The sequence below is a fragment of the Bos mutus genome, chromosome 25, assembly GCF_027580195.1.
Source record: "Bos mutus isolate GX-2022 chromosome 25, NWIPB_WYAK_1.1, whole genome shotgun sequence".
In the NCBI taxonomy this organism is placed as follows: Eukaryota; Metazoa; Chordata; class Mammalia; order Artiodactyla; family Bovidae; genus Bos; species Bos mutus.
The window spans coordinates 34,110,262-34,182,350 of NC_091641.1; the positions used below are offsets into that span (position 1 = coordinate 34,110,262).

Here is a 72,089-nt window from a genome sequence, read left to right on the forward strand (position 1 = left end):
CAGCCACTATGGAGAACAGTGTGGAGATTCCTTAAAAAACTGGAAATAGAACTGCCTTATGATCCAGCAATCCCACTGCTGGGCATACACACTGAGGAAACCAGAAGGGAAAGAGACACGTGTACCCCAATGTTCATCGCAGCACTGTTTATAATAGCCAAGACATGGAAGCAACCTAGATGTCCGTCAGCAGATGAATGGATAAGAAAGCTGTGGTACATATACACAATGGAGTATTACTCAGCCATTAAAAATAAATATGTTTTTTAAAAAGATGCAAGGCAAGGTGTTTGATAACAAGTGCCCTATAGATCATAACTTAGATTTTATTCTTGCCTCATCAAGCACATTAAAAGTATTTGGTACCTGTCAAATCCATCAGATCAGATCAGATCAGTAGCTCAGTCGTGTCCGACTCTTTGCAGCCCCATGAATCACAGCACTCCAGGCCTCCCTGTCCATCACCAACTCCCGGAGTTCACTCAGACTCATGTCCATCAAGTCAGTGATGCCATCCAGCCATCTCATCCTCTGTCATCCCCTTCTCCTCCTGCCCCCAATCCCTCCCAGCATCAGAGTCTTTTCCAATGAGTCAACTCTTCACATGAGGTGGCCAAAGTACTGGAGTTTCAGCTTTAGCATCATTCCTTCCAAAGAAATCCCAGGGCTGATCTTCAGAATGGACTGGTTGGATCTCCTTGCAGTCCAAGGGACCCTCAAGAGTCTTCTCCAACACCACAGTTCAAAAGCATCAATTCTTCTCAGCCTTCTTCACAGTCCAACTCTCACATCCATACATGACCACTGGGAAAACCATAGCCTTGACTAGACGAACCTTTGTTGGCAAAGTAATGTCTCTGCTTTTGAATATGCTATCTAGGTTGGTCATAACTTTCCTTCCAAGGAGTAAGCGTCTTTTAATTTCATGGCTGCAGTCACCATCTGCAGTGATTTTGGAGCCCAGAAAAATAGTCTGACACTGTTTCCCCATCTATTTCCCATGAAGTGATGGGACCGGATGCCATGATCTTCGTTTTCTGAATGTTGAGCTTTAAGCCAACTTTTTCACTCTCCACTTTCACTTTCATCAAAAGGCTTTTGAGTTCCTCTTCACTTTCTGCCATAAGGGTGGTGTCATCTACATATCTGAGGTTATTGATATTTCTCCCGGCAATCTTGATTCCAGCTTGTGTTTCTTCCAGTCCAGGGTTTCTCATGATGTACTCTGCATAGAAGTTAAATAAACAGGGTGACAATATACAGTCTTGACGTACTCCTTTTCCTATTTGGAATCAGTCTGTTGTTCCATGTCCAGTTCTAACTGTTGCTTCCTGACCTACATACAAATTTCTCAAGAGGCAGATCAGGTGATCTGGTATTCCCATCTCTTTCAGAATTTTTCACAGTTTCTTGTGATCCACACAGTCAAAGGCTTTGGCATAGTCAATAAAGCAGAAATAGATGTTTTTTCTGGAACTCTCTTGCTTTTTCCATGATCCAGAGGATGTTGGCAATTTGATCTCTGGTTCCTCTGCCTTTTCTAAAACCAGCTTGAACATCTGGAAGTTCACGGTTCACATATTGCTAAAGCCTGGCTTGGAGAATTTTGAGCATTACTTTACTAGCGTGTGAGATGAGTGCAATTGTGTGGTAGTTTGAGCATTCTTTGGCATTGCCTTTCTTTGGGATTGGAATGAAAACTGACCTTTTCCAGTCCTGTGGCCACTGCTGAGTTTTCCAAATTTGCTGGCATACTGAGCGCAGCACTTTCACAGCATCATCTTTCAGGATTTGGAATAGCTCCACTGGAATTCTATCACCTCCACTAGCTTTGTTCGTAGTGATGCTTTCTAAGGCCCACTTGACTTCACATTCCAGGATGTCTGGCTCTAGGTCAGTGATCACACCATCGTGATTATCTGGGTCATGAAGATCTTTTTTGTACAGTTCTTCTGTGTATTCTTGTCATCTCTTCTTAATATCTTCTGCTTCTGTTAGGTCCATACCATTTCTGTCCTTTATCGAGCCCATCTTTGCATGAAATGTTCCTTTGGTTTCTGAAGAGAAGATATCTCTAGTTTTCTTGAAGAGATCTCTAGTCTTTCCCACTCTGTTATTTTCCTCTATTTCTTTGCATTGATCGCTGAGGAAGGCTTTCTTATGTCTTCTTGCTATTCTTTGGAACTCTGCATTCAGATGTTTATATCTTTCCTTTTCTCCTTTGCTTTTCGCTTCTCTTCTTTTCACAGCTATTTGTAAGGCCTCCGCAGACAGCCATTTTGCTTTTTTGCATTTCTTTTCCATGGGGATGGTCTTGATCCCTGTCTCCTGTACAATGTCATGAACCTCATTCCATAGTTCATCAGGCACTCTATCTATCAGATCTAGGCCCTTAAATCCATAGATTGGCCTAAAGAAAAATAATCAGACATAACTGAACAAGAATAAGAGGGACGACAAATAGGAATGTTACTTCACGCAACTTAATTTTAAGAAAAGAATGGTTATCTCAATAAATGAAGCTAAATTTTCTTCTGGACCCCAGAACTCAATCCATGTTTATACGTATCAGCTATCCTTTAGGTTAAATGGACCTGCTAGGCTAGCTTGGAAAATGTTATCATTTTACTTTTTTCTACAGAGAAAATAGCTTCAAATTTGCCTACCAAACAACTGATGAGCTGTTAAAGTACAACCAACCCTTTTTTAAACTGAAATGAAATGAAACTATATAGAAGTTTCATTACAGTTCTATATGAAATATTTTCTATTTCTGTAAAATTGAGTTAACATATAAAATACTGCTTTATGCCATTATAAAAATATTAGTACTTAATTTTTTTATTATATCAGTGTGAAGTAGTAACTGTAGTAAAGTAGAGAAGAGTAACACTGTAGAGTAGATAGATGGCATCACCAATTCAGTGGACATGAGTTTGAGCAAACTCCAGGAGATACTGAAGGACAGGGAAGCCTGTCATGTTGCGGTCCAGGGGGCTGCAAAGAGTCACACACGACTGAGCGACAGAACAACAACAGAGTAGTAAGAGGCTTTATCTCACCCCTAAGTGTTATATTAAAATTTATATTTATTTATATTTGATAAGTCAATATAAAATTAAATATAAATATTGACCTGTTAAATATAAATAAATTTTAATATAACATATATTTAATAAGTCAATATCGGAGAAGGCAATGGCAACCCACACCAGTACTCTTGCCTGGAAAATCCCATGGATGGAGGAGCCTGGTGGGCTGCAGTCCATGGGGTCATGAAGAGTTGGATACAACTGAGCGACCTCACTTTCACTTTTAACTTTCATACCCTGGAGAAGGCAATGGCAACCCACTCCAGTGTTCTTGCCTGAAGAATCCCAGGGACGGAGTATCCTGGTAGGCTGCCGTCTATGGGGTCACACAGAGTCAGACACGACTGAAGTGACTTAGCAGCAATAAGTCAAAATTTTTAATTTTGAGGGTTTTTTTTTTACATTAAAGAGCAACCATCTTGATATTTACCTTTTCTCCCCTTTCATCCATTGATAACAACCCTTGTAACAATTTTCTTTCTTCAATTTCGCTCTCCTTGAACTCTGTGATTCAGTGTTTAAGAATCCACCTGCCAATATAGGGGACACGGGTTCAGTCCCTGGTCTGAGAAGATCCCGTATACCTTGGGACAACTAAACCTGTGGGCCATAACTACTGAGTCCGTGTGCTCTAGAGCCCATGATCTGCAACTAGAGAGGCCACCGCAATGAGAAGCCCAGGCACAGCAACCAGAGAAAGCCCGCTCTCCGCAACCAGAGAAATCTTGCTCACAGCAACCAGAGAAACCCTGCTCAGGGCAACCAGAGAAAGCGCGCTAGCCTCAACCAGAGAAAGCCCGCTCACGGCAACCAGAGAAAGCCCACTCGCTGCAACCAGAGAAAGCCCCCGCTCACAGCAACCAGAGAAAGCCCGCTCACCGCAACCAGAGAAAGGTCCCTCACTGCAACCAGAGAAAGCCCGCCCAACGCAACCAGAGAAAACCCGCTCACGGCAACCAGAGAAAGCCCATTCACTGCAACCAGAGAAAGCCCCACTCACCGCAACCAGAGAAAGCCTGCTCACCACAAACAGAGAAAGCCCGCTCACGGCAACCAGAGAAAGCCCATTCACTGCAACCAGAGAAAGCCCCCACTCACCGCAACCAGAGAAAGCCCGCTCACCACAACCAGAGAAAGCCCGCTCACAGCAACCAGAGAAAGCCCGCTCACCGCAACCAGAGAAAGCCCGCTCACTGCAACCAGAGAAAGGTCCCTCACTGCAACCAGAGAAAGCCCCCTCACTGCAACCAGAGAAAGCCCGCTCGCCGCAACCAGAGAAAGCCCGCTCGCCACAACCAGAGAAAGCCCCCACTCACAGCAACCAGAGAAAGCCTGCTCACCGCAACCAGAGAAAGCCTGCTCACCGCAACCAGAGAAAGCCTGCTCACTACAAGAAAGACACACTGCAGTCAAAAAAAATAAATAAAATTTTACTGTCCTTGTGCTTTTTCCCTTGGGCTTCCTTAGGAATCACTATTTTGCAGAATCAAAGAATGTATCTTTGATACAAAAGGTATCTCAGAAGCAACTAAGTCAAACAAATGCTCATTGGACACAGGAGTAGCTATCACTGAGTATTTGATACATAGGCCATCCATAGGTTACAAAGGACAAAGTTGAAATGGGGTCACTGACTCCGGGAAAGCATTCCAACATGTTGTCTAAAACAGAGAAAGCCAAGGAGAAGAATGCGTCTAAATTGTTTTGAAAGGCTGGGTTTCAAATGTGGGAACAATTGAACTATGTGCTTGTAAACACAGCTATTTCAAAGAACGTATGACTTATCTTCCAACTGAAATGCCATGCAAGATGGTAAAGCTGAGCTTTGTCAGCTAGAACAGGTAAACAGAGAGCTCAACTGAAATCATTTCTAGTTGAATTTGTTGTTTATGATGATACTGTTGATTTGGTTTCTGTTTCTTTGGTGGATCTTAGTTCCGTGACCCAGGATCGAGAACAATAGTGAAAGTCCACTGTCCTAACCCCTGGATCATCAGGGAATTCCCAGATTCTGTTTACTGTTTGGAACTAACACAATCTTGATCATGTTTCTTTCCAGAAGGACTCCCCTCTAGAGCTCTTGCTGGGACTAAGGGACTGCTATTACAGTTAGAAGCTAGAGAATCTACAATAAGAAGCAGACATTTACTGAGTGTTGGTAACGTGCTGCTACTGCTACTGCCGCTAAGTCACTTCAGTCGTGTCCCCTTGAAATAGGTAAGTTGTACATAATAACGCATTCAGTTTCTCCAAGAACTCTACGTGGTCGTGCATTCCTTAGAGCTAAGTTCAGTTACAAGTAACAGAGATCCAAAATGTCAATGACTTAAATAAGATAGAAGTTAGAGTCCGCCTGCAATGCAGGAGACCCGGGTTTGATCCCTGAGTCGGGAAGATCCCCTGGAGAAGGAAATGGCAATCCACTCCAGTATTCTTGCCTGAAAAATCCCACGGACAGAGGAGCCTGGCAGGCTACAGTTCGTGAGGTAACAAAGAGTCTGACTCTACAACTGAGCGACTATCACTAACACTTACTTTTCTGTGACGTAAAAATCTGTGATGAAGTGGTCCAGGACTGAGGTGGCAATTCCACAGTGTCAGAGAAACAACTTTCTTCTGTCTTGTCCATCTACTGAGCATGTCCTCCATTCTCTGTTCCTAAAACGATCTCATGTTCCAGATGGCTGCTCCATCTCCAGCCATTACACCTGCACTCCAGCTCAGGGTAAGGAGAAAAGGGGCGGAGAAGGGCAACAGCCCCTCCCAGAAGTTCCCCACATCATTTTTATCTATGCCCTATTGGCCAGAACTCAGTCACATGACTACACATAGCTAAAGGAAGCTGGGGAAAGTAGCCTTCATTTGGCATTGCTGTTGTTTGTTCAGTAGATAAGTGTCTGACTCTTTTAGACCCCACAGACTGTAGCCCACCAGGTTCCGTCCTTGGGATTTCCCAGGCAAGAATACTAGAGTGGGTAGCCATTCCCTTCTCCAGGGGATCTTCCCAACCCAGGGATCAAACCCCTGTCTCCTGCATTGGCAGGCGGATTCTTTATCACTGAGCTGCCAAGGAAGCCCCTCATTTGGCACAGACCCAGCTAAAATTCAGGGGAGACAGGATCTTGGGGGGAAACGAGCAGTCTTTGCCACAGCTAAATACTACTGTTAATCCTCTTTCACAGAAGAGAAAGCTTAGAAGTTAGTATCTTGACCAAGGTCACAGCCTTAATAGGTGAGGAGCTAGAATCTGCAAAATGCTGTTTTGTGACACTTTTTCTCACGTACCTGGCAATGGTAAGGTGTTGGTTACTAATTCTACTACGTTGCTCAGAAGAGTAAAGTTATACAAAAACAGTATATTTAGAATTTTACTCTATTATACTCAAATCACTATTTTATCAACCAGAAATATTTCAGACTGCAGCTATCCCTGTGACAGAGAATACTGAGTAGACGAACAGAAAATAGGGTTTCCCCTTCTCCAGAGGATGTGGGCAAATGAGCCAGCCCCACTCATGTCCCAGATGGCTTTGAGCAGCAGATCAGCCTTCTCCCTCTCCAGGGCTCACTGTGGCTATGGTTGTAGCATCTTACACCCTTCACAGAAATTAATCCAAAATGGATTACACCCCTAAATGTAAAATATGAAACTATAAAACTCCTAGAAAATAACACAGGAGAAAACTCAAGTACATGATGTTGGGCACAGTAATGACTTTTTAGATACAACACCAAAGGCACAATCCATTTAAGAAATACTTGATGAGCTGGACTTCGTTAAAATTAAAAAAAAAAAAAAAAAAACTTCTGCTCTATGAAAGACAATGTCAAGAGAATCTAAAGACAAGCCACAGACTGGAAGAAGATACTGGCAAACGACACATCTGATAAAGGTCCGTTACCCAAAATATACCAAGAACTCTTAAAACTCAACAGTAAGGATATAAACAACCTGATTTAAATATGGGTCAAAGACCTTAAAAGACACCTCACCCAAGAAGATACACAGATGGCAAATAAGCATATGAAAACATGCTCTGCATATGTTATCAGGGAAATGCAAACCACAACAACAGTGAATAGCATTACATACTTATTTAAAAGGCCAAGATCTGAAACGGCATCATCAAATGCCAGTGAGGATGTGGAGCAACAGGAACACTCAGGCATTGTTGGTGGGAATGCAAAATGGTCCAGCTACTTTGGAAGACAGTCTGGTGGTTTCTTTTCTTTAATATTTTATTTATTTATGTACTTATTTGGCTGCACCAGGTCTTAGCTGCAGCCTGTGGGATCTAGTTCCCCGACCAGGGATGGCACCTGGGCCCCCTGCATTGGGAGCGTGGAGTCAGCTGCTGGACCACCAGGGAAGTCCTAGTCTGGCGGTTTCTTACAAAACTAAACACATTCTTACCATAGGATCCAGCAAGCTCACTCCTTGGTGTTTACCCAGAGGAGTTGAACACTTTGGTCCCCGCAAAATATCTGCACATGGATGTTTATAGTAGCTTTATTCATAAGCCATGGTACGTCCAGACAACAGAATATTATTCAGCACTAAAAAGAAATGAGCTATCAAACCATGAAAAGGGTGGAGAAATCTTAAATGCACATTATTAGGTGAAAAGAGCCAGTGTGAAAAAGCTATGTACTTTTCACACTATGTAGTGAGATGAGTCTAACTGTATGATATCTTAGAAAAATCAACAGTAAGAAGATCAGTGGTTTCCAGGGGTTGGGGTTGTGCTCGGGGGATAAGAATCAGTAGGTGGAGCACAGGGGATTTGGGGGAGGGGGCAGCAAAACACTGTGTGATACCTAATGATGGATCCATGCCATGATATTAATACTATGTCCAAACCCACAGCGTGTACACCACCAGATGAGCCTCAATATAGACTTCAGGTGATTTAGGGTGTGTCAGGATAAGTCCATCACATGCACCCCTCTGGGGGGGATGTGGATCATGGGAAAGGCTCTGGTAGGAGGCGGGGGCGGAAGGTATATGAGAAACCCCTGTACCTCCTCTCAATCTTGCTTTGAACCTAAAACTGCCTCTTTTTTGTTCTATTTGGCTTATTTATTTATTTATTTTGCTGCACGGGTCTTAGCTGTCGCACACAGGAGGTTTACTTATGGCATGTGAACTCTTCGTTCAGCATTCAGGATCTGGTTTCTCAACCAGGGATCAAACCCAGCCCCGCTGCATTGGGAGCGTGGAGTCTTACCCACTGGACCACCAGGGAAGTCCCTAAAACTGTTCTTAAAAAAAAAAAAAAATCTTACATTGGAGTCAAGGAACCTCCTAAAATAGATCTAGATGTAGGTTAAAAGGGAAAAGGCTAAAAGTTCTATGCCAAGCCCCACCCCCCCACTCCCATTAAATTATAAAATATTAGCGGTCTGGATCAATGGCTCTCAAACTCCAACGTGTATCAGAATCACCCAGCAAGCATGTTAAAATTCGAGATTTTCGGCAGCCTTGCTCACCACACCGCCAGCAAAGTCTGATTCAGGGAAGTTGGGATGTACCCTGAATCTTTACTATTAAGTCTCCCAGCAGCGGCCAGCGATGCAGGTTCAAGAACCACAGTTTTAAGAAACATGGGCCCAAAGGATCTCTGTAAAGGTCTTGACATAAGGAGTCTTGCAGGGTCTTTTCCAGCGCTGACCAAGCAGCTCCCCCAGCAGACAAGGGAGCAGACAAGACACGAGCCCCGTTGTCGGGTGGCTGCGGCTGGTGGCGGTGAGCTGCACGGACAGCTGCGCTGTGGGCCAGGAGCCTCTAGATGGCAGTGCTCAGCCAGAAACAGAGCCCCAGGTAGGTCTGGGGCCCTGCCCAGGGGGAAGGCACAGGGCCGCCCCCCACAACCTTCCCCAACTGGTTCGCAGAGGGTGGGCCAGGCAAGGAACCTTGGGAACACACACGTGTGCAACTGAGGCAGGAATGAATGCTCATTTGGGGCTTTGACATTATCAATAATGATAGTAGCTCACATCAGCTGCCAGGCAGTGTTCTAGCCAAATTAAGATCATGCTGTGTGTATTTCCCACTATATTATGAGCATTTCCTCATTTCTTAAAATAGTGTTCAAAAGCATGCTTTATAAAGGCTTCATAATTTTCCACCTAATTTAACTAATAAGATGCATTTAATCAGTGACCTATCACTAGGTTTTTAATGTCATTTCTTTGTGTCTTCTATTCCACATAATACTATACTTGATACTGTTGTCTAAGGAGTTGCCACAATTCTGATTATTTCCCTCTTGGGGTAGATGTTTAGAAGTGGAATTACAGGATCAAAATCTAGGGCCATTTGTAAAGATCTTGATATAAACGGCAAATTTATTTTTTGGAATATTGGAAGTTTGCCCTCAGGAGCAGCATGTATGAACGTACATCAGCCTGGATGTCCCAGCACTGAGTAGTATCCACTTATCTTTCCAAAACTGTATCCAAGGGAATTCCCTGGCAGTCCAGTGGTTAGGACTCCATGGTCTCACTGCTAAGGGTCTGGGTTTGATCCCTGGTCAGGGAACTAAAATTCTACAAGCCAAACAGCATGGCCGGGGGCAAGGGGGAGAAAACTGTACCCAAAGCACAGTGTTGATTGGTCATTTGTATTTCTGCCTCTGAATTCTCTGTTCATATCTTTTCATTTTTCCTTTCTGGTGTATTACTTGTCCCATTTTCCTTTCAATTTTGTTTATATTGGTGATGAACAAAAGTTTAAATTTATGCTATAATCAGTCTTTTATTTTTAATAAAAATATTGCCCATTTTTATGTTTGTAAGGTTAAATATTCACAAATATTTTCCTTGTTTATGTTTTACATTTAACTTTCTAAACTTATTAAATATTAACTACTTATTCAAATATTTTTATTTTTTTAATATTTATTTATTTGACTGTACCAGGTCTTGGTTGCAGCATGTAGTTTCCTGACCAGGGAATGAATGTGGACCCTCTACATTGGGAACATGGAGTCTTAGCCACTGGAGCACCAAGGAAGTCCCTCAAATGTTTTTAATATTTATTACTTTTTTTTTTTTTTGGCTGCACTGGGTCTTAGTTGTGGCATGTGGATCTAGTTCCTGTTGCTGTGGTCGTTCAGTTGCTCAGTTGTGTGTGACATTTTGCAACCAATGGACTGCAGCACGCCAGGCTTCATTGTCCATCACCAACTCCCGGAGCTTGCTCAAACTCAAATCCAATGAGTCGGTGATGCCATCCAACCATCTCATCCTCTGTTGTCCCCTTCTCCTCCTGCCTTCAACTTTCCCAGCATCAGGGTCTTTTCTAATGAGTCAGATCTTCGCATCAGCTGACCAAAGTATTGGAGCTTCAGCTTCAGCATCAGTCCTTCCAATGAATATTCAGGATTGACTTCCTTTAGGATTGATTGGTTTGATCTCCTTGCAGTCCAAGGGATTCTCAAGAGTCCTCTCCAACACCACAGTTCACAAGGGTCAATTCTTTGGCATTCAGCTTTATGATTCAACTCTCATATCCATGGGCTTCCCTTGTGGGTCAGCTGATAAAGAATCCACCTGCAATGCCAGAGACCTGGGTTTGATCTCTGGGTTGGGAAGGTTCCCTGGAGAAGGGAAAGGCTAGCCACCCTAGTATTCTGGCCTGGAGAATTCCATGGACGATATACTCCACGGGGTCACAAAGAGTCAGACACGACTGAGAAACTTTCACTTTTCTCACATCCATAAATGACTACTGGACTACTAGACCCTGACCAGGGATCAAACCTGGGCCCCTTCATTGGGAGCTCAGAGTCTTAGCCACTGGACCACCAGCAAAGTTTCTCTGTTTAACTTTTTAATGTCTCAATATACCTGGGAGCATGAAATGTTGCACTAACAATTTCCCCCCCAAATATTCAGCTTTCCCCATACCACTTATTGACTAACCCATCCCTTCCATCATTTGTGCTATTTTCTGATAGAATATCATGTATATTTTCTGGAGTATCTATCCTGTTTCATTGTTCATGCCAACACCTAACTTTTAATTATTACCATTTTATATGTTTTAAAGTCTTTTATTTCCAAATTTCCTTAGCTAATCTCAGCTGGGAATTCTTTCAGCTGAACTAAAATACTAATGATCCATTCCCAAAAATCCCTCTGGACTTTTAATAAAACTATAAATTCAACTTTGAATGGTAAATTCAAAATTAATTTGGAAGGAGTTCCCTGATGGCCTAATGATTACGATTTAGGGCATTCACTGCTCTGGCCCAGGTTCAATCCCTGGGTACTGGGATCTCACATGTCAAAAAAAAAGTTAACTTGGAAAGATTCAACACTGAACTGTGAAGACAATATGGGGAAATGGGTGCTTGCAGACACTGCTGGAGGCCGTACAAACTGGTCTTTCAGAAAGAGGATTTGAGTGTCTCCCAAATGGCACCCCACTCCAGTATCCTTGCCTGGAGAATCCCATGGACAGAGGAGCCTGGTGGGCTACAGTCCATGGGGTCGCAAAGAGTCGGACACGACTGAGCGACTTCACTTTATTTATCAAACTCTTAAAAGTATCTGCGCTTTGACCCAGATCTTCTATGTCTTGGTCTCTAGAAATTTCACACATATGCACAAAACGTTCACTGCAGCACTTTCTGCAACAGACTACAGGAGATAAACTAAATGATATCCTAGAGATTGGTTAATAAATTATGGTTAATAAACTCTGAAATACTACTAGCAGCAGGCTGGTCTGCACATACAGAGAAGGAGGTTCTTGATTTAAAGTGAAGAGAAGAAAAGCAAACTGCTAAACAAATGCCTACAGTAGAATTCCATTTATTATTTTTTATAATAATATAAATATATAAAAATACATAATGATAGGAAATAGTCTAGAGCAGGGGTCAGCCTTCTGTCAAGCACTAGACAGTAAACATTTTGGGCTTTGTGAACCACAAGGTCACAACTATTCAACTCTGCAAATGTAGCCCTAGACTGAATGTATGTATGTAAACAAACAAGTGCAAATAAAACTTTATTCACAAAACCAGGAAGGGGACAGAATTCGGCCCTCAGATTCTAGGCTATGGTTTGCCGACTCGTGGTTCAGAAAGATAGGTACCAAAATGATGTTAAAAATTATTGCTTCTGTGGTAAAAGTGGGAGGAGGTGGAGGGGAATTCTTGGAGGAAAAGAGGATTGTGAGATCTGACCACAGATTCCTCAGGCCCAAATCCTGACTCCAAGGTTGCTGGGCCTATTCATCAGCACCTACTCAGCATCAGGAATCCCCAGGACAAATCCTGCCCTGGGGGTTTGAGGGAGCAAGGAGGCTATTAGCCCTATTATGGGCGAGGACCCTTCCATATTATATTTATCCACTCTACCATATTAAATAAACTAAATGGCAAATGCTATTATAAGAACTTTATGATGTTAACTCATTAATATCTGTATTAATTTTTGCAGAAACTAACACCTGTGGCTGGTGATTTGTTCTGTAAATGATATTGATAATAACATTCAGGTAACAAAAGGAAGGTGGCCCAGTGATAAAATATCCGCCTGCCAGTGCAGAAGACTTGGGTTCCATTCCTGGAAGACCCCCTGAAGGAGGGAAGATCCTCTGGAGTAGGAAATGGCAACCCACTCCAGTATTCTTGCCTGGAGAATTCCATGGGTAGAAGAGCCTGGCAGGCTGCATCCATGAGGCTGCAAAGAGTCGGACACAATTTAGTGACTGAGCACACACACACACACAACAAAAGACATATTAATACGCCTCTGGTCAATAATGTGTTAAGTCATCAAATTTACTTAAGCTTAGTAACAGCAACTCATCTACGCAGTAGATGAGGAAACTGAGGCATAGAACAGTTAAGTGGGTTTGCTCAAGGTCACACAGCTCATCAGTGATGGAGCCAGGTTATTCAAATCCAAGCAGCCTGTGTCCAGAGATTGCACATCAGCATTTCTTTTTTTTTTAGTCCTGCTGTGTTGTTCTGTTTCTTTAAATAGTGTGCCAGCCATTCTAATAAAGAATTCCATTTTTATGCTAAAGAAAAGGCATGATTGAGGGGGATAGAATCTATTCTCTCTCTTTATGCTGAGACCATGAAACATCATTTAACTGGAGTGAATAAAAAATTAAACACTTAAAATGATACCAAATGACACATTCCCGACTGGATCACAAGTTTCAGCGAAACGAAATTTGATCCAGTAAAGTCACAGAGAGAGAGAGAGTCTGGATTTTAGAGAGATGAAATTCCAAGTTTGAGTCCCAGCTGGGGATCCTCAGACAAGTCACTCAACCTCTCTGAGCACCAGCTTCTCCACCGATCAACGGGCACACAGGCATGCCTCAGGGGTTGCGTAGACTTACAATGGAATATGCGCATGTAAAGTACCCTAGATGGCATCACTGACTCGATGGACAGGAGTCTGAGCAAGCTCCGGGAGTTGGTGATGGACAGGGAAGCCTGGCATGCTACAATCCATGGGGTCACAAAGAGTCAGACACAACTAAGCTACTGAATTGAACTGAACTGAGAGTACCCAAGAGACAGAGGAGAAACAGGGTTATCAGCACCACTGGCCGTCCATCTCCCTGAGGGCATAGCACAAATTCCTGCAGGATTGGCGGACTTCCTGTTTGTTTTGGCGCATCCTCCCACAGGCCGAGAAGCCCAAGCCTGCTCTGCCCACAGCCACGGGTCTGTCTCCTGCCAAAAGCTAATGGAAGGATTACAGCCACAACTGGAGTCTAGGAAGGACTTGAGGAAAAGCCCTGGAGGGCAGACCCGAGGCACCTTCAGTACCCTGGTGCAGCCTGGGGATGGGAAGGAGTTTGGGGGTGTCAGGTGGTCGGGGAACAGTAACTAAACCCTGAGAATAACTAACTGCAAGTTACGGTTCATAGATTTCTGAGTATACCAAGCCAGGATCTCAAATCCTGGGCCAGTGAGAGGGCCCATTTTAGAGGTGGGCAAGGTGAGGCCCAGGCTTCTGATAGCTCAGTTGATAAAGAAGCCGCCTGCAATGCAGGAGACCCCAGTTTGATTCCTGGGTTGGGAAGATCCACTGGCGAAGAGATAGGCTACCCACTCCAGTATTCTTGGGCTTCCCTTGTGGTTCAGCTGGTAAAGAATCTGCCTGCAATGTGGGAAACCTGGGTTCAATACCTGGGTTGGGAAGATACCCTGGAGAAGGGAAGGGCTACCCATTCCATTATCCTGGACTGGAGAATTCCATGGACTGTATAGTCCATGGGGTTGCAAAAAGTCAGACACGACTGAGTGACTTTCACACACGAGGTGAGGCCCAGTAGGCAGTTCCTGAAGGAGCCCAGAAAGGCATCCACGCATTCTCCCAGAGGCCCTGATTCAAGGGAGACCACAGCCAGCCCCACCCACAAAAGGTGCTCAGTTGGGCCAACAGTGTGTGTTGAACTTAAGCTTCCTTAACCAGCTGTGCCCTCTACAATTCACCTTAGCCCTGGGGATGTCGGCATCACTCACGGATCTGATCTGAATGGACCACCCCCAACAAACAGGACTTCATGGAACTTTCACAGTCAGTCTAGGCTCCTGTTACCCAGTTTGACAGTGAAGGCCTAGACCAAGCAGCAAATTCAATAGAATGATTTAGGGGGTGAGGTCCAGAATGGTCCAGCAATGGGGTTGGGGCACCAGGAGGTGGTGCAGGGTGGGAGGGCATAGAGAGGTCCTTAGGGGAATGGAAAAGGACGGTGGCATCTGGCGACAGACTCTGCGGACTCAAACCCTGACGCCAGGGTCGCTGGGCCCATTCATCAAGCACCCACTCAGCACCGGAAATCACCTGGACAAGCCCTGCCCTAGGAGGACTGTCCCTTTAAGGCTCGGGTGGGCTGGCCCAGCCGTTTCCATGGAGCTGAGCCTAGGCTGTTTCTCAATGTCTTCCCCACTCCAGGCCCAGACAGGAAGTGAGTCCCCACAGGAGAATGAGGGGCGATCAGCCTTAGCAGGATACTCAAGGGAGCCGAGGTCCCACCCCACCCCGTGGGGGTGAGGCCTTTGCGGGGTGCCTGGCTTTGCTGGCGCAGGAACACGGTTTCAGCATCTGTTTGCATCAGTGAATGCTGCGTGCTGAGGGCAGTTCTCAAACCCAATCCAAGTTCAGTTAACTGACCAGGTCATTCAGGTCACACTGGCATCTTTCAATCCCCGACCAGGCCCCCAACCCCAGGAGGTAGTTAACCAGTGTCACCCCTACTTTGCATGAGGAAACTGAGGCTCAAGTCAAAAAACCTATCCAAGCTCCCAATTCTCTGGAATTTGAACCCAAGCTCTACCTCTACAGGGAATGCTCACAAGCATTTCTAGACAGGGCAGAGGTAGACAGATACGTGTTCAGCTCCTGGTTTGGGCACCCCCTTAGCCTTTCAGTGCCTCTGTCTTCTCATCTGTAAAATGGGCATCCCTTCAGCCCATCAGGATGCGTTTACCTGATGTCCACTCAGTGACAGGCCCAAGGAGCGTGAACACAAGTGGCCTCCAGGAAACGCAGGAGTTTCCCAAGAAAAAGTAAAGCCGTAAAAAAAATCAGGGTACGGTAAGAAACAAGGAGCAAAGAGCATGACTTAGGAAGGGGGAGGTCCATGAGAGGACATGGAAGACGAACCCCAAAAAGAATAACGGGAGGGCTTTCTCAGAGGGGGCGAACCCCTCAGCACTGGCACCTGCTGAGGACCCAGCACGGTGCGGGGGGGCGGGGGGTGGACAACAGACCAGCCCCAGGCCCTGGTCCTCCCCAGCGTGTTAGGACCACCCCCGCACACAGGGCCTGGAAGCAACTCTCACGGCCTCCAATCCCCCGACCCCCGCTGGCCGTGAGCCTGTGCCCGCGCTGACCCCACTGGCCGCCTACTGGAGCCAGGACATCTGGAAGAGAGCCCATGGTGTGGGGTTACTGGCAGCCACCAGGCGAGCTGATTTAAACCGGGTTTCATTGAGCGGCTTCGTCTTCCAACATCAGGGTCCCACGATGAGGGGGGTCTCCGGCGGCCCCACTGGACCCACCAGCCGCGCTCCGCTCCTCGTGGGCTGAAGCCGAGAGAACGAGCCCCCGGGCACAGCTGGCCCTTTCCCTTCCGGGCGGACCCATGGTCCTGGTGCCGGTCGCCGCCGACCGGAGACCCCCTGCTCCCCTAGAGAGACCTCCTGCGGCCTGGGGGGCCTCAGTGCCCCCCTTTCACCACTTAACACCCTCAGGTCGGCTGCCTCCTCTCTTCTGGAGAAATGGATCCAGTCTTTCCTGCAGCCCCAGGGCCAGGATGAACTCAGTGCTCACCCGGAGGCGGGTACCCTTCCGTGTGAGACATCACCTCTCTCATCCTCGCAACACCCTTCTTTACAGATGGGGAGAGGGAGGCAGGGTGGCCAACGCTTGCCGGGTGGATGGTGGACTGTCCCCACAGGGCTCCACACCCTCTGAGCACAGCAGGGCACAGTCACAAAGTCAGACAACCAAGCCTCACTCTCACCCAGAAAGCTGACCTGATAGACCTGCCCCACGAGCTCGTAGGTATTCTCTCTCCATGACAATGCTCATTACTAAATACAGGTACACATCTGGACAGGTTGGCAGAGGAGGAGTCCCATTATTTTATCTGTAAATAGTGCAGTTCAGTGTTATGTAACTCTTTCTGTATAGTTTTTCAGGAATACATTTATCAAGATCAAACCAGTTCAGTTCTAGACGAAATCAACCCTGAATATTTATTGGAAGGACTGATGCTGAAGCTGAAGCTCCAATCCTTTGGCCACCTGATTCGAAGAGTTGACTCATTGGAAAAGACCCTGATTCGAGCAAAGACTAAAGGCAGGAGGATAAGGGGGTGACAGAGGATGAGATGGTTGGGTGGCATCACCGACTCAATGGACATGAGTTTTGGACAAACTCCAGGATATAATCAAGGACAGGGAAGCCTGGTGTGCTGCAGTCCATGGGGTCACAGAGCCAGACACTGCTTTAGCAATTGAACAAATGTACCTCACCCCAGCCTTATCTTTTGGAGAAGGCAATGGCACCCCACTCCAGTACTCTCGCCTGGAAAATCCCATGGACGGAGGAGCCTGGTAGGCTGTAGTCCATGGGATCTCGAAGAGTCAGACATGACTGAGCGACTTCCCTTTCACTTTTCACTTTCATGCATTGGAGAAGGAAATGGCAACCCACTCCAGTGTTCTTGCCTGGAGAATCCCAGGACGGGGGAGCCTGGTGGGCTGCCATCTATGGGGTCGCACAGAGTCGAACACAACTGAAGCGATTTAGCAGTCGCAGCAGCCTTATCTTCTGCTCCTTTTAACAGGATTCCAAGCTGAATGATCGCAATGGTTGGTGTACCCCAGGACCAAGGTCCTTCGGTTCCTGCCATGTCCTGATGGACATGGGCCTGTCTTGGCCCATCTTCCCTCACAGTTCCAAGAAGCCAGGGAACCCCAGGCTCAACTCCATACAGGACATCCAAGAGGAGACAGCTCACAAGGGCTTGTCACCTGAGCCTTTCCGTACCATTTTCCCATGTGTATGTATTATCAATGAAAAATTTTAAAAATAAACAGGGCTAATAGGTAGTAGGACTCAGATTTTATCTTTTAAACGTAGAAACTCTGTCCTCTCCCCAGACCTTTGGAATCAATGTATACGGGTGGGGAGTCCAGGAATCTGTATTTTAAACCTCTCCCAAGGTGACACAGCCCTGCCAGGAGGGCTGTCTCCCAGAGTAGGGCTTCTGGTAAGCTCTGATTCACAGGGCCCTGGGACCTTGTGGGTGCAAATTTCCTCCCGCCAAGCCCGGTGAAACGGCCTGCCTCAGAGGAAGGCACTCGTCATGTCCAGACCTCCTGAAAGCTCAAGGGACCGAAGGTGGCTGGGCAAGCAGCCAAGGGGAGGAAAAGGGTCATCTGACAGCACCAGCTGACCTCAGCCTCAGGCTGAGAAGCCCGGTGCCACTGGCTCAATTAGCAATCTGGAAAGGGCCCAAGCAACACGCCGCTGCATTCTCCTCAGAACGCACCGGAGGTGCTTCTCACTTGAGGAGCTTCAGAGATGCCCGTGCCTGGGTCCCACCGCAAGGCGTCTCATCTGGTCTGCCTGGGGTACGTCCAAACACGCTGCTTCTATTGTGCAGGCTGGGTGAGAACCACAGGACTGGAGGGAGAAGAAACAGGGAGAGGAGCTGGAACCACTACAGAACCCAGGAAGAGATCCTTCTCCCACGCCGCAAGGGGATTTTTATCCAGCCACGTCGGCTCACACTGAACAGCCCTTGGGTCGCTTCCCGCGTGCCAGCTGTGGTGCAGGCCTCTTCACCTCACCCTGACCAAGGCATCCTCTTAACCACTGCACACTGGTTTCTGTCAGACTATGAAGGCCCATCATGGAAAAGAGGGACTTTTCATGAAAACCTGGAAAACCTCGAGTCACCTTTTATTTACTCATTCATTCAAGAACATGTCCAAGTTCTACACTTTGTGCCAGGCACTGACATGCACATAGCCCGGGTTTTCAAACTGGATGTGAAATCGTGGTAGTTCACATACAGCATCCTGTTTAGGGAAATACCCGTGTGTGTGTCTCCACACTAGGTCTTGATGGGAAAGGTTATTTCTTACCGCTGATCACGGTCCAAAATGCTTGAGAAACACTTGAGAAGAAGCCCCAAATAGCCCGAGAACCTCACAGTAGTTACAAATGTCTATAGATTCACCTGGAAACACACACTGCTTTTGTAGCCATGAGGCTCACCACGGAGAGATGGATGAGAAAAGCCATCAACCTCCTCCATGGTTTGGTAAACGTCCCCCCCGCCTCCACCCCAGAAATTTCAGCCCAGCACCACTGCCACCCCTAAATAAACACCAATGGTCCGAGACCCTTTCCTCAAATGCCAAACATACAGAGGCACCTACCTTGGTGGACTTACGGAGGATATCTGGATCCTAAGTCCCTCAGGCCCCAAAAGGGGATGAGAGGAGCCCAGACACAGCAGTGGTGGCAAGCGGCCCCAGCGCCCCCAAACCCCTCTTCCCAGTCCAGCTGCACACCTGCTGAGCCCGCCTCGCAGCTGCAGGCAAAGCCCAGGGCTCTCAAGTTTCCCATGGCAGCTCTGAGCACACACCACCACACTGGCAGCAGGACTGTCTCAGTTCTCCCGAGTGCGGCACTGGCACCAGGGCCTGTACCCGAACACGCAGACCTCATGCCCACCAGCACCCCTCCCCCAGGCTCCGAAGGCCTGGCTCCCCAACGCGAGGATTAAGAACTCATAAAGGAAGGTCACTTGGACTTGCTGGCTGTGGCATCCCAGCAGGCATTCTACTTCAGTCTGAAAAGTAAGACCCTCACAAACACGTGGACTAGCTTTTGCCCTAAAACTATTACTTTACAGACTGCAGGCTTCACCCTGTTCTGAGTACCTATGCCTCTGGTTTTAGACTAGCCCAGGATCCAGTGAGACCCATCTTCAAGCCTGGAGCTTCCAAGTTCCAGTCTCTCACACCCCTCAAGAGTATGACTCATGTACGGCTCAATACTTACTGCTATACCGCCACCAGTCAAGCAGCATAGTTAGTGGCTACACACACGAAGGGACTCAGAAACCTACAGAAAATCATGTGGCAGGTTACTCTCCAAAACAGCTGTTTTTAACTTTGAAGCGTGAAAGAGAAGTTGAAAGGGCCTTTACGCTGTCATTTTTTCTTTATAAAAATGCACATTTTAAAAATAAAGATACATTCCAGAGTTAAGGACTCCACTCATAGGAGGCAGATTTTAAGTGCAGATGTAAATGGTATCCACGGAATTCAAGTCACTAAGTTTCCCATCATTTTTTTTTTCCATCCCATGTCACAAATGATGAAACAGAGCCCAGGCTGGTGAACTTACCCAGGCTCCCACACCTAGTAAGTGGCGAAGTTGGCTTTCAAATCCACGTGATTTCAAGCAAAGATTCTTCCTTCATACAAAGAGGCAAAAGGCAAATGAAAATTGTGAGATCATTTCCGTCTGCAAGTAGTACAAATATCCAGCAGCTAAGATGGAAAAGGCACTCTTACAATCATGTTGATGGAAGTTATTAACCATTCCTACTTTGGTAGGACCTATCAACATTTTAAGTATGAATTCCTTTGAACTAGCAATTTTACCTGCAGAAATTTATCCCAGAGGAACCTAAAAAAAAAAAAAAAAAAAAACTATTCACTGTTAACTATGATAAAACATGGGATCCCCATAAAGCCCCAGATGTGTACAGAATTTAGTCATAAAATACCACCATATATATATAATCTTATGCAGAAAGATCTGCATAGACTATATGCTACTGTATAGCTGGATTTTTGTAGCTTTTTAAAAAAATTAAGCATTAACTCAATACAAATAGAATGAGGGGCCATCAGAAATTTGGAGTAAAATCAGCAAAAAGCCCATTTTACTGAGGGCCACAAAATTTGTGTTTGACTCTCAAAACCCTCTTGCGTCATGGGCTGGTGTGTGCTGGACTCCACAGAGAACACGCAGGTCCCGTCACAGGAAGTAAAGCCCTGTCAAATGCACTAATACAACACACAGAGCGACCCCTACTAAAACATCATATACCTCACCAACACTCTGGTGCAGGGTTTGGAAGCTAGACTAAAGCAGTGTAAGGCCACCAGAACTGATCAAAGTTGTAGCAGCTTCCAAGGAGAGTGCGGGGACCACAGAAACATCTGCTCAGAATAACCTCCTACATTTAACGAAACATGAAATCTTAAAGTTTCTTTTCACTTTGAAATACACCCAGATAATCTAATGGATGAAGCGGCAGGCTATACAAAATAAAGTGCAGTGAGATTCATCTGCTAATAGTCACTACACCTCTCAGAACATTCCGGTAGTAAGTAACGGTGCCTTGCACCTCCACCACATCAAGGCTGGCTTGTGGCTCGTCCTCTCGGCTGGGTCTTGGTGACTCCCTTAATATTCAACAAGATAGGGAACTTAGCCCAGCTTTCAGTGTTGCATGGCAATCTTTAAGGCCAAAAGCCAAAGTGACCTAAGTTTAATGAGCTCTGAGAGCCCTTGGGAAAAATATCTCAGCTAGTTATTTTGTAAGCCTGAACTTCCATTTTATGTCAAAGTTACTCAGATGTGATGACCAAAAACAAAACTGCAGACAAGCCCTGGGGTTTTTTGGTTTTTTTAATTATTTATTCATTGAATGATTTAAGGTGTGTACCACTACTCCAGTTGGGTAACCCACATTGAAGAATTTGACTGCAGGTCTTTAGGTACAGCCAAATGCTTTCCATTAACTTTACTCTATAAAATACTAAACATATATAAGTTTTTAATGCTTCAGCCATGCTCAGAACACTGCAGAAGGGTAAACAACCCACTCATGCCAAGTTAACGTGATGGGAGCAGAACTCATGAGCTGTGACGTCTAAAGGAATCCGAGAATCTAGCTTAAGATGAAAAGAGGTTCTGTTCCCCCAACGTAAACTGTTAAGGTTTAAAATTCTGCCTACACTGTTCTCAGAGACTGGAGGAAAAAAAGAAAAAAATTCGTTATTAAAAAAGTATCACACACATATGCAATCTTCCATGATTTGTTTTGCATCTGAAATGGCACAAAGAAAGGCTGCAAAAAATCTAGCAGTCAGAACTAAATTTTCCTAAGAGAAATTACCTCCCTTTTAACCTCCTGGGTCTTCGGCAATGGGGTGGAGATGGGGAAGGAGTTAACCGGTCCGGCGACAAAGCGCATTTAGAATTGAATGCAATGGAAAAAACTAACAAATGTTAAAGTTTTTCAAAAGTTTAATGGAGCCAATATATAAATTGTGTTCTGGCAGACGTGAAGACCTGCTTTCTCTTACCAAAGAAAATGGCACATGTTTTATCAAAATTTGACAATCCAGAGTAAAGGGTACTGAGATTCAGAGCACCAACTAAAACAAAAACCACCAAAAAAATTTTTTGTCACTAACTTGGAGAGAGGAACTACAACCAAGGCATAAATGGGAGATTAAATATGTGTTCCTCAGCCTCAAAAACCTTTAGGAAGGAGTTCTGACCTCTTGTGAGCAACGCTTCACACCGTCAAACCCAATTCCAGAATCTAAATTTACAAAGATAGAAAACAAAGATAACTCCAAATGCATTTCTTGGTATATTCCAAAAGGAAGTGTAAAGTATTGAGAATACACAGGCTTGTCCATTTCTGGTATAATGATAAACTGTTATAATTCTTCCTATCATATTAAAAAAAAATCCTTTTTTGCAAAAATTTAGAAATGCCTTTCATTCCTAGGTTTAGCATGGAACTGACTTTCTTTAAATAAGGGCTGTATCTATAGTGAATATAGAACTCCAGTTCACACATTTCCATTCACATCCCACCTGTCAATGAATATTATGGTGAACTTAGCAAAATTTCTTCAAAGATTATTAAATGGCTGGAGAAAATTGCAAACGTTAACAAAGTGCTGTGAGTAATTACTGGAAAAACCCTTATACTGATTTGCAATAGTCTTTAAAGGATAAAAAACAGGAAGTAACTGATACTGAACTATAAGTTTGCAAGGAAACATTGTCACTGTCCTACTTGAGATATATATATATATATATATTATAATATGGTAGAATAAATTACAGTACCTGGCAGGCTGACATCAGTTCTTCATCTAAAAAAAGACTACCATTCAGTTCAAGATATTAAAAATGAAGATGAAACATGCTCTAGAACACTGTAGCTACAAGAGGTCTTATACTTACTCAAAAGAGGACTCTATTGAGAACTTTTATTTAGGTCTAACCTAACATCTAGAGGACTTCCATGCGATTCCATCTTTTCCCAGAATGAGATTCCAAACTGCACTTTCTAGGAGAGGGATTTGGAGTTGGGTTTTGCTATTTAAATTGGGATCACATTAATTATTAGCAGACAAAAGACCTTTCTCTTTCACCCATTCCAACGGAAACTGCACAAAGCAGAACATTCATGAAAAACGTAAAACAGGATATGAAAGACTACAGTGCCTAGCCTCCCCAACCACCCATCTCCCTCTCACTAATACTGAACCAAAAAGGAAGTCCGTTCTGAAGAATTCGTGACCTACTTCAGGTCACCATGAATGCAGTCAACATGTTTACATTTACCACTAGGATAGTACCCTGCTTGGGAAGTAGTACTTGTCTTAAAAATGAATTATTTTAAGCCTATAGGGTTAATTGGGGGAGGGGGGCAATTTAATAATATTGCTACTTTTAGAGCACTAACACACACAAAGTGAATCCAATAAAGTTCTGTGTATTGATTCAGTATTAAGTATTAATTGCATGACCATCATAGCACCTCTTTACATCACACAATCACCAGAATTATAGACTGCTTCAAAAACTAAAAAATAGGGCACAGTTCAATAGTAATTCAAAGTTGCACGCTGTTACTAGAGAGAAACCAGGTGCGTGGTACAGTGTTGCTGCAAAAATGGAAGCCTGGAGATCTGACGAGGAGGCCAGATCGTGTGTTTTAGACAATTTGAGAAACCTGGCAATACTGGTGAAGCAAAATACTCAACACAGCAGGAAATGGACCCTCCCCCACCCCAAAAAAACCATCCTATAACCAAATAAACATCTGATATTTCCTTTCCCTTTGAGAATAAATACAGTTAAGGTCACTTTTAGCCTTGAAACGGATATATGTTTGCCTATGAGGATCCTACTACACGGTATCTGATGTCCTCTGCTAGGATTATACTTGTAAGAAAGCCATTGTTACAAGAGGCATCTACTATAAATACCTAGAACTTTCTTTTTATGGCAACCACTATAGGATTCACTTGTCTTAAACAGTGAACAATGGAAGATGGCCTCGTATGTTTCCTTTGCAATAATAGTAATATGTTGAGGATCAAGTGGCTTTCAAGCAGCATGGTGGGTGTGAAAAATGTTTGCAGTTTAGATCATTCTGTTGCGTTTATGGGTTGGTGAGTCTGTAATGACATCGCCACACTGGGCTGAGGTACGCTTTCTAGTTCCACCATTGTCCAAGTGGAGTGCCATTTCTTCTGATATGAAAGTGTTCAAATCGACATCATGGAGTCCATTTCTCCTTCGACTAGCATTCGATCCACTGCTTACATGTGTAGGAGAGCCTGGGGTACTCGAACGCACGCTTATACTAGCCATTGCACCACTAAGACCTAGGAAGAAGAAAAAAGGTTTTAAGAGTTGCTCGATTATTCCACCCTCTTGAAAGCAACCCACTTTTACTTTCAACGTCGTCATCGCGTCAAAGGAGGTCTGCCTATTTTCCTCACAAAGGGGTTCACCGGGGGAGCGGTTTTTTCCCTGCAGGAACGAATCGTCTGACACAGGAGATGTTCATTGGTAATACTAATCAATATTTACAATCCAGGTAACTACCAATTACTGGAAGCTTATGATACATGGCAGGCACCCTGCTAGGTGTACAAATCCATCAGGAAATCCTGCCATCTACTCTATGAGGTAAGCGCTATCTGTAACCTAAGAGTTGAGGAAGGAGGTGCTGGTTTTAAACAGAATGTTTCCCTTGCCCTGTCTCTGAGCCAACAGATCCCTGTGCTGTGTGCACAGGGGAGCCCACAGGCATTTCCAGGCCTGAGTGGACTCAACTCTGACATCTCTATAAAGTGACTTTATAATTTAGCATCTAAAACAATACACTATTGAGCCTTAAAAGCGGTCCCTAACTATTAAGAATAATCCTTGGACATCAGATACAAAGTGATTCTGCCCTGGACAAATCAACCTACATGCTCACCCCAAGGTCTGGACTGTACTCGGGACACCCTAACTCAACATCATCTCTAATCCTTCAGAGAAGGGGGGAGAGCAAGGGTAGTATAAAAATTCCTGCTGCCTTGCATTCAAGGTTAAGAGTTACTAAATCCAGAGCATTCCAGCACGCGTGGTTGGACACTCATTCCTTAGACCCCTGAACAGTTAAAGGAGGCAAATGTATGTTCTGCTTCTAAATGCTCGGGACACACCTGTGAAAGGCACGAGAGGGCCAGGAGACACGCCACAGAATTGGATTCAATAACCTGACTTCACTGGATTTTCCTTCTTATGAACAGCCCCCTTGGGCTATCTGAGTCTCATAATGGATTTCTTCGTTGCTTGACTGAACTGATACGATCTAGTATAATCAACATTCACAAAGAACAGGACTCCTATCTTAACAAGTCAGCTTAGAGGTTGATTTCCTAGGGACCCATTCTAATTTACTCTGTAAATGTACTTTAACTTTGATCATTAGGGAGCAGAGAATCCTTTTTCCACTTACCATACCAAAGCGTTTAAATTCCCTTTGACACCGTTGTCACTCTACAAATAGCCCGTGAACGTCCACCAATCTTTGGTAGCCCCCACCGCCTCCCAGGTACTCTCTGCAGCCCATACCTCCCTTTCTAAGCTGCTCTTAACTCCTTCCTGCAGGAACTAACCAGTCCTCTCACTGCCCTCCGGGCAGCAGCAGCACCCTCTCGCCCTTCCGCTGGTGGCCAGGGGAAATCTGACCTCATCTCTCATGGGCTCTAAGCCTTTCCAAGGCCAGTGCCCAGTAAAAATAAATAAATGCACTAATATTGGAGTACTTCCTAGGTCAGGCACTTTTTCGTTTCATCCTTGGAATAACCCTATGAAAACTGTATCCTCTCCCTTTTGCAGATGAAAAACCAAGGTTAAAAGGTTAATAAGTAAGCCACTCAAGGTCACACAGCTAGCAAGCAAAAGCCGGGACCCAAGACTCAAGCAGAATCTAAATTCCTAACTCTATCCACCTCTTCAAGTCTCAATTCTTTCAGCACGGAAGTAGCCTCAGGAACTTAGGGTCTCAGCCTACCTCGTAGCATCTCTGTGGCTCCTCTCCCGTCTGCTCTCTTCAATCCCATCCTAACACTCAATCCTTCACTCCCAGCATTAACTCATCTGCGGTTCCTAAAAACGGCCTGGTCTGCACCTGCCTTCCGACATCTGCTCCCCACTGCGTGAAGCCCAGGTCCCTCCCACCTCTGCCTCCAGTCCTGGGCAACTTGCCCAGTTCTCCTATCTCTCCTGTGAAACTCCTGTTCTCAGCCTGCCCACTCCTTCCTCAGTGGCCTTCTCTTCTGTCTGTCTGTCTGACATCAGCCAGCTACGCGCCTTGGCCCCTGAAGCTTACCTACAGGAGTGATTTTCCACATCATTGCCACAGGAACAGACCTTTTTCCTGAGCTCAAGGGCCCATCCATATTTCTAACTGCCCGTTGGCCCTCCAAACCTAACACCTTTGGGGGAAAAACTCACACTGCTTCTTCCCTAGCTGACACAACTTTATTAAAATAAAGTAAAACAGGAAAGGAACACTCTGGGCTGATGTCACCTAGCACAGTACCACTGCTCATCTCTTCCCATAGACAGTACCTTTTCATCTGCATCTCGTGAACGTAACAGTGTCTGGCACATAACAGAAAGCTTCAAGGCCTTACCCCTCACTCTGAAATCCAAAGCTGTTGATGTTTATTCACCTCTCCAATGTCAGGAAACACACCCACGTGGCTCTCTTATTATGTCTTTGTCATGAAGATAACACTCAATTATTTCCAACTTGCTGGATTTGGTCTTTTGTCTGTTTTTAAGTTCTCCATCAAGACTAAACCCCTTGAGGGGGACAGCTGTGCCTTTTTTCCTAATCTCGCATCCTGTAACGTATTACTGAAAAGTGTCCACATACTTGAGACAACCTTTTCATACCTGTTTCATAACGCAGGAGGTTCTAAGGTAATTATGCTGCAAAATATAGGCCCTCGGCAATAAACTGGGCTATTTCAGTAATTAAACTTGGGATCCCCTGAGCATTTGAGACCCCAGAAAGAACAAACTCCGCTCCAATGACCTTCCTGTTAATGTAGGAGCCACGTGGCTGTATGTTTAACATTCAAGGCTCATAAAACGCTCCATGAGAAGTGAAGAGTCACCTCAAACAAATGCTTCAACTGCTATCCTCCATGAAAAAAGAAGAGAGATTTTAAAACATCAATTCGGTCCTTTTCAAAATTCCCCCAGTAACTTCCAGAAAACCACAATCTTTTTTCTGTTGGGTGTATGACCCTGGGCTTAGTTTGACAGCTAAAGCAGAAGTCACAATGTGCAACATTACCTATTTTATTTTCTACTCTCAGCAGTGAAAATTCTTTTCAAGGTTTAACTTACAAATCTTCCCCAAAAGAAGACTTTTCATCACAAGGGTCAAACAAAAAAATTAAGATTAACAACCAAAAATATATGTATTTTAAACAACCCAAATTTTATTTTATAAACCAATGACAGCTACTAGGAGATGCTTTAGGAAACCTTAGCTAAGCCACATAAACAATCACAGGCCTATACAAGTACAGAGAATCTAAACATGCTTCAGAACTAAAAAAAAAACTAAGTTGTATGGCCCAAGGGCATACGACTTAATTTCTACCAAAACACACTTTTTCAAAAGGGCTATGGGAATATCAATTGACAAAAAGCAGTAGAACAAGCAGTATGATTAGACAGAAAAGTCTCCATTGCTTAATACAAGATAAACTTAATCATTTTAAAAACGTGTCTGCATTCCTTTTAAATGATTAGTGCAGGAGTGGGGGTAAAAAAAAAACAATTAGGAGGATTTAATCATACTCTAAAAGCTCCCATGGGAGCAAAAACAAAAGTTACAGTCCAGGTTATAGGAATCTAGGTTACATGGCAAATTGTTAAAAGCACATAACTATAATTTTCATACCAAGGTCATGCTCAGGGTCATAAGAAAATCCTGTTTTCAGAATTAATTACATGTAATTCCAGTTTACCAGCACATAGTTAGGTCACATAGAGGCACAAAGAGCAAACGCAGAACCCAGCCAGCTTCCCTTCCTCCGACCCGCAGCCCTGGCAGTGGCCTCGAGGCAGCCTCTACCCTTTCCGCTGGCCGCCCAGCCTCCTGCAGCACCTGCGCGCCTCGCCCTGGAGGACAAGGCCGACCGTCCACTGTTTACCGCGGATCCACTCAGCGCAGCTCCAGGACCCTCGGGCAGGTCTGCGCGCCACCAGCTCTCTCATCTCGGGCAGAAGGGGGATGTGAAATCCCCACGACTTGGACCAACTGATTAACATCCTGACTGGAAGCCCTAAGAAGCTGGCATTTTTGCATTTGAAATGACTTGCACTATTCAAATGGAAACACTTCCTTTGCACAAAGTGTATTCTGAGGTTTTAGGTAAGCAATGTGTGTAAATGTCGTGTTTTAAGTGCACAGGGGGGAGAAGTTCAAGCATGAAAAAGTGCATTCTACTAGGAAGACTTAGGTAATTTGAAGTAGATACCACTCCCCACCCCAATCTGTGAATTGTAATTCTGAACTTTTATTGAAGTAAAGCACACTAAATCAAACCAATTACAAAGATACATGTGTCACACCAAGAAAACATTTTCAGTTATGCTGACAGCCCAAAATGCTTTCAATTTTTCAGACAGTTTTAATGCCATGGGAAAAATGCTCACGTCGTTAAAATGAAAAAAGCAAGATACAGTACCATATATGCAGTATGAGCTCAGCTATGAAATAATTTTAATATTTATACATTGAAAAAAAAAAGACTGGAAGAAAATGCACCAAACATTTAACTGCAGTTATCTCTGTAAAGTGGGACAGCAAGATACTGAGTTTTTCACTTTTTGGAAATTTTCAAATCTTCCAAGAAATCAGTATTATTAAATCAGAAAACTAGTGAAAAAAATTAAATGTTAAAACTGTTTCACAACTACCAATGGATTATTAAGGAAGTACTAGGTGAGTAAACTGGCTTTAAGGCCTGGCTACATGGACTCCTTTTTCACCTCAATGAAAAAAGTGTCCAAGAAAATTTTACTGCAAAGTCTTAAGTTTTGTATCATTAATGCCAGCAGCTTTAGTTAAGCCCCATCTCCAAGAAACTTCAGTAGCTAATATCTAAATCTTAATAAACAGAAAATGCCAACTTTTCATCAAAAATTTAATGCTATCTTAATTGCCTTGATTGTTTTTCTTCTCAGAGGCTGGTCTGAACAAAGGCTATAATTAAAAAAATTCCAGCCTTCAGAAGAGTTTCAATTAAAGAAGATTATTTTAAATAATCAATTTAAAGCAATTAAGAGATGAGATTTGCTTTTGGTGCATTAATCTCTTACATCTTAATTCCCAAGTAAGTTTTGCAAACATTTACTGTGAAGTAACTATTGACAGTTCTCTGTTATTTCAGGAAGATGCAGAATGTAACATTCAACAAGCATTTATTAGGAATCTACTGTGTTCCACACATTGTGCTAGGTGTGTGGGCAAGACGTGGAAAAGGGATTCTCAAAGACTGGATATAAATCCCCCCACAAGCCAGTTCTAATCTATTCTCTGCAACTGAAACTGCCAAGAAGCTTCTTTCATACTGTACCATCTGTTTAAAAGAACTTAACCTAAGTATTTGTGTGACTGTCAACGTTTGTTTCTATGTATTTAACTTTATCAGTGGAAGAAATAAAAAGTGATAGAAAAGGAGAAACAGGAACCAAGCATCAATACTCAAATTTCTTCTTAAATGTACAGATCTCAAGGTTACCAGGAAGACACAGGCCAATGTTGTGACAAAAATAACAAAAGCAACAGAACCTGTGCTCAAAGGAGAAAAGAAAACCCAACTGGTCTATACTGCCTAAAATCACAGCTTTCCAAAATACCAGAGGAAGCAGGGAACCATTTTATGACAAATTAGCAATCTGCCTTACTTTTTTTTTCTAGGTAAAGATGTCTATGTAACCTTATATCCCTGAACACGATTTCAAATGAATGACTTTTTCTTCTAAGGCCCTACATACACTCAGTCTCCCCAGATCCAAGAATCCAGTCAAGCACCTTAATGATTTAAGAGACTAAGGATCACCATATACGCCAGAAAGACTTTGTTAGACATGAGAGAAGCCAGATATGGAGCCTATTAACTCCTCAAGTGACAGAACTGTGCCTCAATCTGATTGCCTGGGATTACATGCCTCAAACTGACTAATAATACAATTCTATTAGGCTAGAAACTCCTTGAGATATTATGTGATTCATCTTTGTATCATCTGCTCCTATCACTAGCTTCTGAAAATCAGAATGCCTGGCTATTTACTGTGCTCAGTAAATGCTGGGCAATAGGAAAGACTACAGAATGACAATATACATTTTTAAATGACCACACCTTTCACAAAAGGATTTTAATTGCATAACACCACAGTCAGCCAGCCAAACACACACACGCACAGGGGTTTCCAGACTAAAACTGCTTGACTTCAACCCTCACTGAATACTATGTCGTCTTCTTAAACGCACGACACATTATCTCAAAACAAAACAAAACACATCAAATTTAAAAACTCCTTTCCCTTTTGGCAAGGGGAGAATTCTCCAGTATCATATCAAAGGCCAGATTGCCTGCACTTGCTAAGGCCCTTTCAGTAAACATAGTAGCCCACTGTCTTTTTTAAACTGATGTTGTTGAAACAACATGGAAGGAACTTGAACTTGAGCAAGGAGGCATCTTAAAGCCAAATGTCAGTGACAGCAATGGTTCACCCACCAGTTACCCACTCTTTAACACCACACCCTGTGTGAACTGAATAACTTTACACAGAGTCAAATCCAGGCCCAATGGGATTAGTTCCCTGTACTGCAGTTAGTCATCAAAATGATTTCTGGAACTAAACCCAAGTGTCTCCGATTTCTATGGAACAGTCTGAACCAGGGCTAGAAACGTACAAAGACCACCTCTGAGATGATCTGAGCGAGAGCAAGGTTTTTAATAGAGTTAGCAAATGAGTGAGGTCTGACTTGCACCATAGCATCCTCTCCCATCCAGGTCTCTTCCACACCTGGGCCCCATTCTAACTCTGGATCTTTTTCATCTAATCCCCATGACGACAAACAGAACTCCTGATGACAAACAGACTATCCTTCAATCCCCATGATGACAAACAGACTATCCTTCAATCTAAGGCTTTCTAGACTCAACAGTAGCTTGGGCAAGTCAAGTCAGCTCAGAATCTTTCCACCACCAAGCTCCCAGCTTGAAACATGAAACAAGCTCAAGATTTTAGTAAGTAATAATATAAATAGGTAGTTAACACTAAACTTTAAATCATTCCTTCCTTTTGAGTAACTGCACATTTAAAAGGCCACCCTTACTAAAAGGAGAGGCAAAGTACCCTCTAAGGCCACCTGAGCTCCAGGCCTGTTTTTGGAGTACCGCCATCAGGGCGCTCACAGGACTTGGAACTAACCGGAAGTCCTCTCCTCTGGAGGCAAAGAACATTTTACCTGTGTAAAGGCTAGGTGCTGTACTTGGCTTCTCATTCTATATATCGCCTTACAAACAAAACACGTCACCTTTTCAGAAGTGACTGCCCTGGAGAGGTTGGCCACCCTGCCCAAGGTCATCCTGGGAATGCAGCCTAGGTACAAAGCCTGACTACTCTTCCTGCTAAAACCAACCAGAAATATAGGTCACAAGCCATTCATCTTCAAGCCTATGTACCCAGATTCACTTATGGGGAAAACCCCCAGGAAGAAATACCAAACTTATGTATGTTCTAATGTGTTTAGGGAAGAAAAGTAAGCTTAGAGACCTGCCGGGGGGCAGGGGTATGAGGAACCCTAAATGTACAAATAGAGGTAACTGAATTTGGGAGCCAGACAGATCTGGAATACCTATTCAAACATTTACTGACCTGGTCTATTTTAGTCAAATAAGCCTTTCATCATCAATAAGATGGCAATAACCCTGGGCAAATGTGGACAGTGCTCCCCTAGCAGGACGCTGACATGACCTAACACTCAAAGGACTGCTCTAACGGTGCCTCATCACCCTCAGCCCTGCTTCAAGTCTCAGCTGTTTGGGGTGAAGAGGTGACTGTGCAACAGTCCTGAGATACACCTGCTCTGTTCTCCATTCTCCTCACCCTCATACTGCAGTCACCCAGGAAATCTGTGAGCCTCAACTCTCTGTAAATGTTCTCTGCTCTGTTGACTTAACAGACCTCTGAACCCTGTGTTAGGCTCAGGGCACATCTAGCCCAGGTTCTGTCACAGCCAGCAGCTCTGAGACACAGCCCTGCCCCACCACACCCCTAGTCTATGGACAAGGAGAACAGATGCCCCACTCAGGCAAGACCAGAGAACAGGGAGACTGAAGACAAGCTTCGTAGCAGAGGAGACGTTCCATCAGTCTGAAGGGGTCAACAGGCAGAAGAGAAAAAAGCTTAGAAAAAACCATGAAGGTATTCAGATGATGACACAATACGGCTAAGAAACCTGACCCAAGGTCAGATCAACTGACAAGGGCCTTACAATGTCACACTGAGTTCTAACTTCATCCTACAGACCACAGGGAAACGAACGTTATTTTTCAATGAAGCAACAGGATAGAGATCACTCCAGTGGTCCCAGGAAAGATGGACTGGAGAATGGGTCAACTCAGGACTGGGAAGCAAGAACAGGCAGGAGATGATTCCAAGAGCCCAGGGCTCCCCTCCTCCAGAAAAGCCTTCTCTGAACTTATCGCTACAGCACACTGTGGAACATTCTTTTCTGACCCCAGAACACCTTACATATGACATTAAAATGAATTATCCAAGTGTGCACTGGCCTCAACAGAAAAGGAAGCACCCTATTCAATCGTATTTTCCCTAGAGACTATACAGTATCTGCCACATACCCATTTGCTGAGTGCAGAAATGAGGGAAAAAACATGGTTTTGCTTTAGTTAGGGATACCCTGGTGGAGATGTAGGCCAGGGCATAACAGGGTATACATGTTTAAGCAGTCTGGAGAAAGGATCTAAACTGTAAGGATAAATTTTAGAAATTAAGACTAAAAATCCCTTAAAGGGATTGCAGGAGGTAGCTAACAGCTAAATCCAGGGGAATGTAACCTATTCCCCTAAGTCACTGAAAGGTCAGAGATCAAAGAAGCCTAAGGAGAAGACCAGAAAAGGAAAATTTCTAGAAGAGAAAGGATGGCTAAGAGAGAGCTAATCAGAAGACAGGCAGGGAACCACAAAATGGTCCAGATGATCTTTGGTCTATCTGCAATCTGTTTACATAAAAACAAGGTGCCAGCTATGAATCCAGTTCCCAGTAAATTTTAGATAATATTTTTTTTAAGACAAGCATGATTAAGAAAAGGAGAAATCAACATAGAAAACGCATATGCATTTCTCTGATTTCCATGAGTTTAGCATCCAGATGAGGACATATCATGTACATAGAAAATGAACATCACATGCTGCAAACAAGTGCCAAAATAAAGCACTAGATTATATTCCTTAAATTTCAGCAACCATTAGCTGACAGTTTTGATTGAAATTGTTTGATAACTATTAATGTATTGAGTTGGCCAAAAGATTCATTTAAAGAACCTATGGCCAACCCAATGCTTTTAATTGCAACTGCATATTTAAGTCTAAGGTTATGAGGGGTATTTATCAAAGGACCTTATCATTGGACCCTGTCTAACATGATATACTCTACAATTATGTCTCGGCCATTTTTATTCAAATAAAAAACATATTTTAAGCATATACGGGAGCATTGGTGGAAATAAGAATTTAGAAGCTAATTTGAAAAAAAATACAAGAGTAACTGTCCTCTCTTGTGAGGACATGAGGTCGTCTGTGGATAAGAATAAAGAAACATTACCTCCTACACGAATGTTTGCTTTGATTAGAAACTTAAAGTCGGACTCAATTCTTTTCCTACTTCCCCCGGGACCCCAAAACTTCATAAATGTAGCCTCTCCCTCCAAAGAACCCCAAGAACTTCAATCTGACCTCATACTTCATAGATCTGGCAATGAAAATTATGTGCAAAACCAAATTCTGACAAGCATGCACCCTAATTAGGATATTTCCAAATATATTTCAAAATATATGAATAGTTTTGACTTCAATTTACAAACTATTCAATAAATCAGATCATCAGGACACCAGGTTACAAAGTTAGCCACTAAGTCAATTTACAATTTAGTTAATAATGCCCTATTATTAGAAATCATTTAAATTACTCAAAATACTCAATTCAGACTAGCATTCTCAATTCATGGATGTCCTTTAAAACCAACAGAGCACAAAACTCCTTGTTTCTGTATACTCTTTACAAGCTGCTCTATTACTGCACTGCAACTTCACATTTTAACTACGTGAGTTCAGCGCATGAGCCCTAGGAATCCAATATATTCCGTATTGGCACTACTTCATAAGTCTATCAAAGTGGAAGGTTATTTTTTTAAATAGCTTTAAAATTAAACTTTCTAAAACCCTCACAATTCAAACACAAATCAAAATTATAAATAGTACCTTCCTAAAATTACACCATCACTAAAACTCCCAAAGTTCAGTAAAATAATAAATCACAAATTTGAACAAACTCAATTTAAGAAAACATAATGGGAGTTGGAGAATATAGTAGTTGTGGGGGGTGGGCTCCTGGCTTGTCCTTACAATGTGTACAACTGCAGTAAAGGTTTTATAGCAAGAGTGGCATTTATGTTTCTCAAAACTGTTTCCTGTAAGAGCATAATTCAGGGGAAAAAAAGACTCTTAAAAGAAAAATATGGAATGAATCATAAATCCACTGGATGACAAAGAAAATCAAAATGTTTAAGGAAACACAACTACATCAAATACTAACATGCACTACAATTAATCTAACAAACTGTACATGTCTAGTAATTTTTTTCCAAACTTAATGGTAGAAGATGTGAAACTCTTAATTCAAGAGAACAGATCAATCTCTATTTTGCCTGAGTTTCAAAAATTCCACTATGTTAGGAACAGCAAGCAGTCTTAAGTACTGCAACCATACATCATGGACTTTCTTGCAATAAAACGTTTTTGTGTTTTTAACTGATCATAAAGTCACAATCAGGACAGGGAAAAATAACAACACTTTTCCCAAGTCCATGTTCTGAATGGGGTTTTAGGTATAAAGAAGCAATGCTTGCCAAAAAGAAAAAGAATCTCTGTAAGCATTAAAGCTTCGATGATATAGAAGCTCTCTGTATATATCCCACTTCTTATTACCAGGTTACTTTATTTCAGATGACTTCCACTGTGGCCCAGAAATGTTAACTTTTAACAAGGCCCATGACCTAACTCACTAATGACTGCTTTCTGCGTAGTCACTTGCACAATCCATGTTTTCATCTTGGCTTCAACACCAAGTCTTGTTATTCTGTGGTTGTATTTTTACAGCAGTATTGAATGACCTATAGAATACCTCTCCCACTTCTATCTGGAAGCCTGTATTAGATAACAAGCAACAACAGACCTACTGACTACATTTCCCAGGCTTCTCCAGTAGGACTTAAACCCTTCAGCCAAGAAGGCCATCTGACAGCAGGTCTGGCCTGGGGAGATGGAGATGGACTTGGCCTCTGACAGTCCTTACTATCAAGCAAGGCCCTCTGGACAACAGGTGTAAGGAAAGCCAACCTAACTATTCTCACATCTGTCCTCTCCTCCTCGGGCCCATCAACACTCACCCTCTGCAGGCACACTCAATAATCTAAGCTAACGAAGGGAGTTCCCAAGAGAACTCCCCCAACAGTTACCTGCCTTACTTGCCTGTCACTGACTAGGCTCTCCAGGCAATTATAAATGCGACAGAATTCTTAAGACACAGAACTTCCTCTTTGACTCAGAAGAGTAAGAGAGTATGTACAACAGAAGTGTAAAGCAATCAATTCTAATTAATGTTGCAAAAGATGCAGTTATTATAATACCAATCAGCTCAAACTAACTTCCAAAAACAGTTTTTAGGATAGGCTGGCTAACATTCAAAAACTGCCCATGTAAGTTCTTAGCTTACATTCTATTTAAACATTTCTAGAGCAAGTAGGTACTATTATAGACAAAAAACAGTATATCTGGATCTAAACCTAAATGTGAAATTGGATCCACACACTCTTAACCATTTTTCCAAAGAAATATGTTTAAACGGCTTTACCATGCAGAGCTATGGCTTCCCGGAAGGGTTGCAAATCAGTCTCTACAGATGAGCTAGTTTCCGTTGAAGTAGCTCGGTTAGGGGACACTACAGTCAGTCTTGGGGGAGCTCTAGAATTTCGTGGCGGAGGAACCTTTCCACACAGGAAGCTGATCAAATCTTCTCTACGAATAGTTCTTCTGCGCTTTTTAACCCAAGCCAACACATCCTTATTGCGTCGTTGATAGCCAATCTGAATTCCAATATCAAAACTTCTCTGATGAGTATCCACGCTTTCTGTTAGAAAAAAAGAAAAAGATACATCATCATCAGTAGAGCCAAGGCGCCTTCCCTCCTACAGAAAACCATTTTATAAATTCACCAAAATGAGTATCATTAAGTAGGGGGCTCTGTAAGTCTATCAGTAATCTATCCCACTGAACTTCATTCATGTTTAAAATACTATACATGACATCTAATCACAACTGCCTAAATTCAGTAAACATATCACACAATCTTGGAACTTCTGTCTTGTTCTTTAAAAAAAAAAAAAAAATCAGATACAAAGAGGGACTAATTATTAGCCAAATTATTACCATTTTAATAATGTTTCCTTAAAAAGGTAACTTAATCTAAGCAACCTAGCTTATTTAACAACGCTGCTGCTGCTGCTAAGTCACTTCAGTCGCGTCTGACTCTGTGCAACCCCATAGACGGCAGCCCACCAGGTTCCTGTCCCTCAGATTCTCCCGGCAAGAACACTGGAGTGGGCTGCCATTTCCTTCTCCAATGCATGAAAGTGAAAAGTGAAAGTGAAATCACTCAGTCGTGTCTGACTCCTAGTGACCCCATGGACTGCAGCCTACCAGGCTCCTCCGTCCATGGATTTTCCAGGCAAGAGTACTGGAGTGGGGTGCCATTGCCTTCTCTGGTATTTAACAATGCTAAAAATGGGTCAATCACTAAACGTTTATTGTAACATGTAATATAACAAACATAACAAATATAACAAAAATACATAACAAAATGTACATGAATACCTTGCACCACCGTCCCCTCAGTGCAACTGAGGAAACAGGCACTGGGTGACTACCACAGGATTCAAGAGCTGGATTTTTGGTCCAGAGTCTGTGGGTCTTAACCACTAAGCTATACTGTCTCTCAGAAAAATGAACTCTCAGGAGTTCTATCACATCCTTCAACAGATGACTGAACACTGCCACAAATCACTCAGGCTGTGCTCTCCTTGCAAGTACTGTGTCACTTCAGATATGTACTCCTACTGACAGGTTCAGCATCAAGAACTGGAAACACTAAAAGCAGGAGCAGGGCTTCCAGGTGGCACAGTGGTCAAGAATTCACCTGCCAATGCAGGAGATGCAGAAGACGTGGGTTCAGTCCCTGAGTTAGAAGATCCCCTAGAGGAGGAAATGGTAACCTGCTCCAGCATTCTTGCCTGGGAAATCCCATGGATAGAGCCAGAGGAAATTCCACGAGACAGAGGACAGGGGCCACAAAGAGCCGGACATGACTGAACACACACACAGACAGACACACAGACACACACACGCCGTAGCAAATATTTTAAAAATTTAACGGAAAACTAACACTGACTGACTAGTCACCAAAACCAAAAAGCACTGTGGGAACAAAAAGCCACACTCACTTCCCTAGGGATGTTTTCATTCTGCTTACAGTTTCCAACAGTTTTCTGTAACTTCTAACCATGCCCAAAAGACCCCGTCCTAAAACCCCTCAGACTGGTCTCCTTACCTCCCAGTAGATACTGCCCCCTGTACACACTAAACCCAAATTTTCAGTAACATGAGGCCTGTCCCTAGACCAAAAAAAAAAAAAAACCATGATGCCTGCCCTTTAGTGGCTTTACAGCTGAAAGAAAAATACCTGGTAACTTAAGTTACTGCAATTTATTTTTAGTTGAGCTGTTATGTTAGCAGGAAAATCACTAATACATCTTTAACGACATTAGAGAAGATGGTTCCTTTCCCCAAGTACGAATTCTCATTTAACACACAGAACCATTCATTTTCCTGGCTTTGATTTTAATTCTATCTGCTACATCTAAAGTAGATGCTGAAGGATAAGCAAACCAGTGAATTAAGAGCTGTGTCCCAGAAAGGTAACAATCCAAACATCACAGGGCTCCCAAGCTGCTTGAATTTGCATTATTAAAAAAGATGGGGACTTCCCTGGTGGTCCAGGGGGTCAATCCTCTGGGTTCCCAATGCAAGGGGCCTGGAGTTCAATCCCTGGTTGGAGAACTAGACAGATCCCACATGCCACAACTAAGACCCTACACAGCCAAATAATATTAAAAATAAATAAATAAATAGCAACAGGGTAGCACAAACAGAATTTTATAATAAGGTCTATTCTTTAGCAGATGATCAGTTTTTGTTGCTAAAAAGAAAAGCGCAACAAGTTGGTCATGCGAGTACTCTGGAAAATAACAGATTCCATCACAGCTTTCTAATTTTACAGATGTAAACGCTACTCCTGAATGATTTCTCCAGTGTCTCACTACTAGTATGCCCAAGTTACAGTGTGAATCAATGTGTTCTGATTTCTCATTTTATCGTCAACAAAACAAAGCATGAACCCCATTTAAAAAGTGAACAGCATTTAAGAGGATAAATGCCTTCCCATCTCTTAATCTTAAAAAGACTTTGATGAAGCCAACCTTAGATAAAGGGTGGATAATCTCTAAGATGACCTTGTAAGGCTGCATGTAGACCCTAAGTGATTCTGAAAGAGCTGGAAGCACTTTCAAGAGAAATTAAGTTATGGAGTAAACTAACCCCACCCCATGCAACCACAAAAATGAGGGTAGCTGTCCAGTGTGATGCATCTACAAGAAACCAGGTTTCTACAAACCTGCCCTACCTAAGAGCATCGTTGTAATCAAGCTCTTAACCAGAGAAGTTTGTTTCCACAAAGAATGACCCAAGAAATTTTAATTTTTAGAGAACCAAATGGGGGTAAGCCCAGAACTGGAAGTACATAGGGAAAAAGTTGAAAGCATGAAAGGGGTACAAGAAACAAGTGTGAAGCAAGCACAGACAGTACAAAGTAAGATGAACCAGGCATGTAAATGTACACCTGACAAAACAGACAGCAAGGCTGAACTTGATACAAAACTCAAGAGCCAAAGGAAGGAACCACGTGAGGCGGCTTTAAAAAAAAGAGAAAAAACCTGACAATCCTGGGAATACAGAGCTGTGATTTGTTTTGATTTGAACACATGAGGAAATCCCAAAAGTCAGATCTGCAAAGGGCTGATGCTTTAATCACAGAGCTGAACAAAGCTGGAAAACTCAATATTCATAGTTTTAAAAGCAGTTATGCAACAAGCTGTGAACCTCTTAAAATACTGACCAATCATTTCATCTTCAAAAGTTCGACACAAATCTCAACATCAGAACCAACCAAGAACACACTAAGCACTTTGTAAACAGACTCTTACAGACTAATAGGTACAGGAGGAGAAAAGCAGACTGAACATGAATGTCTTCAGGTGCATGCTTTTGCTCTGTCTGGGCATAAATTTGGTCTTATACCATTACAGCATATCCTGAAAGCCAAAGCCAAACACTGCCACATAAATTAACCCAATCTCAGTCATTTCCTTAAACCAAGAATATCATGCTGACACTATAGTTCTTTATAGTTCTTTAATACCATAAAAAAGGCTAAGTACTAAAGAATTCGAACTGTGGTGCTGGAGAAGACACTTTAGAGTCCCGTGGACTGCAAGAAGATCAAACCAGTCAATACTAAAGGAAATCAACCCTGAATATTCATTGGAAGGACTGATGTTGAAGCTACAAACTTGGGTCACCTAATGCAAAGAGCCGACTCACTGGAAAAGACCCCGATGCTGGGAAAGATTGAAGGCAAAAGGTGAGAAGAGGACAGCAGAGATGAGATGGTTGGATGGCATCACTGACTCAATGGACGTGAATCTGCACAAACTTCAAGAATAGTGGCAGGAGAAATGAGCCTGGATTGTTGCAGTCCATGAAAGAGTCAGACATGACTTAGCAACTGAACAAATGTTAAAGAATTTTGAAGAGTTACTTGGTTGAAAATGAAACCTTCCTATCACATTCTGAACTAAGCAGAAGAGATAAAATGCTTATTGGAGAATCTTAGGAGTAACTAGACTAGATTTTTAATCACAGGTTACTTTAGGGTCTAGTAAGATAATAAACACTCAAAGATGGCCTCCAGAAAGCTCTCAGCCAAAGACTGCTTTGAATACATCTGAACTTTGTCAACTAGACCACCAAGTTCTAGAAGTGCGGAGCACAGAAAGCTGTGCAACAGTCTTGTGTCCAACAGTATTTTACTGATGCCAAAGCCACTGTAGAAAACAGCCATAAGCGTGAAGGTTAGGAAAAGCCCAAGGGCATCAAAATGTCAATCTAACCTTTCATCACAACACATTCATTTCCTTTCTCAAGAAACAAACTGATTCATACAAGAAACAGTAGACATCTTTGCTTCGTACTGAAAAAAAAAAAAAGTTTTTATATTAAGTAGCTGAAGTAATAGCTAAAGTGACAGTGGAAGAGAGGGAAGCCTGGCATGCTACGGTCCATGGGGTTGGAAAGAGTCGGACACAACTTACTGACTGAACAACAACGTAAGTAGCGAACATTGAACTCAAAGAATTTTTATCAGTCTCATTTTTCCACCACTGGCAAGGGATAGCAGGCAAAGGATCCATGATTTCTGAGACCAAGACCAAATGCAAAACTTTGTTACATGAAACAGACATAATCAGATTGCATGTATGAGTTAACCAAAGCAGATATCCCAATTTCATAAACAAGGAGTTGGAACTGAGGCTCAAAGGGCCTCGCCCAAAGTTAAGACAGCGAAAGCTCTTTCTACAGTAGATTTCTTCCTCAACAACAGAGAAGCCATCTTCCATTTCTTTAGGGGACCTACAAACCAGAAAATCACACAGACCAAAGCGCATTTCCAAGGAATACTAACTACGAAACATTTGAACTTAGAATTAAATCTGCACTAACTAATTACTCTGCTCTAGGAAAAAAAAATATATACATATATATATGTTTCATTAGAAATAATTTATGAGTCATGTCAAAAAAAGTTTTTCAATTGTTTTAAGGAAGTAGTTTCTGTACATTCTGTAACATAGTATCCAAAATAAACAGCAACCTCTCTGTAACTTATATACTGACTTAAATCCTCGCCAGCATGAATGGCAGGACTCAGGGAGGATGCAAGCAGCCCCCCGCCTGCATCCAGTCTGTGTCCTCCCTCTCCTAAAGGTATTCCAAGTCTCTGGCTAGCTCTGGGGGAAGCTTCCTCCACATCTGCTCAAATGATGATACGTTTGGTTTAGTCTCAAATCTGTACAACCCCAAAACTGTGGCTATTCTACCATGTGATTGTTCAGGCCAGGATACTGGAGTGGGCTGCCGTTTCCTTCTCCAGGAGCTAACATACTGAAACTCACCTACTGACAAAGCCCAGAGGGGCAGGCCCACACATGGAAGGAGAGCGCTGCAGAGGAGGAAGGCCTGAGCCACTGGGTCCAGTCAATCCCACCCTCAGGCTTCAAGCTAGAGAGCAGCCAATCCGTGTCCAGCCTGACTTTTATCTTCTGGTCTCTGCAGCCAAAATCTTCTTTTACAGAGAAGTTACACATAAGAAACCGACTTGTCTTCTGTAAAACTTCACAGGTAAACACTAAGGGTAATGACTGAGGCTGCTTCTTAACAAGACTCTGGGTATTCAACCTTAATCCATACTAGAACATTTTGAACACTCTCAGAGTAAAAGGAAAGTCACTCAGTCCTGTCAGATTCTTTGCAATCCCATGGACTGTCGTCTGGCAGGCTCCTCCATCAATGGGATTTTCCAGGCCAGAATACTGGAGTGGGTTGCCATTTCCTTCTCCAGGGGAGCTTCCTGACCCAGGGATCGAACCCAGGTCTCCCGCATTGCAGGTACTCTTTACCATCTGAGCCACCAGGGAAGCCCCAACAGTCTCAAAACTCAATGGTTTTCTGTAGCAGGAGAGTTACAAACCAACTCCAAGGTCAAAACAAAAGCTCAAACTTCAATATCTGCCTGCAGGTAGATTATACTTTCTCTGACCAGCTATTTAAACACCCCTCATCCACAAATTTTTAGTACGTTCTGTTCACTTTAGTTCACATACAAACCCAAGAGGGTCACACTGAAGTGAGAACAACATACTATAGAGGATCTGGCATCAAGATGTCTGAAAACTAAGGACTTTAAAGGGCATCCTACCATTTTTCTCCCCTGTCGATCCTATTTACATTTAGCCCTTTTAGGGAAAGATGAAGACACGCCACAGAAGTTATTCCAACAGAAGGAAATTTCTTCCCTTCATGTTAAGCACAGCCCACAGCCAGAAACATTATCTGAAAAACAGGACCAACGCATAGTCTGTGACCACCAACACAGTCCTCGCTTGAAGACTCACTACATGCCATACTAAGAGCTTGGTTACTAAGCTGTGGGTACTTAAACCTATTTCCAGTTGAGAAAATGAAGGCACATTATAGTGAAATAGTTTTTGTTCCATTATCTGTCTCCAGGGTCATACAACTAAGTAGAAAGAACAGTCTGAACTAGAGGCATCATGGGGAAGACTCCATGATAATGATGCTCCTGGCCTTCTGCAAGTGCTGCTAGATTCACACCTTGAGGACAAACGCTGAGCAAAGACAAAACCACAAACATCTTTAATATAAACAATATCATAAGATCTCAACATATATGGTAAAAGTCGATATGCAACTCAAGTTTCAGACAGTTTTAAAATGTGGACAGCTTAACATAAGACAAAAATCAGAAAAAACATATTGACAGCAATAACAGAGAGAAGGGTGAGAAGCGGTGCCAGCAAGCACTGGCTCGCAGGCGGCTGCTGCAGAGCCAGCGGAGTGCAGTGCCCACCTCCGATGACCAGGAGGCTCCACAGGACAGCTCTGTCCTCCAGATGGCCACTAGCGTCAGCCTCTACTGACATTAGAAGCAATTTCGAATTAATGAGTCAGGAGAGAGATCAAAACCAGTCAGCCAAGGAAACAGGAGGTGGATTTAAGAGGCAAACAGGCTTGACCAAGCAGTTCTCAAGTAAGCATCAACCTGGACTAAGTTAAAAACCTTAGTAACTTCACTCCCTTTTAGTTGTAGACATCAAAAAATGTACTAAGCCAGGGATACAACCACACTGAATATTTAACAAACAGCACTTCCTTTAAATGTACCAAGTCAAAGTAAAAACAACCACCAGTCATCAGAATGTTCTTCCCCAAAGACGCCCATGTCTGACCCAACTTAATATGTGAAGTGGAAGGAAGCATGCACTCCATTTCGCTCAGTTCCGTCCACACTGAGGACGCCCCAACTCTCCTCCAAGTCTCCAGTCACATGTAACCAAACCAACTGAACGTTCCATGTTTCAAAACCCCACAGGCAATCAAAGGGGGCCCTCTGCTAGACTTTTACCTCATTCTGACTTCCCTAAGCACTCACTGTAGCTGTTATCAAGAAGCTAGTAAAAGTGCCAACCTCTGCCCAGGCTGGGTGAGGCAAAATGAGCCATTTTTAGCTTGTAGGATAAGTGCTTAATCATACAAAGTACAAGAGCACTGTCCATTTACAGGGATCCCTCAAAACCATCTCCCCACCTACCCCCCTCCTGGAAATTACATTTAGATATTGAATCAGAACTGTGACTAAATTTACCACTACTTACAGCTGCATGTACTGTGACACTACCTTGCTAATTTTATTGATTCTATTTAAAGTGCTCAATTATTAATACAGCTGCATTCTTTTCTCTGAAGACCACACCCTGAAAAGAAGGAAGAATGTGAGGATCTGCAGAGCTCATCCACACTTTCCTTGAATCAGCTAAACAAAGAATAATGCTGCTACACAACCAAATTCCACAAACCACAATTAACCACTCCTCAGGTAAAAGAGGATGGTAAAAGGGGATGTATTTCATTTTACAGAAATAGGATAAAAAATAAAACTAAGGCTGGACTGACAATCTAACATTTGCAATAATGCAAGAATTTCATGTTTGTTTAAAAAGGAACTCAATGTCTTTCATCAAGTTTTCTGAACAAAGAAAAACTAGTACACTGTTAAAACACTTTCAAATCAAGTAAACTAGGGATTATTTCAGAGTTCAGCTTCTGAGTCCATTCTTTTCTAAGAATTAACACTAAAGAAAACTGCCAGCTATAGTCCTAAGGAGATATATTCCAGGAGCACACCAACAGCACCAAAATCATAGAACATTCATATCTGTGTATGCCCTAGTCAAAGAGCCTGGCACATAAAAAGGACTTAAACTAAAAAGTAACTGCTAAAACTGAGTGGATACACTGTGACACCTCCACACAACAGAACACTAGTCAGGAAGGAGTGGGGAGGAGGGAGCACTGCACTGTTTGTTAATATCAACAATGTGAACTCAAAGAAGCATCTCAGAAACATTATGGAAAGTGGAAGAAGCCAGTCACAGAGGGCTCCACGCTATACGGTTCTATTTGCTAAATTAAAGAAAGGCAAAAACCATACCTACAACAATCAAATCAGTACTTGCCAGGGGCAAGGGTGAGGGGATAGATATATCCTGTTTACTAACAAAGTGGTTGTCAAATTCAACTTATACATTTTAAAAGAATGATCTTTATGTAAATTATACTCCCAGAAACTGGAATTTTCCAAGTATTATTTCAAAATTTCCTGTTTGGGTGAAACCTAGAGTAATTCCAGAGAACGTTCAAAACCCTCAAATAATAATGGATGCTAAAAGTCAAAATTTAAGCAAATCAGTTACATAAAATCAAAGTTGACCACTGGGACACCATTTAATCATTTCCCTTTTTTCAGTAAGCCTGGACTATTAGTTCATCATTCCCTGAAACTAACACTCCATTCATCACTTTATTCTTACATTCTCTAATTACCATCCCAAAAAACTGCAAGATCAACCCAGGAAATCCAAAATAAAGGACGTTTTCCCCTAAAGACTACTATCTTAATTTGCTCATTCTTACACAAGAATAAAAATCTGAAAATCAAGTCTGCTCCACAGCCAGTTTCAACCTATTTTGATAATTTTGAAATGCACAAAGTTTTATTGCAATTATCAGTTTTTAGCCGTTTAAAAGCATTTAATTACATTTTTACTAAGATTAATACTCAAATTCAGTTTCTTTTCCCACAGAAACCTTGCCAAAAATCAAAACCAAATTTCCAAATCTTCAAAAATCGAGTAATACACAAAATCTAAACCCACTGTTACTGAGAGTGCAATGGGCAAGAATATTCAGGCACGTATGGGGGGGGCGGGGCGGGATTAACTGCATAAAGGCACTACCAAAAAACACAAATCAACTCAAACTGATCAGATTTCCTACCTACAGTGAGACGTCAAATAGAAGGTAGCTCTGAAAACAAATATTTGATGCAGTTGCCAGGGAATAACACCATGTTCACGTGAGCACAGATTATTCCAACTAGTTTCCAATGCACCTAAATGCAGGGCCTACAGGAAACTGCTTTCCACGAGATCCTTTTCCAAAAACAAGTGTCCCTCCCACCTCTGTCCTTGAGACAAACTCTTCTTCCCCAGATGCCCAAACAGCACGTCTGGCCGGCTGGAGTGCTGGGCCTCTCAACTTGGGCACTACTGCCATCTGGGACCTGGGATAGGGATTGGTAGGCGGTCTCACGAGCAGCAAGCCTATCAGTGATGACATTAGCGTGTCCCTTGCAGGCGTGCTCAGTCGTGTCCGACTCTCTGCGGCTCTATGGCTCCTGCCAGGGTCTTCTGTGCATGAGGATTTTCCAGGCAAGAATACTGGAGTGACTTGCCATTTCCTTCTCCAGATCTTCCTGACCCAGGAATTGAAGCCGAGTCTCCTACATCTAACCACTGAGCCATCGGGGAAGCCCCCTAAAGTACCCCAAACACCGACAAATGCGGGCGAGGGGGCCAAACGACCCCAGATGAGACCCCGTTATCTGGAGGTGACATCACACCAGCGGAATCCTCCAGTTGCAAGCTACTGACACTTAAGTGGCTGGATTCCGGGGCAGGAAACACTTCGGCGATCGAGATCGAGGCGGCCCTTGCACTCAGAACACCCGACAGAAACCCGGACGCAGGCTACCCTCCTCCCGCCCCCAGCCAGCGGCATGGCCGCAGGTTCTCTTTACCTTTGTAGAGGTTCGTGACGGCGGTGGCTGCGTTTTGGAAGGGAACCCACAGAGAAAGTCCTGGTTGCTGACACACCCGGTCTGAAAAACGACGAAAGGAAGAGGGAAGACAAAAAAAATAGAAACACACACAGAGAAACACACAAAGACAGAGAGAAAGAGAACAAGCAATGAAACTTGGGCGTCGATCATTCGGGAACGGCCATATTAGATTTCGCCATTTTGTTCAAGTTTCGTGATCCCGCGCGGGGTGGTGGACCCGAACAGAAGGGGGGTCGGCGGCGGGGCGGCCGGGGAAGCCGCCGGAGCTCGGGGCGGAGGGCAAGGGGGGCGCAGCCAGGGGCCGAGTCGCGGCGGAGGGAGGCGGCCCCTCAGAGTCCCCGCCCCGAGGCCGGCTGCGGCACAATAGGGCCCCGGGGCCTCCTCCCTTCGCCATTTTGTGACCGGGGGCTCCTCCCTCGCCCTCCCAGGCCCCGGGGAGGCGCCGGCGTCCCGGCCTCAGAAAGGAGCAGGGGACCCCCTAACCCGAGCCCCGCTGGGAGAGCGGCCCCTAAGCCGGGGCGCCCCCTCAACCCCGCCCCGAGCCGGGCCCCGGCCCCCCCCCCAACCCCGAGCCCCTCCCGAGGGCCCGCCTCCCGCGGCGCCATCTTGCGGGGAGGGGGCGGCGGGGACGCGGCACGACGGCCGGAGCCCCAGACCCCAGGGCTGTCCCCTCGCCGACGGCCGGCCAGCCCCGCGGGGACGGGGCGCAAGATGGCGGCGGCGGCGGCCCTCACCTTTGTAGAGCTGGGCCACGGCGGTGGCCGAGTTCTGGAAGAGGTGCCACAGCTTCTGTTGCTTGTGCTCGGGCTGCGCGGCGGCCGCCGCCTCCTCCTGCAGCTCCGGGGGCAGCTGCTCGTCCTGCTCGGCCTCGGCCAGGCACTGCCGCTCCCACTTGGAGAACCAGTGCTCGGGCCCGTGTTCCTGGATCTCGGCCTCGCCCTCCTCCTTCCGCTCCTCCATCCTCCGCGGCCTCCCGCGGCCTCGCCGCCGCCGCGGCCGCGTCCTCCTCAGGCGGGACCCCCGCGGGAGCGTCGTCGTCGAGCGGCCCGGCGACGGGGCCCAGCGACCGGCGGCGGCGACGGCTCCTCGCGGCGGCCCAGGCCTCCTGCACCCCGACGGCCTACGAGCCCCGCCCCGCGGCCCCGCGCTGCCCGGGACGACCCCCGCCCCGGACCTCCCCACCCCCCGGGCCCTGCCGAAGGTCGCCGCGGACCGGATCAACGCCGCTTCCCCTTGCCTCGCCGGCCCGAGCCCGTCTACCGCCCAGCCATGGCGCCGCGGCCTCCCTAGGGCCGCTGCCGCCGCAAACCGCCTAGCCCTGCGCGCAGACCGGCTTGCGCCGCCGAGCCCACCCCGAAGACTGAGGAACGTCGTCGTCGCAGCCGCCGTCGACGCCTCTGCGGCTGCTGGTCTCCGCCCTCCCCCGCCCACTTGCTGACTGGGGGAAGCACCACCCACTCGGCCCCCGGCTTCCCCGCCCGGTTGGGGCGCGCCCGCTCTAAGGGTCTCCGTTGGTCCGATCCGACCGGTTCCGCGTGCCAGCCTATGATTGCAGGGCCGTGATTGGCTAGTCGGCCTGTCTGCCTGACGTAACCAAAGGGCGGGGGGAAGGGAGTGACTGTCAGGAAGGATGAAGGAGGGGGAGGAGCTGACAGTGGTTGCGTCCGAGCCTACCAAAAAAAAAGGGGGGGAATAAGTGCGCATGCGCAGAGGCCTGCTGCCAGGAGCCAGCGGACAGGAGTCACGTGACCCGGCTCCACGACCGCACCCCGCGGGGGCTTTTCCGGCGCTTCCAGGCCCCAGGGGACGCAAAGTCAATTCTAGAGGTCGCGCCGCGGGGACTGAGGGGTGTGGTGGGGTGGTGGCCCGCTACTCCAGCCCCTTGGGCTTCCAGACGGAGGAGGGAAATGAAAGTGAATTAGACTCCCAGCTCGAGGCCAGATTTGCAAGTGCTTTGCCAGCTGTTTATTTCAAACACCCATTTCTTAGATAGACAAGCTGAGCCTCAGCGTCCAAAAAAAGAAAAAAAAAAACTTCGCGAGTCGCGAGGCCGACGGGCCCTCCCACCACCCTGCCGGGCGCCCAGGAGGCCTGCGGCTCGCTCTGCGTAGCGCCTGGGAGACCCTCCGGGCCGCCCCCAACCAAGGTGGGCCCCCCTCCCCGAAGGCGCCAGCCCCGATCCCACCCCCGGGGACACTGTCCCAAGACCAGACCGCAGCGGCCGGGAAGCCGAGAAGAACCCCGGGCGGGAGCCTGGGTGCCGAGCTGGCGGCCCCCGCACCTGTCCCGAGCGGCACACTCCTAGGCCACGTGTGGCCGCCTGCGTCACGCGACGGTCCCTCCGCCGCACCCGGCCGGAATCCGCGTAGCCGAGCCGAGTGGGAGGCCCCGCTTCCAGGGGCAAAGTTCTGCGCAGACTTCTGGTTCAGCCGTGTGCCATCGCCCCAGGCACTCTCCGCCGAGCCAGGCTGCGCGCGCCACCTGCGAGGCTGCGCGCTGCGGTCACCGGGCCGGGGTGGGGAGTGTCCCCGGGGGGCTCAGGATTGAGGGGAGAAGCAACGCTATCAAAGGGCGATGACGGCACAGAGGCAAAGCTGGCCATCACAGGCTGGCGGCGCGGGAGCATGAGCCACTGGGGCTTGGAGAAGTCCCACGAGCTGCCAGAGCGCCCTTCTACAAAGCAAATTTGGCTGTAAACCCGTCACCTTGGGAATAAAATCTGACCTCCTCACTGTGGGCTACAGGTCCCTGCAGGATCGGGCCCCACCTTCTCTGTGTTCATCTCCGCGCTCTTCGCTTGGCTTGGGCCGCCCAGCCACAATGACCTTTCCGTTTCCTCGGAAACTGCCTTTGCCCTCGCAGTTTCCTGTCTCTCTGGATTTTCTTCCTCGTCGTCATTCCTCAAGGCTCCTCTCAAATGGCCTTTGGAAGCAGAGAGCCCTCGACAGACCAGCCTCGTTAAAGTACCATCCTCTTCACTCTCCTGTTGGCTGGTTTTGTTTTTTCATAGCCTGAGTCAGTATCTGAAATGACTTATTTATGTGTCTCTTTTTACCGAAAAGTAAGTTCTTAGAGGGCAGGGATCTTAGCAGTCTTGTTCCTGATTGAATCTTAAAAGATAAGTAGAGTTCAGAAAGAGGGAGGGCTGGAGGTCAGGGCGGAAAAGACTTGCCCTGCAAAAGTAAGGATTATAGAGAAATCCCAGGTTTCTTTAGGTCAACCAGAAGGGGAGGGAGCAGCAGCTAGGGCACTTTGTCCGCTCAGTATTAGAGGCATACAGCCTAGGGTCTGTTTTATACAAGCACTACAAAAACAATGTGTTGATTCTATAGTATTAAAAAAAATTTTAATGCAATAGGAAGAATTTTCAGTTATATCTACAGCAAATCATCATTGTCTTTACCATCTGAACGCACTGTAGTGTTTACTGTGATGATTGAGATTTTTCTGGGACCTACCAAGATCTTAGGTGTATCTATCTAACTCTGGAGACCAGGCTACTGGCAAATGATTCTTTTCAGTCTAAACTGTCTTTGTAAAAACCTAAGCAACATAATTAATGCATCAATACCTGGTGACATACGTGCTTCCCAGGTGGCTCAGGGGTAAAGAATCTGCCTTCCGATGCAGGAGACGAGGGTTCAATCCCTGGGTCGGGAAGTACGCTGGAGAAGGAAATGGCAGCTCACTCCAGTACTCTTGCCTGGAGAATTCCTTGGACAGAGGAGCCTGGCGGGCTATACAGTCACTGGAATCCCAAAGAGTTGGACACGACTGTGTGACTAACTTTTCCAGTATTCTTGCCTGGATAATCACATGGACAGAGGAGTCTGGCAGGCTACATGTTCCATGGAGTTGAAGAGTCAGACCCAACTGAGCATGTTCACACTACTTGGTGGGCGCTCCTAGTCAATCTGCAAAAAGCTGTAGGGCGAGGATGTGCCAAATGCTGTTTGCCAATGATGAGAATCAGGGAGGGCTTCCTGGGGGTGGGGGAAGGGGTGGAGCATTTTAATCTAAGCCATGTACCACAGGCAAGGCTTGGAAGGGAGCGGGCCCTCAGAGTGGGATGGGGTGGGGGGGGCGGTGGCGGTGAGGGGTGACCCATAGCTTCAGAGGCGCAGAGGTGGAAAGGGCTCCAGGAAGAGGGAATGATCTGGTTTAACTTGAATCACTTTCTCTGTCTGTTGATGGTGAGCTGGTGCCATCTCATTTGGCTTTCTAAATAATTGCACAGGCACTTCCTAGCTGAGTATCCTTGGGAGAATTAAGTCTCTGTGAGCATGATAAATGGCGATGATCTCAGAAAGTCATAGGGTTAAGAAAAAAGGGTTAGGTAAGAAAGTCTCAGGATTAAAGGATACTAAGTGGAGAAAGTACTGAGTCCATGATCCCAACACACGAAATTACTCAACAAAAACTAGCACTCAAGGGGCCTGGAAGAACGCTCCTGGATTAGCCTCAATCCTTGGTATTAGGAGGCTGTGTGAGCCACAAAGAATGTGACATCTTTCAACTAAGATCCAGTAACTTCACATAAATTTAATGAACTAATACCTACAAGGAATTCCCTGGTGGTTCAGTAGTTAAGACTTGGCGCTTTCACTGCCAGGGCCCTGGGTTCCACCCCTCCTTGGGGAACTAAGATCCACCCAAGGCACATGGCAAGGACAAAAAAAAAAAGTAGTATTTAGAACTGAATGGCTCAAGAAAATGTGGATTAATGTATACTTTCATTTTTAACACCCAGACTTTGAAGTATGTATATAGAAACTTTTTGATGTAAAAGTTATATTTTGCAACTTGTGAAATCTGTCTTCTGTTTCCCATTTTGTATCTTGGACCTCTGCTCTCAATACAGTCACCTCATTCTTCTTATTGACATTCCCATAGCATCACATGGTGATACATGTAACAGTTCTCTGCAAAGGACATCTAAGTTTTTGGTGTTTTCAAACAGTAACATTTACTCAGCACACTCATTCAATTACTCCCTTTGTATAAATTTTCTAAAATAAAATCACTTGGTGAAAGCAGTGTATTTTTCTGTGTTCACTGGTTTTGTTACAATTACAATTTTTAAGAGGTTTCCTAATGTTGGAGATTGAGATTGTGACAGTCTTTAGCTATGGTAAACAATGCTGCAGGAAACACCCTTCCATGTGTGTATACATATGTCTGTGTAAATATATATCTTCAGAAATATCATTTTGGGGTCAAAGGTGTATGAATTAAAAACTTTATAAGAAACTTCAAAAATGCCCTTTGAAAAAGTACAGTAATTGACACTGCCTTCCATAGTATATGTGTACTGTGTTTCTAGAGTACTATCTATAGTATTATAGATAGTACTATCTATAGCATTATAAAAAACGTTTCACTTTGCTCATCAAATAAGTGAAAAAAGAGTGTTCCTTTGTAGTTGTACTTTGATTAGCCCAATTTCCCAGTTAGTGGCTTTTTTTTTGTCTATGCTTTTCTACTTTTCATGTGTTGCACGTATTTTTAAATAGGCAAATCTTTTAAATCTTCTGAGTTTTGGGAATTCCGTGGCAGTCCAGCGGTTAGGACTCCATGCTTTCGCCGCTAAGGACTTGGGTTCAATCCCTGGTTGGGAAACCAAGATCCCAAAACCTCACTGCATGGCCAAAAAAATTAAAAATAGAATAAAGTGTCTGTGTTTTGCATAAGGCTTTCTACGTTCCAAGATTGTTAACACGGTTAAACTAAAACTGCAGCAGCAGTCCATCTTTTTCCTCACGTGTTTTGACTACCGAACAATCAGAAATGTCAAGAGAATAGGATACTATTAGCTTCTTACACTATATAATGCCTGCATTGACCACAGTGAGCACCAAAAGTGGTTTCATGGATTAATTACTGCCAGAAAGGTCAAAGTTAGACTCAAGGACATGAGTCAAAAGACATAAGAAAAGTCAAATAATATTCTAAGCACAAAAAGGGAATACTAATAGCAAGATAAAATAAAGTATCTTTTATTTAACATTTAACAGTATACAAATCAGCAAGCACATTTAAATAAAAGCAATTATTTTGTGTCTTTTAATACAGAATAAAGTTTAGGACCATTGTCAGACCCCATGGGCGAACTGATGGGTTTTACTAAGGATCTCTCAAAACAATATAGAATGGGATAATGCATACATAACACAGTCTGCTAGCTCTCTGCCCAATTACCATTTCACAGTTATTCTTTCCTGCCGCCACTGCTGCTAAGTTGCTTCAGTCGTGTCCGACTCTGTGCGACCCCATAGACGGCAGCCCACCAGGCTCCCCCATCTCTGGGATTCTCCGGGCAAGAGCACTGGAGTGGGTTGCCATTGCCTTCTCCAATGCATGAAAGTGAAAGTGAAGTCGCTCAGTCGTGTCGGGCTCTTAGTGACCCCATAGATGGCAGCCTACCAGGATCCTCTGCCCATGGGATTTTCTAGGCAAGAGTACTGGAGTGGGTTGCCATTGCCTAAATTTTATTCAAGTGGGCAAGGTGCCCTTGTTTTTTCCCTTAGATATGAACACACATTTTATTGGGATAATGGTTCAAATTGCTTCTTTTGAGGCACAACAATGTTGAAGGCCATTTTATTTTGGAGGAGAGCTTTTTTAATCAGAGACATATCGTGTTCAAGAAGAACAGGCTTTATTGGCCATCACTGAAGCCTTTTTGGGTGGATTTAGCAAGGACTAGATGTTCAAGCTGATTTTAGAAAAGGCAGAGGAACCAGAGATCAAAATGCCAACATCCGCTGGGTCATGGAAAAAGCAAGAGACTTCAAGAAAAACATCTATTTCTGCTTTATTGACTACTCCAAAGCCTTTGACTGTGTGGATCACAATAAACTGTGGAAAATTCTGAAAGAGATGGGAATACCAGACCACCTGATCTGCCTCTTGAGAAATTTGTATGCAGGTCAGGAAGCAACAGTTAGAACTGGACATGGAACAACAGACTGGTTCCAAATAGGAAAAGGAGTACGTCAAGGCTGTATAGTGTCACCCTGTTTATTTAACTTATATGCAGAGCACATCATGAGAAACGCTGGACTGGAAGAAGCACAAGCTGGAATCAAGATTGCCGGGAGAAATATCAATAACCTCAGATATGCAGACGACACCACCCTTATGGCAGAAAGTGAAGAGGAACTAAAAAGCCTCTTGATGAAGGTGAAAGTGGAGAGTGAAAAAGTTGGCTTAAAGCTCAACATTCAGAAAACAAAGATCATGGCATCCGGTCCCATCACTTCATGGGAAATAGATGGGGAAACAGAGGAAACAGTGTCAGACTGTATTTTTCTGGGCTCCAAAATCACTGCAGATGGTGACTGCAGCCATGAAATTAAAAGATGCTTACTCCTTGGAAGGAAAGTTATGACCAACCTAGATAGCATATTCAAAAGCAGAGACATTACTTTGCCAACAAAGGTTTGTCTAGTCAAGGCTATGGTTTTTCCTGTGGTCATGTATTGATGTGAGAGTTGGACTGTGAAGAAGGCTGAGCGCCGAAGAATTGATGCTTTTGAACTGTGGTATTGGAGAAGACTCTTGAGAGTCCCCTGGACTGCAAGGAGATCCAACCAGTCCATTCTGAAGGAGATCAGTCCTGGGTGTTCATTGGAAGGACTGATGCTGAAGCTGAAACTCCAGTACTTTGGCCACCTCATGTGAAGAGCTGACTCATTGGAAAAGACTCTGATGCTGGGAGGGATTGGGGGCAAGAGGAGAAGGGGACGCCAGAGGATGAGATGGCTGGATGGCATCACTGACTCGATGGACGTGAGTCTTGGTGGGCTCCGGGAGTTGGTGATGGACAGGGAGGCCTGGCGTGCTGCAATTCATGGGGTCTCAAAGAGTCGAACACAACTGAGCAACTGATCTGATCTGATCATGTCCTCCAGGCCAATGGAGGAAAAAAAGATGGCAGCCAAATGATCATACCAGTAGGAAACAGAAGGTGCCCACTTGGCCTTGAGGAAAAGAAAGGTTGGCAGCTTTGGGAACTCAATGTGCCCATCTTAAGAACTACATTTCCCAGCATCCCTTGCAACTAAGAGGATGATGAAATAAGAGGAAGTCATTGGGTGGGGCTTCCAGGAAAGCTATTTAGAGGGAACTGACTTAGCTTGCCCTCTTGCCACTTCCTCCTTCCTTCTATCTGGAATACAAACAAGATTGCAAGAGTAGCAGCAGCCATCTTTGACCATGAGGTAATCTTAAGGAAGGAAGCTATATGCCAAGGATGATAGAGCAGAAAGGAGGAAGTCACTGATTAATTTGTGGATGTCCCTGGGCTACCACTAGACTTTTTATCTAAGTAAAAAAACAAAAACAAAAACACTGTAGTTGGTATAAGCAACTGTAGTCAGGGTCTCTGTACTAACAGCTAAACAGAATCCATAACTCATTACAGTATGTGAAGCTCATGGCAATTTGCACAGTGCTAAATAAATGATATTTGAGGATGTTTTTGCTTTGCTTTCCTCTTAGCCACTGTTTATGCCACTATTCCCCATTACAGGAGCATGTTCCTTCTATGGCTGTTGCAGGAAGGGGGACCTCTTCCAGGGCCGGAAACTGGGCTCTTGTCGAACACTCAGAAATGAATTGTCCTTGAAGACACATGTGCTGACAAAGCAAGAGACTTTCCTGGAAATGGGGTGCCCTGGGTGGAGAGCAGGAGGGTCAGGGAACCCAGGAGGACTCCTCTGCCACGTGGCTCACAGTCTTGGGTTTTATGGTGATGGGATTAGCTTCTGGGTTGTCTTTAGCCAATTATTCTGACTCAGAGTCCCTCCTGGTGGTGCATCCCTTGTTCAGCCAAGATGGATGCCAGAAAGGATTCTGGGAGGTGGTCGGACATGTGATGTTTCCTTTTGACCTTTCCTGAACTCTTCCGGTTGGTGGTGGCTTATTAGTTCCGTGTTCCTTACCAGGACCTCCTGTCGTGAAACCACTCATGCAAATAGTTACTATGGTGCCTGGCCAGGGTGGGCGGTTTCAATCAGCATGCTTCCCCTAACATGGCTAGTCCGCAGTCTAGATTCCCTGGTGGCTCAAATGGTAAATTGTCTGCCCAAAATGCGGGAGACCCAGGTTCGATCCCTGGGTTGGGAAGATCCCCTGGAGAAGGAAATGGCAACACACTCCAGTACTCTTGCCTAGAAAATCCCACGGATGGAGGAGCCTGGTGGGCTACAGTCCGTGGGGTTGCAGAGAGTCGGACACGACTGAGCAACTTCACTTTTCAGCCTAGATGTGTAGCTGCAAGTTGTTGCCAGTTATGAGATAGTAAGTCGTCAGGTTAAGAATGAGATCCCTCATTCTGACTGCTATCCGAGGGGAGCATCACAGGCAATTAAACGAATTTTCAGAAAGTCAGCCTGTGGCCTTCCCAACTAGCCATAACTTTGCAGGCAGTACCCTGCTAAATGATTCCTTGATTGTCCTGAAAACTGTGACACTGTTTTCTAAAAACAGAAACAAAGGCTTCGGTCCCTTTGCCAATGTGGGTCTCACCAGAGAAGCAGCTTCTCCCTGAGACAAGATGTTTACACATCAGGCGCGCTGTCTGACCTCAGTTTGCATCCTCAAACGTCCTCTTATGAAATCGACCACTCCACACACATCACCTGGCAATCGCATTCAAATGCAGTGTTCGGTTCTGGGCAGCTGGGCTGCGGGGGTTGGGGAGTGGGGGGGGGGGCACTGAGAATCTGCATCGTTTCTTTCTTTTCTCCTTTTTTAATGTATTTTTATTTTTGGTTGCGCTGGGTCTTTGTTGCTGCCCTCAGGCCTTCTCTAGTTGGAGTGAGCAGGGGCTACTCTTCATTTCGGTGGATGAGCTTCTCATTGCAGTGGCTTCTCGTCTCGTGGAACACGGACTCTAGGGTGCAAGGGCTTCAGTAGTTGTGGCTGCTGCTGCTGCTAAGTCGCATCAGTCGTGTCCGATGCTGTGCGACCCCATAGACGGCAGCCCACCAGGCTCCCCGTCCCTGGGATTCTCCAGGCAAGAACAGTGGAGTGGGTTGCCATTTCCTTCTCCAATGCATGAAAGTGAAAAGTGAAAGTGAAGTTGCTCCGTCATGTCTGACTCTTAGTGACCCATTGGACTGCGCACCCACCAGGATCCGTAGTGGTGGCGCCAGGCTTAATTGTTCCTCGGCAAGTGGGGTCTTCCTGGACCAGGGAATGAACCTGTGTCCTCTACGCTGGCAGGCGGATTCTCATCCACTGTACCACAAGGGAAGTCCAAGTCTGCATTTCTAACAAGCTCCCAGGTGATGCTGCTGCTGATTTTAAAATATGCTGTACTTATTGAACATTAATTTTTAAATGCTTATTATTTTTTTCTGATAAGGAAAATATTGTCTTCTAGAAAAATATTTTTTAAAATAAAAGAGAAGAGAATTACTCCATTGGGTTCTCCCAGAAGCAGAAACTGACGTGAGGATGAGAGAGCAAAAGCTGTTGATCTGGGAGGTGAACCCACAATAGGAAGGAAGGCAGAGATACGGAGGAGCCAACTTGGGGTGCATTAATGAATGGGTTACTGCTGTGAGTCCCTTGGGGACCTCCGGGAGTGAGGAAGCTGGGGTCCCTGACGTTGGTTGAAGTTGAGTGGGTATCAGTCATATCATCCACTGGGTCAAGCCCACTTCCACAAGAACAAGGGCTCACCAGAGAATCACAGGTCCTAGCAGAGAGATGATGTCATGGGCAAAGTGTAAATCAAGGAGATAGAGGCAGGTGCCAGTGGGGTCTGGAGAAGGCAGTGGCACCCCACTCCAGTACTCTTGCCTGGAAAATCCCATGGACAGAGGAGCCTGGTGCAATACAGTCCATGGAGTCGCTAGGAGTCGGACACGACTGAGCGACTTCACTTTCACTTTTCACTTTCATGCATTGGAGAAGGAAATGGCAACCCACTCCAGTGTTCTTGCCTGGAGAATCCCAGGGTTGGGGAGCTTGGTGGGCTGCCGTTTATGGGGTCACACAGAGTCCGACACAACTGAAGCGACTTAGCAGCAGCAGCCAGTGGGGTCTGCCACTCTGAGTGTGTATCCTGTATAGAAACTTCTGGTCTTTTCCGGGAACCACCTGCCTCCCACCCCAACACCAGGTCACCAAAATGAAACCCTACAAGCCTTGTTTTGCAGACCTCAGCCAGCCCATACATTTCCAGCCTATAGGCACACTAGGACAAAAGGCACCTTCTGAAAATTAATTTTTTATTGAGATCTAAGTCACAGACCATTAAATCCACCATTTTAAAGTGTACAGTTCAGTGGTTCTATATTCACGATATTGTACAACCATCACCATCATCTAATTCCAGAACATATTCATGACCTTTATAAGAAACCCAATGCTCGTGAGCACTCACTTCCAGTTCACTCCCTCCCCCCTCCCCGAGCCGATGGCAACCACCAGTCTACTTTCTGTCTCTGGATTTGCCTATTCTGGACATCTCATAGAAAAAGGCTCATCATACAATATATGACCTTTTGTGTCTGATTTCTTTCTTTACCTTAATGTTTCCAGTGGCTCCCCAGGTGGCACTCATGGTAAAGAACCCGCCTGCAATGCAGGAGACACGAGAGACTGGGGCTTGATCCTTGGGTCGGAAAGATGCCCTGGAGGAGGGCATGGCAACCCACTCCAGTATTCTTGCCTGAAGAATCTCATGGACAGAGGAGCCTGGCGAGCTGCAGTGCATGGGGTCACAAAGAGTCACACGACAATCGACTTAGCACACAATGTTCATCCGTGTTATAACATGTATCACTACTTCAAGTTTTTATGGCTGAATAATATTCCATTGTCTGGAGAGACCACATTTTATTTATCCCTTCATCCATTGGTAGACATTTGGATTGTTTCCACTTTTTGGTTATTATGAATAAGGCTGCTGCTATGAATATTTGCGTACAAGTTTTTGTGTGAACATAGATTTCAATTCTATTGAGTGTCTCAATTCTATTGAGTGTCTCATGTTAAATTATTTAGGCGGGGTGCACCTGTGTGGCCACCATGTGGCATGTGGGGTCTTAGTTCCCTGACTAGGGAGTGGACCCACACCCCCTGAAATGGAAGCATGGAATCTTAACCACTGGACTGCTGGGGGTGCCCTCATGACTTTTTTTAGCAGCTGTAAGTAAGTATTCATGAGGTCGCAAAGAGTCGGACACAACTGAGCAACTGAACTGAACTCAACTGACTGAAGTAAGTTCGATGGCTGGGTTGGTAAGTTCCCCTGGAGGAGGGCATGACAATTCACTCCTGGAGAATCTGTCCAGAGGAGCCCATGGAGTTGCAGAGTCGACACGATTGAGCAACCAAGCACACAAGTAAGTACATTCCGTAGTTGCGGTGCTCGGGGGCTTAGTAGAAGGATTCCCAATGGCTGCATAATATTTATCCCTTGTGGGTATTTTCTAATTTATTTGAGCATGCTCCTATACAGTTCAGGGTTTCTCAGACTTGGCAATATTAACATCGGGGGTCAAATCATTATTTGTAATTGATTTCTAATAATTAAGGGCTGTGCAATGCATTATAGGATATTCAGCTTCCCTGGCTTCTACCCACTAGACGTCAAGCAGTGCCACCCCCAGCCCACCCCCCGCACCCCAGTTAGTTACGACAACCAAAAATCTCTCTGGATTTTGTCTCCTGGGGGAGGGGGAAATCACTTTGGTTGAAAATCACTGCCATGGCTGGACTTCCCATTGACAAAAAAGAGTTTCAGTCTGGAGGTGGGTCTCAGAGTGTGACCCCTGCAGCGGCAGCAGCAGCACTACCTGGGAACTTGTCAGAAATGAAAACTCTCAGCACCTCTTCAGACCTAAGAAATCAGACCTGCAAGGGGTGGGACCAGGCCAATCTATGCCTTAACGAGCCTTCAGGGGATTCTGAGGCCCTCTCCAGTGTGGTAGGGGGGCTGGAGGTGAAGGTTTCGGAAAGGAAAATAGAGTCTGAGGTGGGAGCAATACGTGTTTGTGGTTGCATCATCTGATGTTTTTCCCCGCTGGCTGATTCGTGGCTGGTGTAGGCGATTAGTACAAATTAGCTGAGTTCTGGTGTGCTTTTGACTTAAATACCACCTTTCAGCTCAGGATTACCAAACACCATTTATTTTTACCCCAGGGAGGCTCTGAGAGGCTCCAGGACTAAAGACAAAAATTAAGAATAGAAAACAAATGGGTCAGCGACTTTAGGCTCTAATCACCACTTGGGCTTCTCCACTGCGTGTCAACCTTAGTTCTTTAAACAAAGAGCATCTGGGTCTTTTCAGATACTGAAGAACCACAGAAGGTGAGGCCAAGCCAAGATGTGTTGCTGGCAATTACCTCTCCCTCTTGTTATCATCTTGGACCTCAGCTACCATGAGTGCAGCTCAGAAGTATGGGGGTTCACGACTTTCCTGGCTCCTAAATGGCGGCAGATCCTTGCCTTCCCCTAGAACCAAAGAGCCTCTGGTCCAGTGGGTCTCAACAGTGACAGCACTGCCCCATCCCAGGGGGCATTTGTAAAGGGGGCTGGTGGCTGCGTTATCACAATGATAGGGACCTTTGGCATTGAGTGTATTCATGTGTGCTGGTTGTTAACCATCCTGTTAGAGTGCTCACGGGGCTCTAAACCGAGGAGGGCATGGTGACCCAGTCCAGTATTCTTGCCTGGGAAATCCCATGGATAGAGGAGCCGGGAGGGCTACAGCCCGTGGGGTGGCAAAGAGTCTGACACGACTGAAGCGACTTGGCATGCATGGAAATGTAAACAGGTGCAATCCCATTAAAAAACAATTCAAGAGTTTCCTCTAAAATTCAGGATACGCTTAGGATTAAGACTCAGCCACTGTACTCCCAGATATTTATCAGAAAAGAAAGCCTGTGTGCACATTTATACACGAAAGTTCATACCAGGTCTATGGATAACAGACAAAAATTGGAGGCAACCTGAATGCCCATCAACAGGTGAAAGATACATGGACTGGGATACATTCATACCGTGGACCCAGTGGTCCACTGAGATAAGGGTGGACTATTGTTGCACAATATGACACAGATGAATCTCAGAATACTCGTGTTCAGTGAAAGAAACCAGACACAAGGAGTACGTGTTTTATGATTCATTTCCTTGACATAAAGTTATAAAAAAAAAATGCCAGCTAATCTATAGTCATAGAAAACAGATCACAGGTTGCTGGGAATGTGGGGTAGGGTGGGGAGAGATATGAAGGGAGGAATTACCAAGAGTATCCCACTGTAATCCCCTTTGGGGAAGGGAGCAGTTTAGGTGATAATTATGTTAATTAACTTCCCCCGCACCCCGTGGGGTGGCGCGCATCCTGACAGCTGGTTTCTTTCAGCGGAGGGAGGGAAAGAGGGTACCATTCAAGACTTTTGATAAAGTCTTCAGTCCCCTCCCCCAACCCCTTTTTAGAGGTCACTGGTTGAAGCTGAGTGCTAACCCTGCTGTCACGTGATCTTCTGGTGACCAGCCCTATACCAAGGCTGTCCAGGGGGCCCCACACTAAAGCAACGCTTTATACTGCTCATCAACATAAACTCAGGCGTGACTGAAAGGGGCTTCTTGTGAATTCCCTGGCTCAGACGGTAAAGAATCTGTCTGCAATACAGGAGAGGTAGGTTCAATCCCTGGGTGGAGAAGATCCCCTGAAGGAGGGGATGACAACCCACTTCAGTATTCTTGCCTGGAAAATCCCATGGACAGAGGAGGCTGAAGGGCTATACAGTGCATAGGGTCGCAAAGAGTTGGACGCAACTGAGCAACTAACATTTTCTTGTGAATAGCAGAAGACTGCCCCCTCTGCCCCTTCACTCAGGAAATTCCAAGGGTTTTAGAAGCTCTGTGCTTGGAAGCAGGGATGAAGACCTGAGAGGTCACCTGTCTGGTGCAGGGACCCTGGCTGATACAGAAAATAAGCAGTAGCCTGGGATTGGTCTGGTGTGATGATACAATTATGTATCAGATGTCTTTCTAAAGTTCACTTGAATGGCTCTCTCGTGCCCATGCTTAATTGCTCAGTCTTGTCTGACTCTTTGCGACCCTATAAATCCTAGCCTGCCAGGTTCCTTCTGTCCATAGAATTTCTCACGCAAGAATACTGGAACAGGTTGCTGTTTCCTTCTCCAGGGTATCTTCCCAACCCAGGGATTGAACCCACGTCTTCTGTGTCTCCTGCATTGCAGGTAGATTCTTTACCACTGAGCTATGAAGGAAGCCATGCTTTAATGACTAAATACACAGAAATTACATCATTTAATGGAGTAAATAAAAAATAACTTTTAAAATTAAACTAATTTTTCTTATCAAAAAATAAAACATATTCATTGTAGGGAGATATAAAAATACAAATAAATGGAAAGAAATCATACTCTTGACCCACAACTCAAAAAACAAATGTAACATCTTCATATATATCCTTCCATCATTTTTTCTATGTATAGACATATATACATTGGTTTTACAAAATTAGAATTTTCCTGTTTTCATCCACTCAACATAAAAATTGTGATTAACTTCTCACACTGTTACATCCTTTTTAAAAATTTTAAGTACATATGTATTTACTTATTTTAGCCACACTATTTGGTGTGTGGGATCTTAGTTTCCTGACCAGGGATTGAACCTGTGTCCCTTGCAGTGGAAGCTTAGAGTTTTAACCACTGGACCACCAGAGAAGTCCCTATATCCTTTTAAATGTTTGGTTGGTGTTGGATTGTGGCATTACATCTGTGATTTTAAAGCTAATTTCCAGAATCTGCCTGCAATTCAGGAGACCCTGGTTCAATTCCTGGGTCAGGAAGATCCACTGGAGAAGGGATAGGCTACCCACTCCAATGTTCTTGGGCTTCCCTGGTGGCTCAGCTGGTAAAGAATCCACCTGCAATGCAAGAGACCTGGGTTTGATCCCTGGGTTGGAAAGATCCCCTGGAGAAGGGAAGGGCTACCCACTCCAGTGTTCTGGCCTGGGAAATCCCCTGGACTATCCAGGGGTCGCAGAGAGCAGCTTTCACTTTCCTATTTGGGGCACTTAGGTCGTTTTCAATTTTTGGTTCCTCCAAGTAATACCATACTGAGTTGAGTTGAGTTTTTTGTTTGTTTTTTTATGCTAGTCAAATTTTTGCACACATGTTTACTTTCTTCATGTAAATTTCTAAACATAGAACTGATGTATTCAGGAGGCACATTTTAATTCTTTGGGTATGAAATGCCAAATTTCTTCCCCATTTCTGCTCTTACTCTGGACAGCCTATGAAATGTCTACTTCTCTATATCCCCTGCAACACTAGATATTAAATATTTGCTTGAAAATCACTGCAAATCACTTCAATATGATCTATATTTTTCCAGTGTAATCTTTTAATGTAATTCAGTGTCTTCAATCTGAAAAATAAAACATCTGTCTTTAAAGCATGAATTTAAATCAAATAAATTAAAGCTAGCCTTTCTTTGAATAGATCTAGGAAGCAAAAATTGATGTTAGAATTATAACCACACAGCCAGAGTGAAGAGGAAATCAATGCAATAGTCAATTAAAATTAGAGCACTTAACAGTGTGGAAATCTGACAGTCACCATCACCAGGTGAGCAAGTTCACATCAAGAGTGAAAAATCTTAGGGACTTCCCTGGCAGTCTAGTGGTTAAGACTCTGAGATTCCACTGCAGGGGACATGGGTTTGATCCCTGGTCAGGAAACTACCACCCCACATGCTGAGCTGGGCAACCAAAACATTTTTAAAAAAATTTTTTAATGAGTGAAAAATCCTACTGGTAGCATATATCTTCAATGTGGGCCTTGAGAAGGTACTTTTCCTTCATGATTTTCCTCCTCATAACTGTAGCATCCTCATGAGAAACACATGGACATTCTACAAAATACCTAAGCAGTACTCCTTAACATGATTAAGGGAAGTCATAGTAGCCATAGGTGAGTATGTCCATCACTGATAAATGGATAAACAAAATAAGCTATATCCACTCAGTGGAATAATATTCAGTCATGAAAAAGGAACAAAGGGCTGATGCCTGCTACAACATGGATAAACACTGGAGACACTGTGCTTAGTGAAAGAAGTTAGACACAAAAGGCCACCTGTTGTATGATTCCATTTATTTCCGGAATAGGCAAAACCATAAAGACAGAAAGTAGATTAGCAGTTGCTGGGAGCTGGGGGTTGTGGTTGTGGGGAGTGAGTGCTACGTGGGTGTGTAGTTTCTTTTTTAAATATAGTACCTTTTTTTCTTTACAATTTTTTTTTTTTTCACAAATACAGCCTCATTTACTCATTACTTTTTTTTTTTTGGCCATGCAGTGCAGCTTGTAGGATCTTAGTTCCGTGACCAGGGATCTAACCTGCACCCTCTGTGGTGGAAATGAGGAGTCTTAACCACTGGGTCATCAGGGAAGTCTCCTGAGTGTGTGGTTTCTTCTAGAGGTGAAGAAAACATTCAGGAATTAGTAGGGATGACTGCCCTATTTTTGAATGTTAAAACTGAAGTGTACACTTTGAAAGAATGGATATTGTAGTATGTGAATTGCAACTCAATTGGGGAAAAAAAAAAACACACACACAAGAAAGTCTGAGAAACTGTCACAACCAAGAGGTGTCTAGGGAGTCACGGTGAGTCCATGCGATCATGTGGTGTCCTGGATGGGATTCTGGGCCAGGAAAAGTACATTTGGTAAAAACTAAGGAAATCTGAACCCAGTACAGCGGTTAGTGAAAAATGTGTCCCTGTTGGTTTATTCATTGTAACATATATATGGGAACATTGTGAGATGTTTATAATGCAGGAAAACCATGGAGGGGAAGGGGGGGCGCAGATGGGGAATCTATACTATCTTTGCAACTTTGCTGTAAATCTAAGAGTTGCAAAATTAAAAGTTGGAGAGTTTGGGAATGGACATGTACACACTGCTGTTTTTAAAATGCATAACCAACAAAGACCTGCTGTATAGCCTGAGAGACTCTGCTCAATGTTATGTGGCAGCCTGGATGAGAGGGGAGAATGGATACATGTATATATATGGCTGAATCCCTTCACTGTTCACCCGAAACTATACAACATCGTTAACTGGCTATACCCCAACACAAAATAAAACGTTTTAAAAAAAATTATTAAGAACAAAACGATCAAGGCATACCCAATGGTGATAATTTGAGCCACTTTAAGAAAACACAAGTGTTCTTGCCTCTGGCTTTAAGGACTCAGTGCATTCTGGTTTTGTCTTTAGGAAAACTGCCCACTTGGTAACTGAACCTACCATTGGCACATCAGGTCACCAGGGAAGCTGTTGGCTGAGCTCAGGATAAACACCCGTGATTCTATTCTCAGTAAGTGGTTTTCACCACTAACCCTCCTTCCTTCCCCTTTGGTTTGTCTGTATCATGTCCGGGCCTGAATTATCCTTTCGGGGTAAGATCTGATTCTGGGCGATTTTTGGCTTGAAAAATATTGGGAAACTTCAGTAGATTTGCCTAAAAAGAAAACTCTGACTTTTTTGTGTGTGCGTGTAAACGTATGACTAACTTCAACATTAATGCCAATGCTGATGACCAAGTAAATCAGATGGCACAAAGCTAAGCAGAATTTTCAAAAGACAAGGGATGCTAGATGATATCCAGAACACTGGTTTTCGAGGGGGCACTGGTGCAGTCCTGAGAAGCAAGCTTGTCTTGCTGAAACACCCAGGATATTGACGTATTAAAGAGAAAATGACCACCCCAAGCTTGGAAGTTAGGGTCTTGTGAAAGTTTTTAGTAGGAGACATGGTACTTGAAGAGCTTAACTATTTGGAAAAACAGGGTAATGGGCCTCACATCTGTGAGTATTCTGAGAAATCATTTAAATTCACTGAAATCGTTATTTTAACGACAATAAAAATAGCCCTGGGTAACATTTTCTGCACAGACAGCAATGCTGTGTTTGTTCCCTTTTTAAAAGCAATCCTGTGACTCTCCACAAAACCAAGTATTGAGGCTGAGTCCTGAATCATCCTGGATACATTCCTTAGAGAAGAAGCTTGACCCAAACCAATTTTTTAAAAAAAGAAAGCTCCAAAGAGCCAAATTCTTGGCTTTTATGAGTTCCTAAGCAGGCTTTTGAAACTCATGGTGGAGACAATAATCTTGAAAGCCAAGTATTTTGATTTGCAGGAGAGAAACTTTTTTTAAAAAAAGATCTCTAAACTTTGGTGTTGAGTATGAAAACTTTGGATTCAAAAGCAAATCCCTGAAGAAATTTTGGAATAAAGCTGATGCCATAATAAGCAATACATTTGCAGGGGAACTAATGAAAACTCACATTTTCCTTTCCTTGAGGCTGAAATTAAAAAAAAAAAAATCCTGGGGAGGAGAAATTAAAAATCCCAGAGGTCTGGGGAGTGGATGAAACTGGATTGGTCATGAGCTGATGAGCCAATTGTTGTTGAAATTGTGTTCATTTTTTTCCCTCTACTTTTGCCTATTTAAAAAAATTTTTTTGTAGTAAAAATTTTGCTCTTGTGACTTTTTAGTGTGGAAGTAGGGAGACCAGTAAGAAGTTTATTGAAACACTTGAATCTAACACAACACTGTCCATCAACTGTACTCCAAAATAAAATGTAAAAAATTTTAAGACAAAAAATAATTAATTAAAAATGAAAAAGAGGAAAGACTTCCTTGGCAGTCCAGCAGTTAAGACTGGGTGCTTCCACTGCATGGAGAAGGCAATGTCAACCCACGCCAGTACTCTTGCCTGGAAAATCTCATGGACGGAGGAGCCTAGTAGGCTGCAGTCCATGGGGTCGCTAAGAGTCAGACATGACTGAGCGACTTCCCTTTCACTTTTCACTTTCATGGATTGGAGAAGGAAATGGCAACCCACTCCAGTATTCTTGCCTGGAGAATCCCAGGGACGGGGGAGCCTGGTGGGGTGCCATCTATGGGATCGCACAGAACTGGACACGACTGAAGCAACTTAGCAGCAGCAGCAGCAGCTTCCACTGCAGAGGGCATGGGTTGTTTTTTTTTTTTTTTTCCTAAAGAGGGCATGGGTTTGATCCCTGGTTTGGGAACTAAGATCCCATATGCTGTGTGGCGCAGCCAAAATAAAATTTTTTTAATTAAATTAAAATTTTTTTAAAAAGTTTATTTAGATTATTCAGGGAAGAGGTGGTGGTCCTTGGACTAGGGGAGCCATTATGGAGAGGAGGGAAGAGGCTGGAGAGAGGCATTTGGATTCAAAATATATCTGGCGGGATTGCACTGGATTACTGCAACATCTCATACCCTAAACCCCATGCATTTTCCCTCCTCCTTCACATCAAGAGCTTACTGTCCTGGCCACTAGACTTTGGGAAGAGAAGATGGGTTTCAAGAAAAATGATATGGATGGGGTTAGTCTCTAGGGTGGGTTCCTGAGAAGGGTCTTTGCTCTGAACACTACAGCCTGAAGGACTTTAGAAACATCCAGATGCCTGTGGGCTTTAGTCTAGGCGCCATGGGAACCTCAAAGAGTCTTCAGTAGGCCTTGGCCTGGGCTGATTTTAAAAGTCCTTTGACCCAAGCTACTGCATGGAGCAGTTTGGAGTGGGCTCTCTGTGAAAATGGACCAGTTATGAGAAGCTGAAGCATTGTGCATACTTAATATAAACATGTGCTTTTACTCCTCCAAGCCCATTTTACTATGTGAAATGGGGATCAGTATTTTCATTTTGAACACAGGCAGTCTGAGATCAGAGAGGCTGAGTCATGTACCCACCGTCACACAGCAATCACCCGTAAGGTTGCCAAATAAAATATAACAAAAGCTGGCATGTAACATAGTGACACTAAAATTATTCACTGTTTATCTGAAATTTAACTGGGTGACCTATATTTTTATTTGCTAAATCTGGCAACCTTAATTACTGACCAAGCCAGAATTCGAGTCCAGGATCTTGCTCCAAAATCCTGATCCTTCCCCCAGACTGCTCTGCTTCTAGGGCAAGATTTTGCCCTGGTTCATCTTGACACCCTGCTCATCGCCTCCGTCGGACCTTGCCGACAGAGAGTCACTGGCGAATGTTTATTGAGTGAATATGCAGAACATGCAATGTCAGAGAACTTGAAAGTTTTTCTGGACAATGGAAAATTCTAGTACACTGAGTCTGGTGGTGGCTTAAGAGCACAGGTTCTGATATCAGCTCCCTGGGTTGGATCTGGCAACCATCATTTACCCACCAGCACTGTGACATAGGACCAGTTACTGAAGCCCTGTGCCTCAGTTTCCTCATCTGTAAAGTGGGGATGATAAAAATAGCACTACTGGTAACTTTCCTCTGAAGTCTGTTTTAAGGATTAACTGAGCAATGCCAAGGCTGTACGTCACAGAGAATAAGACCTCAGGAAATGTTGGCTATGAGAACAGGTCAAGAGGAAAATAAAGTAATAAGTTAAATGCTGCAATTCCTCCTCACACTGACAGAAATATGAAGGCTTTTCTTTTGGGGTGAGAACTGTATTTCCCAATCATCCCAGGTGTGGTCACAGAGCCCTGCTCCTGGCAGTGCTAAGTCGTTTCAAAGTGTCCGACTCTTTGCGACCCCATAGACTGTAGCCCACCAGACGCCTCTGTCCATGGGATTCTCCAGGCTAGAATACTGGAGTGAGTTGCTATGCCCTCCTCCAGGGGATCTTCCCCAGCCAGGGATGGAACCTGTGTCTCTTGTCTCCTACCTTGGCAGACCGTTTCTTTACCACTAGCGCCACCTGGGAAGCTCCTAGTAGGGGGCGCCATGGATACTGATTCAATCAATAAATGAGCCAGAAGAGTTCGTACGGAGATCAGAATTGACCTCTAAAAATAACCTCCCCAAAATGGCACTATATTCAATATCTTGTAATAACTTATAGTGAAGAATAATCTGAAAAAATATATGTGTGTTTAATTGAATCTCTTTACTGTACACCTGAAACATGACAAATAGACTATATTTTAATTAAAAAAATTTTTTTAGGATTTCCCTGGTGGTCCAGCGGTTAAGAATCTGCCTTCCATTGCAGGGGAGATAGGTTCAATCCCTAGTCTGGGAAGATTTCATTTGTCGTGGGGCGAGTAAGCCCAAGAGCCACAACTACTGAGCCTCTCACTCTAAAGCCCATGCTCTGCAGCAAGAGAAGCCACTGAAACGAGCTCTTACCCCGCAACTAGAGAAAGCCCTCAGCAACGAAGATCCAGCACAGCCATAAATAAAAATATTGAAAAGTTCATAAGAAAAAAATTTCAAACCCCAACACCAAAAATAAAAAGAAACCCAGAGAAACAAAAACTGTATCAGAGGGAAATAATTAGAGGGACGATCCCAGAATGTGACAGTGAGTGAGTCAAAGCATCTATTCTTGAAAAGATTGTATTTTGAGAGAAACATTTTGATCGCCCAGAAAAAAGCAAAACTAGTTTGGGGGATGGTAAACGACAACAGATCCTCTCGTTAGAGCAGAATTAGTGCAGGTTTTACATTCAAGAGGTCACAAAACAGCCTGGCTGATGACACTCGAGCCTAATTATCGTGCCTAATAATTACCTTGACTAACTAGAGCAAAGGTTTTGGAGTATGTTTCTATTCCCAGACATTGAGTCATCAATGACCCAGAAGAAATCATTTCGCTCTATTTGCGTCTTGGATCATCCACTTGGAAGCACCCTTGGCCAACCCCTCAGGGAAATTCCAAAGGCTTTGTTAATTAATATTTGGAAACAGTGTAATTTGTATACGTTGGGACTGTAGAAATATGACATCAGTATGTTTTGTATCAGAGAAGGCAATGGCAAGCCACTCCAGTACTCTTGCCTAGAAAATCCCATGGATGGAGGAGCCTGGTGGGCTGCAGTTCATGGGGTCACTACGAGTCGGACATGACAGAGCGACTTCACTTTCACTTTTCACTTTCACACAATGGAGAAGGAAATGGCAACCCACTCCAGTGTTCTTGCCTGGAGAATCCCAGGGACAGAGCCTGGTGGGCTGCTGCCTATGGAATCGCAGAGTCGGACACGACTGAAGCGACGTAGCAACAGCGTGTTTTGTATGGTGGGTTCATTTATTTTATTACTCAGCTATGCTCCAGGGGTACTTAATATTTATTAAGCTCCTATTCTGAGCCAGGCCCTGAAGTAGGAACTAGGAGTGCAGTAGTGAACAAGAGGAACCCCTGTCCTCATGCAGCTGAGAGTCTAGTGGTCAAGACAGACGATACATCAGTGAAGCAATAAATAAAATAATCACAAACTGTTAAGCGCTATGAAGAAAGCTAATAGAATTCTGCCAGATAGCAGCAGGAGGCACCCACTTGTTTTAAGCTTTATGTGTTTATTTTATTTTTTGACTGCTCTGGGTCTTAGTTGCTGCACGAAGGCTTTCTCTTGCTGCAGTGACCAGGGGCCGCTCCTAACTGCAGTGCATGGTGGCTTCACTGTTGCAGCCTCTATGGTGCACAGGCTCAGTAGCTGTGGCGATCAGGCTTGGTTGCCCACCCCATACAGTCCCTCAGGGGAGCCCCAGGGAAAGAGTCCCCAAAGTCCATCATGGTACCCTGCCCATTAATGCACCCTGTACTCATTTTTCTCCCTTCCTCGTCTCACTTCGCTCCCTCTTAGAACTTGGTGGAATCAGCTCTCAGGGCTGGGATGGGGCACACGACGTGTCTAGAGTATAAAACGTAAGGATACACTTAAACTGATTAAGGGATAAACATGTATGGCCTGTCCCTGTGATGGAGTAATGTGCTGTGCTGTACTTAGTTGCTCTGTTGTGTCTGATTCTTCGTGACCCCATGAACTGTAGCCTACCAGGCTCCTCTGTCCATGGGATTCTCCAGGCAAGAACACTGGAGTGGGTTGCCGTTTCCTCCTCCAGGGGATCTTTCCAACCCAGGGATCGAATCCAGGCCACCCTCACTGCAGGGGTTTCTTTACCGTCTGAGCCATATCCTGCCATAAAAAGCAATGAAGTTCTGGTACATGCCACAATGTGGATGGACCTCAGAAACATCCCAAGTGAAAAAAAACCAGACACGAAAGGTCACATATGGTAAGCTTCCATTTACGTGAAGTGTCCTGAAGTGGTAAGTCTAGTGGTTTGTAGGAGTTTGGGAGGAGGAGGAATGGAGGGTGAATGCTTAGTGGATACAAGGTTTCTTTGGGGTGCTGAAAAATGTCTTGGAACTAAATAGAGATGATGACTGTACTGTGAATATATTAAAAGTCACTGAATTGTTCACTTTTAAATGGTTAATGTTAATTTTATGTTGTATGAACTTCACCTCAATTAAAAAAAACACATTAGGGGCTTCTCTTGTGGTCCAGTGGCTAAGACTCTGTGCTCCCAGTACAGGGGTCTGGGGTTCAATCCCTAGTCAGGTAACTAGATCCCACAGGCCCCAGCTGAAAGTCCTGCATGCTGAAACTAAGACTCCATGCAGCCAAATAAATAAATATTAAAAAAAATACATTACATGCATACACACACACACACACACACACAGAGGCATACACTGAGTGGGGGCTGGGAACCCTCAGCCCAGTCCTGGGACCCTGCTTGGGAATTGTCACCTGGCATCACCCCAAGGGAGGGAAGCCCCTTCTGTGCTGAAAACCATGTGGGCCTTCCTTCCTGAAGCTACAAGAGGGAGAATTCATAGTTCTTCACTGAGGCCCTAATATGTGGAGGCCCATGCTGAACACTAGAAACTGTCTTCTTCAACCCTCTTGCCCCTCTCTTGCCTCATCCATTTGCTTTTTCTTCACTGTATTCATAAGCAACTGATATTACATTACACATACATAATTTCTTATTTTTTTCCCAGTAAGCTTCACCAGGGCAGGAAGTCTGTCTGTTTTGTTTATTACCATATCCCCCATGCCTGGCACATAGTAGGTGCTCAAGAAATACCAACCAGGTAAAGGAGCCTAGCGAGACAGACATTATCACCTCCAGTTTACAGATGGGAAAATGTGAACTCAGTGATTTGTCAAAGTTCCTTTGACCTGGGTTTGATCCTTGGATCGGGAAGCTCCCCTGGAGGAGGAGATGGCAACCGACTCCAGTATTTTTACCTGGAGAATCCCACAGACAGAGGAGCCTGGCAGGATACAGTCCCTGGGGTCGCAAAGAGTCGGACACAACTGAGCGAGAGACGCTTAACTGACAAATAGCAGAGCCTGAATTTCGTTTTGTTTTGCTTTTGTTTTGACTGCGCTGGGTCTTCGTTTCTGAGCACAGGCTTTCCCTAGTTGCGGTTTGCAGGCTTCTCTCGTGGAGCAGGGGCCCTAGGGCCTTCGGGCTTCAGTAGCTGTGGCACACAGACTTAGTTGCCCCGAGGTCTGTGGACATGAACTTGGGCAAACTTCGGGAGTTGGTGAGGGACAGGGAAAGCTGGCGTGCTGCAGTCCACGGGGTCCCGAAGAGTCAGACACGACTTGGTGACTGAAGAACAACGATGTGGAATCTTAGTTCCCCGACCAGGGATTGAAACCGTGTCCCCTGAGTTGGCAGATGGATTAACCACTGGACCACAGGGAAGTCCTTTCAAAGTCCCTTGACTGGTAAG

General features: G+C 44.6%; 1 protein-coding gene across 1 annotated transcript; it reads right to left on the bottom strand.

Annotated features, from left to right (window-relative positions):
- Positions 1 to 21,908: 21,908 nt before the first annotated feature.
- On the bottom strand, positions 21,909 to 47,865 carry HAPSTR1 (HUWE1 associated protein modifying stress responses). Its single transcript, XM_070362178.1, has 4 exons — positions 47,210 to 47,865; positions 46,434 to 46,514; positions 36,180 to 36,455; positions 21,909 to 24,316 (listed from the first exon to the last, which is right to left on the bottom strand). The coding sequence occupies exons 1-4, from the start codon at positions 47,433 to 47,435 to the stop codon at positions 24,072 to 24,074; spliced, it is 828 nt and encodes a 275-aa protein (XP_070218279.1). The 5' UTR covers positions 47,436 to 47,865; the 3' UTR covers positions 21,909 to 24,071.
- Positions 47,866 to 72,089: the final 24,224 nt, after the last annotated feature.

Bases quoted from the DNA above. Each gene is read 5' to 3' on its own strand.
- HAPSTR1 (XM_070362178.1), bottom strand. From the start codon at position 47,435: ATGGAGGAGCGGAAGGAGGAGGGCGAGGCCGAGATCCAGGAACACGGG. The intron at 46,515-47,209 runs GTGAGGGCCGCC...GTCGTTTTTCAG, and splicing joins CGTGGCCCAGCTCTACAAAG to ACCGGGTGTGTCAGCAACCA. The intron at 36,456-46,433 runs GTAAAGAGAACC...TTTTTCTAACAG, and splicing joins CGTCACGAACCTCTACAAAG to AAAGCGTGGATACTCATCAG.